The sequence below is a fragment of the Pleuronectes platessa genome, chromosome 1 (assembly GCF_947347685.1).
Source record: "Pleuronectes platessa chromosome 1, fPlePla1.1, whole genome shotgun sequence".
Lineage (NCBI taxonomy): Eukaryota > Metazoa > Chordata > Actinopteri > Pleuronectiformes > Pleuronectidae > Pleuronectes > Pleuronectes platessa.
The window spans coordinates 12,771,390-12,843,478 of NC_070626.1; the positions used below are offsets into that span (position 1 = coordinate 12,771,390).

Below are 72,089 nucleotides of genomic sequence, written 5' to 3' on the forward strand. Positions count from 1 at the left end.
AAATATTATTTTATGTATTAGTCAAATTTATCCGTACTGCCTTTAACAGTGGCTTGGTGGTCAGAATATGGTGTTCAGTGTTTTCCTCTGAGGCTCCGTGATGGGCCTGTCTCCAGCAGCTCACGTCTGCCCCCTTCTGGTCACTGCTCACGGGTGAACCTCAGTGTTGATGCGCTGCAGAGAGAAAACGACACAATGACGACAATGAATTAGTTGAAGGGAGGTTCGGTTTGTCTTTCAATCGGACCCGCGGCACCTTCTTTCCAGCATTAGATATATCTTTTTATTTATACATGCAGTTTGTTTGACCACAGATTTATTTCTGATGCGCGCCGCTGCTTTCAGCACCCTGGACAGCGCTCGTGGTTCCCGGGCTGACAGGCTTGTCTGCTCTGAGACTTGAGCTGCTCCGAGGTCCTTAACGAAACACGGAAGACTTAAATTCAGCCATTATTTCCCAGGCATCCTATGGTCTGCTCAATGAAAAAGTGTCCTGGAATAGAAGTAACACTGCCTTCGCTCTCTTTCAGTGTCAGAGTAGGAAATGTGTATATATTAGTCCTGTCACGAGAGTTCAGTTGTTTTTCATACTGCAAACAGTGTAGTCAAATCCGTCAGGAGGACTGTAAGACAAACCACCCATTGCATTTTTGTTTATTCATTTGTTTGTCTGTGTAATTGTTCATTTATCATTGGGATACAGAGATATACTAGAGGCATGTATTATGTTCTTATTTGGTTCCATACTAATACTATTGTGGCTTTGAAAAGAACACTGGAAGAAATCCTGTTTTGCATTTACAGATTATAGTTCAGATGTTAGTATTGACTTTTAATAACCATAGAATAGAATTTATAGGGTTAGGTGATGTGGAGAAGTACCTCCGTCCATGCAGGGTTGAGGTGTGATGGAGAGAAGTTTCTCAGTCCAGTTTTCTGTCATAATTATTGTTTTTACACAAGTATATTCTGCTCTCACTCACAAACCCTCTCTCGTTCTGTTTCTGTCTGTCTCTGTCGTGAATCCTCCACAGCTTGTAAGCGTAAGGAACAGGACCACGGCCGGAGCGAGCGAGGAAACATGTCCAAGAAGCCCCGGCTGGTGTTTACAGATGTGCAGCGGCGGACGCTTCACGCCATCTTCAAGGAGAACAAGCGTCCATCCAAAGAGCTGCAGCTCACCATCGCCCAGCAGCTGGGCCTGGAGCTGACCACGGTCAGCAACTTCTTTATGAATGCACGCCGACGGAGCCTAGATAAGTGGGTGGACGACGGCTCCGGTCACCCTGGCCCCAACGGCTGCATCAAAGCCTGAAGACGGACTGTTCTGACCAACTCATGGACTGACTTAACTTCGGTGGAAAAGCTTTAAAACTTAAGAAACTTAAAAAAAAGACCTTGAAGCAACGTTTTGCCCTTAAACCTGTACTATATTGATATTTATAGTATCCAAAGATGAAAAAACAAACCAAAGACTTGTTTGACCTGCTTTAAAATGTTTGTTTCAGCAACACATTTATGTGTAACATACTGCAAAAAGACTATAATTTTACCCCCCCCCCACCTTCACACACTCACTATCACTGGTCTCTAGCTTTACTACAACCCTCCTTACCTCCCCACCCCAGTATCAATCTATCATTCGCCATCCTTATCTCTAATCTGATTGGTTGGTTTTAATGACGGGTCCCTAAATGGAGGTTTAATCAGCCTATTGACAGTGTGATCTGCAGCTGTCCACAGCCTTGAAAAACAGCCAGAATGTGGAGCTCTGGTGGGATTGGCCAATCAACGATAAAGAAAATAATCCTGCTGGAGCGACCGGACTGTTGTGCTGCCTCATTCGGATGGATGGCGGTGGACTGTCTGTCTTATCTGTCCGTCGGTCCAGCTGTCTGTCTCTCTATCAAGCATTCCAGACAGACATGGGGAAGCCCAAATGTAGACTGCTAACCCAGAACCACTCCCAAAAAAACGAAACCAAAAACCCCCCAACCTCAACCCACATGGTAGTGCTTTCTTCCAACATGCTGAAGCGTTTGTATAATTTAAAAGTGAGAAACCAAAGCCTTCTACACCCTGACTCCTCTCATCCAACTTAGAAATAAAACCCCTGAAAATGCTTAAAAGTAATTTGACCAAAGACTGTATTTTCTAGCGGATAAAATGTTTACCTCATTCCCTCCCTTATCTCCTTAAAACAGACTGTTAGTTATAGAAGAGGAGAATGTTTCTGTTCATGGTCCATTCACTATTTTGAGTCCTACTGGAAATAACACATAATAACATAACCCTGAAAGTTAGATAAAGACATTTGCCTTATAGATGCCTTTTTGAATCAAACTGAAAGTGAAATGCTGTTTGTGGAGATGGATCCTTACAGATATAACCTTTCCTGTAAGTTTCTACTGCTAAGTCTGCTTTTTTAACGCTCAAAGCCGTAAACAAAGAAATCCGCTCTAGGGTGTTTTCTCCTCACTGCCGGCTCTACGTGTGGTCCGACACTGTGAGGTAGACAGATGGCCTCTGATGCTTCTTTTTTCTTCTGAGGACAAACTGTGTCCCCACTCTGATAACAAGCGTTCAGCGTAGCTCCGTCATCCCTCGCGCACCTCATACGTTTTAGATTTTTATCTCCTCATCGGAGATGTTGGGCGGAGGGGATGATATCAATGATCGAATCAATTCCAGGTGCTTACACAGCAATGTCAGCTCGTCACCTGAATACGAAAAGCACCACATCCCCCCCCCCCTGTTGGCAATCCCCAGCTCTCCCCTCTCCCCTCCCCGTCCTGCCACCGTTCTCCTGGTAAGCTATGCATTTCAGCACTAGGAGGAAAGCACTACACAGGGCTGGCTCAGGGCAAGCGCAGCATTTAGATATATTAAGCTGGCCCATTGCCATCGTCCTACTCATGGCCAGGGTTAGCAGCTCTACATCCATCAGAGACAAGCGCTTAAGGAGAGAAGACAGAGAGCTGCTTCATCGTCTCCGAGAGAAAAACCAAAAAACAGAGAAAAGACGACAAGAGACAACAAAAAAGAACGTGTCTAGACCTGCTGATGTTTTATAGTGTGAACCAAAGATGCTACCTCACTCAAGTTCCATACGTGATTTCTATCACTTTGATGATACCAAAGATAACCAAAGATTTTTTCTCATTGCACGGCCTCTACGAGTGGTGTGTTCAAAAGATGTTGTGTGTCTCCCCCTCCCTCCCCCCATCTCCTGTCTTTTCCCTCTATGCTCCTTTCTTCTTCCCCCCCGCCTCCCACCTGCACTCCACCCATGCACCCCTGCTCTGCGTGCTCTTGCTTCATCTGTGCTCTGATTACAGCTTCATAGATGGTAATGCTGATGTAGCTATAGGCAGATATGCTGATCCGACCATAGATACACACACACGAACGGCCAGGCAGGTGCCTGCGGGGTACAGAGAAATTTGCTACAGGAAAACTTCAACCACTTTGTTGGCAGAAAAGACAGTTGTTATGTAAAAGCTGGCATTGTGGCAGCACCAGTACATATACTAAGGCTGGTTCATCAGTAATTCAGGATGGGAATTTGATGGTACCCCGCTCAAGTGCCATATGTTGGAGCTTTATTTCCAATCGGCCTCAGCCTGTGAGTTTGTATCTATAAGACTGATCCAACAGACAGGTCGGACATCTTCACCAGACAGTAGGCAGACAAGTTGACAAAGCCATGGGCAGAATTGTTGAATCAACTATAGGCAGACATGTTCCTGAAAGTAGAAGCAGTCGTGTTGCAATCTTTCTAAAACTCCCAGGACGAGTGCCTTGCTTGAACCAAAGTGTTAAACCGCTGTTGACCTCTCACCTTTGACTCTGTGAATACCTCAGCCTGTAGAAAGGCCACTACTAAAGAAACAAGGAAAAGGTTTTTCTTTTTCTTTTTTAAATCACACCGTGGTGCTTTCGCCAGCGCAACCATGCAATGAAAACATACCAAAGGAATTTCTGTTGTCCACTTCTACAGATGAAACCAAAGGTCTTTGTTTCTTCTCCTCCCCCTCCCACCTGCTCTTGTCCCTCCATCCCTCCTCTCCCCCAGCCTTCCTCGTCTCTCTGCTGTGTGTAGGAAGGTCCAGCACTCTGGCCGTGCATGTCTTTACCAATGTCTCTGAATACCTCATAGTAATAATTCCTTTGAGTTCTGCATTGAGACGTCTATCTGTGAGTACGGCAGAACTCCAATCGTGTGGTAATTGTTATTGTTACTTCAAAAAGCTGTATGATTATCTATTTTGTAGTTTTGGTTTTGTTTTTTGGCAGAAGTGCTCTGCTTCAAGTCACGGAGGACAAGTTTCAGGGTTGATGTATGAAACTTATGGGATGGAGGGAGAAGCGTATTTTTTATCAAACATTGTTTTATGCCAATACTATGATGGTAGAATATTGCTTTAACAGGGTAAAACCAATTGCTGTGATATTGTGTTCATACTTTTCCCTTTTGTCTACTTCTGTGCTGTGATTTTAATTTAATTGCATTTTTGTATCGTTTTAACCACTGCTTTAATTTATGCATTTGTAGAAACTCTAGATTTGTATATAGTAGGTTTTTTGGAAAAAAACGAAAACAAAGAAACAAAAAAGACAGTTTTATGTTACAGCCTTATCGCCCAAGCTTAGATATGACAAAGGAGTAGTTTGTATTTTTCTTCAGCTAAATCCTAGCCGGCATTTCAATGTGTGTTTTAAACACTGCCAGAAACCCAGACGGTTGATTTGCCAATGTAGACAAAGTCATACAGGAGCTACTTTGTTGAACAGCTGGCAAAAAGCAGTGTGTATGTGTATATGTGTTTTTTCTATTCTTTTGACTTTAAAAAAAAATACTGTTATTTTATTGGTATTACTGCACATCCAAAGATTTTTAAAACAAACCAAAAATTTGAAAAAAAAAAAAATGTATAATGTTGAAAAGCACTGGCATTTGTGAGGTAGACTTGTTGAGTTTTGATTTGCCATTCGCACGGGTATAGAATATAGAAGGCGTAGGGCTGTGTAGACAAGCTTACTCTACCATGTGGGGAATCTCCTGTTCAATGTACAATCTGAAGCATCTGAAACGAGGGCTGCAAGTCCTGCTCACTTTGCTGTCTCATGCACAGAGTGAGGTGGAGTAGAGGGTGGGCAGCCGGTCTGCCAGGGGCCGTGCCGCGGAGCTGGGTCTGTTTTTATTGCCGTGGCACCGCCGCCTCGCTCCATCTAGTATCTGTTCTTTTGGTACGTACTCGTGTAATGACTATGAGCAAAGTCTAATAAAACTGCAAAAGAACCTTACCAAGGAATCAGTGTGTGAGTGTGTACAGGGACGATTAACTGGATCACTCTTCTTCTCTCTGTGGATGAGTGTGTGTGTGTGTGTGTGTGTCCCAGTACTACGGGTATGCAAGTTGTGAGTGTACTTCTTTACAGTGTGTTTGTCTGTTGTTAAATCTGTTTCAACTGCATATATAACGTGTTTTGTGTTAGCATGTGTGGGGCTGACTGGTGCTGATATCACCACAGTAAAACTGGTCGTCAGAGGCCTCACTGCTGGTGCTGTTTCCTGTCTGTCACGTTCAGACACCACTTAGTCTCCGAGGACATCAACTAAATGTCTCTGACACATTACACAGGCATGGTATCCAGTCATTGTGTCACAGAATGAATTTAAAGAATGAGTGATGTGTTGTGGACCTATGTTTCCCCCATTTTTCTATTTGATTTTCCTTTATCTATTTTGTCCATAAGGAGTTCCCATATGATGGGTAGCTTAGCTACAAGTCTCATAACAATACTGCAGCGCCCAAGACAATCATCTGGATCTCTCACGCTGGGGAACTAGTTTCTCACCCACAGAGGGGTGTCCTCCAGCTATTCACTCACAAAGATGCTTGAAGGGTTTTGATAAACAAGCATATTTGTCTTCACAGCCATTTAGGAATAGATTACAGTAGTGGTTCATCTTGCACTCACATTTCTAAATGAAAACTCATTGCTCTCGTCAGCCTTGTGCCCTTGTCCAACTCTTAACTTTCTGTTGACCTCCTTCGCGACTCACAAAGCTTCTTCAGTTTTCAGTATGTGTGTGTGTGTGTGTGCGTGGATGTGTGTGTGTGCATGCGCGAGTGCCAGGGGGGCAATACTGCCGCTGTTTCTCTCAAATGTATAACTCCATGTCACATGACTTATTTTGTCATTGCTGTTTCCCGAGCTTTGCTACTGCTTTCTCAGTGCCGTGCAATATCATCTGTTGTGATTGCTAAGCAAATGAAAAAAGAAAGAAAATTTGAGAAGCAAGTGATGATGTCATCCAGCTTTTTTCAGTGTTCAAATGTTTCAACATTTCTGTAGTCACAAAAAAGTAGAAAAATAAACAGTTGGTATTTCCAGCTTCTGAAGCCCGACTCTTGTTATTATTATGGTGTGTTTGTGTGTGTGTGTGTGTGTGTGTGTGTGTGTGTGTGTGTGTGTGTGTGTGTGTGTGTGTGTGTGAGTGTGTGTGTATGTGTGTGTGTGTGTGTGTGTGTGTGTGTGTCTGTGTGTGTGTGTGTGTGTGTGTGTGTGTGCGTGCGTGTGTGCCCGTGTGCCTGTGTGTTACATGGGTCACAGTGAACTGAATAAGCAGTAAAGTAAAGGCACTGCAGTGTGCCGGACAGTTGAAGGATGACTTGTCCATTTATAAATGTACTGTCCCTGAGTGAGAAGTCAAACAACAGTGACCCAGGGGACGCCCAGTACCTGGTAACGTGTCCTCACCGCTTTAGCCCAGGTGCACTCATGTTTGTACAACATTTGTCTCCTGCCCTGTCCTCTTCTTTTTTAATTCTAATGCATGTATGGACAAAGGATAGATAGATAGATAGATAGATAGATAGATAGATAGATAGATAGATAGATAGATAGATAGATAGATAGATAGATAGATAGATAGATAGATAGATAGATAGATAGATAGATAGATAGATAGATAGATAGATAGATAGATAGATAGATAGATTGATTGATTGATTGATTGATTGATTGATTGATTGATTGATTGATAGATACAGAGCTAGATAGATGATAGATAGATTTTTACTAGATACAATTTAGGTTTGTTGCATTATTTGTGTTCTGCCACTAGATGGTGCTATGACATTGGTCTTTCAAAACACAAGGCTCCCTTTATATTGTCCTCGGCTATTTTTTTTCACGTTGGATATACCAGGTTTAATGCCCGTATATAAACTGGTAATGTTGTTTGGTCAGAGTGTTTGTGACCTTTAAAATATATGAAGTAAATAAAGATAAAGACAAATGAAGATACATTTCGAATTGATTTTAGATTTTTCTCCATCCCAACTGTGTCTACACATTTTCCAGATTATTGCAGCAAATAACTGGGCTACAGAGACAATCTGGAATTTTTAAATGACTTCCATCATGAAGAAGTCACAAATCAGTAAGAAAATTACATCATGCATAATTCAAAGATATATTTTCTGACATATCTCTGCACCCTTTGGGACTGGATAAATTACCTAAAATTCACATAGATGGAAAAAATATTCGGGATCATATGGTTGGATTGACGCCTTCCTGACATCACGTTGAAGTCAGAAAATGATGTAATAGAGTGATGATGACATCAGGAATCCTCTTTAGTGGACATATATTTCCCATGCATCTCCTTTTACTCCTTTGAGCCGCTTAATCTATCTCTGCTGTATTGTAAATAGGATATCCTGAGCTTTCCAGTGAAGTGGTGTGCAATAGACTGAGATGTTGAGTACTCAGTCTTTCCGTCCAATTGGCCGGCAGAGGAGCAAAAACATTTTATTGAAAGTGGAGAGGAAACTCAAATGTAGGGTATGTTTTTTTTTTTTTACTATGATAATTATAAATCCTTTTGTTTATTTAAATGTGAGAGATATATTGAGGTTCTAAAAGTAGTTAAATAATGTATTTTAAGCTAATAATTTGTGAATGTCAATTAAAGCGCAGACTAAGACCATCTAAAAGTATTTAATGACTCCACATTGTTGTAGGAGACAGAACTGAAGCAGGGAGGATTCTGTATTTGAACACTGCAGTATAGTGATATTTTTACATTATTAGCAAGAGTGGCAGAGAACATTTTGCACGTATTTATTAAATTTGTATTGAACATTTATATATGTATAAAATATCTACACAATAGGTTAAAACTGCAGCACCTTATACACTGCTGCTTTCAAAATAAAGCCTTCATTATGTGGTTTGCTAAGCTGGTTTTGTGATGTGCAGGTCCTCAGACAGGCTGATGAGGCTTCATTTATCTAATCAAAGAGTGTTTGAACCACAGCATTAAACAGCTGTTGGATTTGAGATTAACTTTGTAAACTTTGCTCTCTGGTCAAACAAAGGCCCACAATCGCCTGGTGGGTGTTTGTATTCTGATGGACTTTATGACTCTAGATTCTCTGTCACTTGTTTCTGGTATAAGAGGCAAAGGAAAGCAGGATTTACAATTCAATAGTTTTTTGAACATGGACTTTATAAATAATCTTCAATAACTAAATAATGGCAAGAATCTTAATCTACATTTGAGGGGTTTTTTTTGTGGACAATTCAAAACACAACAGTAATAGTGCTAATGATTTTAAATCAAACTCAAGCACACTGTGAAGAATCTATCAGTGTGCAGCGAACAATAGTAACGCACAAAGTGCAGCTGTCAGACAGATTTGTGAAGCAGATTCTCGTGTCCTCATTTTGGCCTTTGCCTTTGTTCCAAGAGGTTTCAGCAGAGAAGAGATTAAAACAAAGAGCGCTCCCTCTGTCCCTTTTATTTGTAGCAAAATGACAATGGACCGCCGCCTGCAGTTATGAGAGCATGTGAGCAGAAACACTATAAGATAAATAGCTGTGCTATGTCATTTCTGCAGCATTTATTTGTAATGTTTAATTACAATGGAAATCTTTAATGATTAGCCAACGGTGTGTGTGAAGGTCCATGGATATTTAGGATTTGTGTTTAACATTTAATGCTTTACCACATCTTACAGTTTGTGTAGCATCGGCTTGGCTTTGATATGAATTTCTTACTCTTTATTCTTTATCATCATCATTATTATGTTGTTGTTCTTATTTATGTTGTTGTCGATCAGGTTTTAGATTTTTGTTTAAACGTTTGGTATTAATCATGATCAGCCCTAGTTTTGAACCGTTTTCCTGCAATGATAAGTTTAAATTAATAAATAATAGAAGCATAGGATTGTTTTTGAAATATAGCCCACAGCTTCTGTTTCCCTTACAATACTCAATGAGCACAGTATGAATGACACGCTGAATTACTGAAGCTGCCTTTTGTTTAATAAGTTGGTATTCTCAAAGTAAAGATAAGCAAACAATTATCCAAATAAAAAATTCAATAAAGCCATAGTCAGTAGTTGCTGCATTGGCCAGAAAGTTAAGTGTGGCTTCATAAATCTCTGGGCCACTCGGGGCTTTGTGCTGTAAAGTAGAGCAGCGCTGACACGCGCACAAGCACGAGCTTTGGCTTCGTACGGGCCAGAACAAAATGTTCACCACGGAAAAGAACGAACGCTCACGTGCGCACGTGAGCTTGCACCGAACCCCACTGACCAATGAGGGTCGCTCGTCTCGTGTGTTTGTCCCGGTTCGCAGCTCGCGACCCGGAGCTCCGCCGCCAGGCACCGGGACGGAGGAGAGGGGGACCCGCTGCGGGAGGACGGAGAGGTTTGGCTCCTGACATCTGTGTTGTCACGTGACCCGGATCCGATCCGAACTTTTTCCTCGGTACCACTTGTGAGTTGGCGGTTGCTATGGCTGCGAGTTCATGCGAGGCTGGCAGAGAGGGAAGTGACGAGCTCGGCTGTTGTTGGGACACGTGACTGGAGCTGCACTGATCTGTTGTGACAAGCAGCGGGGAGGGAGGAGAGCAGGGAGGCAGACTGAGAGCAGCATCGCGGCCAGGAGCACCCGCTGCTGCGTCCCGTCCGCATTTCGTCCCTGACATGTCCCGATCCACTCGGTCCTGTGTGTCGTCAGCGCTCGGTTAGCCTGTCAGCAACTCGCTAACTTTCTGTGGCCAGCGCTCGCGGAGAACGTCGCAGCCCCGGGTCGGAGGCGTTGACTCGGGCTTGTTTGTTTGAGAAAAGTTTTAATGAAGACCACAAAGGAAGTCCGCACAGGTGGCGTCTCGAGGGTTGAGTAGATGGCGGCCGTTGGGGCGCTGTGTGCGGGTTGGACACGGAGAACAGCCGCCTGATATTAAAGCGAGGAGAATGATACAACACGTCAAGTCGTAGAAGAAAATACCGAGACCCTGCGTCGGTGTGTTTGTCTGCGGCTGTGGCTACCTGTCTGCCTGCCTGTCTGCCTGCGCAACTCGACGGGGGTTGGGGGATGTTTGGCGAGGTCGTCGTCACCCGCAGACGCGTCCACCGCTCGGCGACGACACGGTTAGTTGGTTGAGTTGTTGCTACCTAGCTAACCGAATTAGCAGGCAGCCAGAGAGTGTTGTTGGCCGGAGAGGAGACACCGAAATGCATCGCGACGTCCACTGTGGTGAAGGTGCTGCAGTTTGACTCGGAGAGAAGCCAGCTCGCTAATCACATTACAACTAGTCGGATTGGTGACCAGCTCCAGGAACCCGAGCGTCCGTCCCAGTACCTGACCGTGGCTGTGCCTGCGACCAGCTGTCTGTTTGTTAGTCAGTTGGACAATACAGTGCGAGTCGATGGGAGCGTACAGTAGCATGCTAACAAAGCGATGCTTTGTTGTTGGATAGGGGGCCGCTGGCACCAGCACGCAGGCTTCACAGCTGATATTATTGCTTAGCCACTACACGGTCACAGAGGAGGGGGGGGGGGAGTTCAGGGTCCAGGCACCGCTGTGTTGCTGTCAAAGCTGTGTCATAGGAGACTGAGGAGACCCCACAGGACTGATGACACTGGACAACATGAAGACCGAGAGAGGTACGTAGATCACACATTTATTTATTTATTTATTTGATATACATTCATCTGTGGAGGGGAATGAATGGTGAGTGTGTGTGTGTGTGTGTGTGGCACAAAGTGCATTTCCAGCTTTGCTTGACTGATCTGTACCCATGTTCCTGAGAGCCAAATCAGGCCAGGGGAATTATGTAACAGCTGGTCAGCCTGGTCACTGGTTATGTGAATTAACAAAGCCTGACCTGGGTAAATGAGGACGTGCATGCACAACACACATTTTCTGGTCTGGGATGTTACCACCAATGTCAGCTGCTTTCTCTCCTAACCTGCAAGATCCTCCTCCTGCCAAACACTGTGTCGTTTTCCAGTTGCTCTTGTTTTGACAGGGCTGCAGTGAAATGTCCCTGACACCCACCCCGTTGTGGAAATAAGGCTCCTGCCGTATGCTCTGCAACATGTTTACATGTCGCTCTATCTGCAGCTAGGGGTGAAACGGGGACAGAGGGGACACCCTTGTTTGTCTCAATGTGATTATGCTAATTCTACTATTGCATTTATTCGTTAAGGCTATCTCGATACCTTAATCTCTGCCCTGACGTTGAGTTTTGTATAAGCTCCTTTAGCGTATAAACTTAATGATTGGTTGTGCCTGGTTGTTTGTGGTCTGGGGTCAACAGTGACTTGATTCGACAACACAATAGAGCCAAATGTGGAGGTGTTGAAGGGCCACTGTTCTCAGTCATGAGGAGATTAGCCACAGTCAATCAGTGATTTAGTGTGTTTGTATGAAGGTTATGAAACTGCAGTCAGGCCTCTGAGTGGTCAGAGCGAGATCTTTTTAGAACACAATACGCTTGTAATGGGACTCCACAACACAAAGTAAACATATGCCCTATAAGGGTCTAGACTTTTAACCCTCTCCTTGCCTTGCAGTTAAGATCCTTTATATAGAAACACTCACTCCAGACATCTGTGATTTGACTAAAAGGGCACATTGACAGACACTGTACAATGTAACTATAGCCTAATAGTGCTCCGCAGCAACACTGGCGTTATGTGATCTGGTGCTGGATGAGACATTGACTTTCAAATTGCAGGATTTTAATATTTTAGTTATTACAAAATACCTTTTGTATGTTCTCCTGCCTTGTATGAGCCAAAAGCTGAAGCACTGTCGACCGAGGCACATTGCTACTTTATCTGCTCTATGCCCTTTATGGATTGTCACCATGTCAGGTTGGCGAGCTCACTGTCATGTTCTAATTATGAACGCTTGTTCTAGCTAAAGCTGCAACACAGCATTAAGTCCCTGTTTGACTGGCAGATGCCGTGGTGCTATTGTTATTCGAAACATACTGTACTATTCCTGTGATGGTGCTACCAGATTGCTTATATGCCAGATACCTTGCTCTCCTCTCCATTCTCAGAGAATGAGGCTGCAGCACTGAGAGGAGTTTATTACTATATAGCCTCGACCATACCACGGTTGACACATCGGTCAGTTCACTGCCCTGATGCTGGGCTGAGCGTTCCTAGGAGAGCCTAGCTGTGTTGTGTTTGAGAGGGTGAGCTAGACAAGTCCAGACGTGTTCATCCTACACAAGTCTCACAGGCTGCAACCTCCTGATCAGGTGGGTGTTAAAAGTCAAGCCACCGATTTTGGGGTTGATGAGGTCATGGATCAGGCTGTAGCCTGTGATACCTTGATCCTTGTTGGGAACACTGGGAACTCCTGTTGCCGAAATTGATTGATTGGTTTATAAACAGGCGTGCTTATGACGTCAGCATGTTGTCAATGGGCTATTAGTTTAGCTGCTACTCTTTGTGGACTACCAGCAGAATGGAAGTCCTCGTCATTCAAATATCATATCATCAAACGTAAAGACTACAAGCAATCATGTGAGCTGCTTTTTGCTGACTCGACTTCCTGCAATTGGACTGAAAGTCTGAACTATCCCAAAAAAGGTTTTTACACTTCAAAATATTTAACAATGGTTCAGTTTGATGTGGACAGATATCACCTCTTTTTGTTTATAAAAGGTTGGTCCATTGTTACAGACCATGTTCAAAGGCACAATTCACACCTGTTATTCAGTTTAGGACTAAACTGAAAGTCAGTAGGTCTGGGAGGTCCAGACAAGGCAGGTGTGAAAGTGCCATTAGTCACCGCTGTAAAAACACAAAAAGGAAAAATAACTTATTTTTAGAGATGCACCGATCAATCGGCCGCCGATTAAAAAAGCCGGTTTTATATCCAATCGGCCACAATCGGTGACCTGCCGGTCACTGTCGTAATTTCCGGTTTTCGGCCGATCAAACTCACCCGCATGCGCGGTGCGTAGCAGCTCAAGGCGCCCAGAGCAAAACAGCTAAAAACTAGCAAGACTCGGGAAGAAAACATGTCGCTGATTTGGACTTATTTCACTGTGTGCCAGGACGACCCAAAACACGCTGTTTGTAATGCTTGCAAGTCAAAAATAAGCCGTGGGGGATCAACGCCTAAGACATTTGGAACAACAAACTTAATACGCCACTTGGAAAAGAAGCACCCAGGTGTGTTTAGCACATATAAGGACACTGCCGCTAAGAGGAGGGATGCAGCAGAGTCGCAGCAACCACAACAACCCTCCACCATGGCTGCTATGTTCGACATCAACACTGAAAAGTGCAACGCCACCACTAAGAAAATAATGGAGTTCATGGCTCTGGACGACCAGCCGTTCAGCGTAGTACAGGATAAAGGCTTCGTAAACCTGATGAAACACCTGAGTCCACGGTACAAATTACCAAGTAGGCGGTACTTTTCTGACACAGCGCTGCCCGAGTTGTTTGAGAGAGTTTCAAGCCATATACACAAACTGCTGGACGGCACTAAATCCCCGGTCAGTTTCACAACGGACATTTGGACTTCTAACGTGAGCTTAATGTCAATGTTGAGCCTGACTGCTCAGTGGCTGGATGATGAATTTGAGCTACATCAAGTCCTTCTACGCTGTGAGGAATGCCCCGGGTCCCACACCGCCGACAATCTAAGAGCCAAATTTGACAAAATGTTGGCGGAGTGGAAAATCGATAAGAAGAGGGTTCATGTCGTGTTGCGTGACAACGCTAGGAATATGACCAAAGCACTGGATGATGGCAACCTCCCCAGTCTCCCGTGTATGGCACATACACTACAGTTAGCGGTGATTGAGGGACTGCAGTCTCAACGCTCTATCACTGACGCTGTGGCAACAGGCAGGAGAATAGTCACGCATTTCAAACACTCATCGCTAGCCTATTCAAAACTCCACGCTATCCAGGAGGAGTTGGGTCAACCCACGAAGCGCTTGCAACAGGATGTCCCCACGAGGTGGAACAGCACATTTTATATGTTGCAGTCGCTGTTGGAACAGAAACGTGCCCTGGGCTTATACGCAACAGAACACGAGCTCCCGGCCGTACTCACCACAAATCAGTGGGGGTTAATTGAGAATTTGTTGAGCATCCTTGAACCTTTTGAGGAACTCACTAAGACAATTAGCTCCTCGTCAGCCACCGCCGCAGTTGTCATCCCTGAAATCACCGCACTGAAGCGCCTTTTGGGGAGAGCAGCAGACACAGACCGTGGTGTGGGCACTGCCAAAGCCACGCTGTTGGAAGCAGTCCAGAGAAGGTTTAAAGACATCGAGAAGAATCCACTGTACGCTGTGGCCACTGCTATGGATCCCAGGCAAGTTATAACTTACTGCTAATAATGTTAATCAGCCCACTACTATTCTTAAATGAATAAGCATTTGCTACTAAGCTATAGGCTAACGTGTTTGCATGGGTATATCAAAACATAAAATTAATTAAAACAAAAAAAGGTATTTTTTGTTGGCCTTTTAGTGCCTGCTTGTGTATGTTCAGAGTGCACAACATTTATGTATTGCCTGGCTAATGTGGCTATATAATAAAAAATAAAATTCCTTTTGTCTGTTGATACAGATACAAAACCTGCTACTTCTCAGCAGAAGTAAAGGATGAGGTGAAAAGGGTGCTTCTGAACATGCTGGACACAGTGGACACCAGTGCCAGCAAACCCACACCTGATCAGCCTTCTGGGGAACCTGCAGCCAAAAGGGCAAGTCCACTGCTTTCGGTGCATGCTGAGATACTGAAGGAGAGTGCTAGCAATGAGGAAGAGCGACTGCTGGGCAGCCCTTCATCTGTGCAGTTACATCGTTACCTCTCCGAGTTGCCCATCAAGAGATCTGAAGATGAAACTGTAAATGATGTACTGAAATACTGGCATGAAAACAAAACACACTACCCTGCACTTGCCCCGCTTGCCCAAGCCTACCTCTCTGCTCCATGTACAAGCGTCGATAGCGAGCGCTTGTTTAGCTTGGCTAGTAATGTCATAGACGAGAAAAGAAACAGGCTTTCTGGTGAGAAGGCAGAGATGCTTCTGTTTGTGAAGAAGAACCTGCCATTGATGGTTAAGTGATTGCATTGGGAGTGGGATGGAGTACTTTGATCACAACCTAAAGCTACCTGTTTGTATTGATGTTTTTTTTTTATCCCATATTATGATGCACTTTTTTATTTAGAGAGGTCAAAGGCCTGAAATGTGCAATTTACTTTGAGAACCAGTTTATTTTCAGTACATAATAGTGCACTTTATCTTTTGTTTGTATTTATTTTAGTTTTATCCTAGTTATTGACCTGTAAACTGGACTGAATGTCAGTGTTCAAAATAAATCTGCTCAGGAGGCACTGTTGAAACTCTCACTCTATTTCTTATTCTTGAAAAGGGGAGTTATGATAGCATATAGCCTACCACTAGTTGTGGTTTTAATTGCAGTTATATAAGCAAAATGTTGTCTGGGAGAAGGGTACTCAAGCCAACAAATATGGTGTCTATTATATGATTATAGTTATTTCTTAGAAAATCGGTATCGGAAAAAACGGTTTTGGCAGGTCAGACCTCCTTAAAAACCGGAAATCGGTATCGGCCAAGAATTTTGCAATCGGTGCATCTCTACTTATTTTTGTCGGAAAGTCTTCTCAACACCAATTACCAAGAGGTGAAATCTCTTACAGCCTTGTTGTCTTACACTTCGAAGAATGATCCATATTTAAATGCGTGATATATACATATATACATAAACAAATAATAACGCTGTTGTCAGCTGGGATGCCTCTTATCAGCTATTAGAATCGGTATCCAGAGAGAAAAAAGCAGATTTTTCCTTGAGGTTCATGCAGCTTCTCTTTGTCATTTTGTGTGAACAGTGCTTTTGTCATAAAGGTAAAAAAGGATCACTTGTGTTGTGCTCAGGAGCCTAACCAGAGTCATCTGACCCCCTTGTTTTTCTGTGAGTTGAGTTGTGCATGAGTCAGGACTGTGTGTCTTTGTATGGTTGCGTGCGGGTGTGAGGACAGAGTGAGTGTGGCAGAGTATGCAACAGATTGCTGTTGGCCTTAATAAGCGCTGTACCGTTGCACCATGTGTCTCAACTGACAGCTTTTACATGTCCTATAAAGTGTAGCTATAGAAAACATGGGACCTGTTTAAGCCAGTGGCCCAGAAAATGTCTCATTGTATCGCCAGTCTAACCATTTAAACCATAGTGTGATTGAGTTCCGATTTCTTTGTGTCCTTGAAAACATAAATTTGTTACAGTCTCCACACGTAGAATCAAAAAAGTTTTGTTCAAAGCCACACTGGAACTGTTTACACCATAAAAGTAGCTGTGTTTCATTAACTCTGGTCCTCATCACAAACAGATCAGTGAATAAATAAGACTTGAAATTAGATGATCATATGAGTTCATACGATAAAATGACTGAGCAGAGATCAAAGAGTCGTGACTTAGTGTTTCCTCCTTAATGCCCTGAAGCGCAACACTCATTTTCCTCTGCTTACAGGCAAGAGTTTAAACAATACACACAGAGGTGATCTCATAGCTAGTCATGGTGGAGAGACTCAGTCAGCTGGCAAGCCTCAGCACAGTTCTCTAGCTCTCTGTCATGTTGTTTGGTCTGCTAGTATGGCAGCACTTCCTGTCCGGAGCCATTAGTCCTTGGGGGAGGAGTTGAAAACGCACACACAACTTACTCGTCCGCCTGCCTTCTGCCGTGCGCTCAGTCAGATTACAGCTGCCCTGAGACGTTCCAGGCACATGCCAGCGGATCAGAGTGTACACTCTCACTGACGAGAGACCCAGATAACGCAAAGCGACGCACACTGTTGTTCCCGCACAACACCTGTCCAGCCCTGTGTTGTTCTCTGCCTTCTCCTCGGCAGTGATTTACCCCATGCTGCAGCAGAAGGTCGCCACAACAGGTGCTCTCTTGTTATTTACTCCCCTCACACAGTTGGAATCCACCTGTGTTGTTTGTGTTTTTTTTTATTGACATGTTTGGTTACAGAGTCTCTGACTTGTGCTGATTAGAAGTACTGTCTAATGTCTTTACTCACATGTCTGTTATTATTTGTAAGTGAATTGTAAGTGTACAGTTTGTATTCATGCCAATTTACATTTATTTAGAGGCCTAATAATTCGTTTTTCTTACTTATACATTTCAACTTAGATATTGGACATTTTACAGCGAGATTCAGAGCCGCCTTTTGTAATGAATACCAATAGCAGGTAGGCACTCAGCTGTGCGTCACTATCCTGGCCCCTGGTTTAACCAGCCTATATCAATGCTGTAGTTACAGGTTAGACTGTAAGTAGCCCAGCTTTGTCTTGTGTCTGCCTGGGATTGGGCGCCTAGTGCTCCCAGTCCGCTAATACTATTACAAAATTACTGGAACATTTCATTCAGCTCATGAGCTCTTCATCACAGCATGTATATTTGTACATGGATACATGTATGTATGTGTTTGTGTGTGTGTGTGTGTGTGTGTGTGTACGGACATGTGCGTGTGAGTGTAATGCAGGTTTAATGCTTTGGATCACTTGGGTCATTGTGAGCTGTGTCCACACACAAGGACATAAAACAGAGTGTACCTATTTAGTACGACTACTCGTGTTAACAAGCTGTACAGACACACAGAAATACACTGGCCAGACTTAGTGCTGGACTGGCTGAACCAGCCTGGGTCGTATTTCTGCTGCCAGGGTGCCACTGAGCCAGTGATGTCATCGCTTATGTTCGTCACATCCTCCCGCCCCTGTGGCTCCACACAGCCAACCAGCAGCAAGCTCTGCAGGAACAGGAAGAGCCATCTGGACCTGATGGGGTTGTGGTGTGGATTATAGCTACGTCTCCTTTTCCTGTGTGTAACAGTTTGCGTGTCTTTGGTGTATTAAGGTTGTCTTCTGTTGTACTTTTGCGTTTCTTCTTTAAGACGCCCATAAGCTGTCTTTTATGATCTGGCAAAAATAAGGGTCTTGAAAGTTTTTAACTGTGCTACGTTTTTCCTTTTTTAAATAAATCAGCAGCCACCTTTCATAAAAACTTTTATATTAATGCTTAAAAGGATAGTTAACTGAGAAATGAAAAGTAACTCATTAGATACTTGCCACTATGCCAATAGAGGGGTTGTTGAAGTGTTCGAGTCCACCAAAGACTTGTTTCAGTGGTAAACAGCATTCAGCCAAATCCAATGCAATTTAACATAAAACGCCTCGATACTGCTCCTGTGGTGTCATCCAAGTGACCAAGACACTGAGCAGGGTTAGTATATAAACATGTTTTTATATCATCAAAGTGGCTGAATAACTTAAATACAGCAACTGTATCTCCATGACCAATTAATTCCTAGTGACCTTTATAGTGTGCCCATCCTTCCACTTTATTATTAGTCATTGATGTGACATAATTAGATCTGTGCTTAGCTGCAAGTTCGGTGCAAGACCGAGGCCTTACTCAGAAACCACACAATAACCAAAAACACGAGCGCTCACGCCTGGCACGAATGTTTTGAGTATTTCTTTGTCATCCTTCCACCATGACTGTTATTTTTGGAACAGAGAAACCCCAAATGACAGCTTTGTGTTAATCTCAGCAGTGTTTAGAAAGGACTGTGTCAAGGGATGTTTGATTATTGTAATTCTGCATGCTCTGTAAGCGAGGGGAAACCATGTACAGGCAATTTTGTCTCTCTCTGACCTTGTAGTGAATCAACTTTTCCCACTCTCGCTCTCCTGGTCTGCTTTTCCCAATCCCTTTTTTCTCCTCCACTCCTCTCTTTTCTCTCCTCCTCGTCTGAGTCACATCACATAGACTTCAGCTACTGTAACAGCTCAGCACTTAACACCCCCACCACCAGTCTCTGCTGCTCATCCAGACAAAAAAACATATTGACAGAAATAGAGCTTGGTTGACTTAATATCTAAAACACCAGAATGAAATGGTTAATAGTATTGCCTGACATTTATCAGTTTATTGATTACCCAATTGTGTTGAAATGTTCCTATTGGTATTCATCTCCCCCATAATAATTTGAATAAAGGTCAGAAAACATAATGTCGAACATGCGTTGCATTTCAACAATGTCTAATATTAATTTTCACATTGACCTGGAGGGTACTTTAATGATAATAATTAATCATCACTGAAAAAGAACTCTAATAAATAAATCAAGGAATAAACGAGAATAAACTTGATGAGTGTGTTGCTTTTTTGCTTAGGGGTTGTGTTTGTAAAATTAATTGTTTTTGAATGCGGTTTTCAAAGTTGGCTGCTGCACTTCATCCTTTTCCCCCTTTGCCTTAGTGAACTCATGCTCTTTCATGTGATGGCACTTCAGATGTGTGAGGGGTGATGGGGCGGCAAAGAAGTAGAGATTTCCTGGAAAAGAAAATTGCAGTTTTCTCCAGGTGAAACTAATACACTTTAAAGACGCGTACTCATTACATGGATAGATTTGCATACTTGCCGATGCCCGACTTGGCATTTTTGGCAGTATCGGAGGCATTTCCGGTGCTGTAATGGAACACCTAGTGTTTTCACTCATCTATCTTAAAAAATAGGGTATGCCTCAATTTTGGTTTGGATTTTGAGTTCAACATTATTTCCCTTTTAAAATCTTGGAATTTTTTTTTTATAGAGTTTAATGAGATTTCCCAGAATGGTTGTTTTTAAATGATTATAAACAATTTCTGTTAATGCAGACATAATATGAGGATATATTTACAGTGCTATAACAGTAGTTCTCTTTTTAAAATTAGGAAATACAAATCTAGGATTTTTTTCAGATGCCACTGATTTATTCCATTTGTGTCTTGCTAATGTGGACCGTCATGTACAGTGACTCTGACGAGGGTGGAATCCGTGTCAGGTTTAGAGGTCTGCCTCCAGACACCACACATATTTTGTTGCAGAGAGTGTTACGCAACGAGCACTTTAATCTGGTTCATGTACCGGACACCTCGTCTGTTGCGGTGTCCCCCTGCTGAGTGTGCTGTGCTGGTCCAGGACAGAAACGCCATTTAAAATGAAAAAAAATTCTCCATGACTCTGTGGATTCCCTCAGTGAGTTATCACTAATGAAAATGAATTAGGAGAAATCCAGTGTAGATTCTTGGAGGATAATTGATCTGTCTCCAATGTGACCTATTCTGTTAGAGTAATTGAATCATGGCTACAGAGTACACAAAGGCACACACTATCAATATCTGTTAACAGAGACCACCTCAGGGGCTTGTTGTGGAGGCGTTAAGCACATTGGTTATTCACAACAGGATGAGGTAAAGTTAATTTGAGAGTCACCACCACTATCTTCTTTCTTTTTTCCATTTTCTCATCTTGTCTCTTTCAGGGCAACAGCCGGCCTCAATGAGGAGTGAGCGGTTCCACTGTCACCCTCAGTGTTGCTTCATCCTCACACCAAAGCAGCTGACAGTCCGTCTGTTCTGGTTAACTGGGTTACTGTTCCTTTTTTTTAAAGGTTTTTAGAGGGTGGATTATTTGGTTAATATTGAATCTGTGGTCAAGTGAGTCCCGACAAAACTAGGTTTAAAAAATATAACCGTGAAAAGCAGAGAAGCTGGAGATGTTGTTGAACGTTTGTGGCAGTGCAGCTTTAACAAGAATAGCTGGGGGGGGGGTTTCAGCCATGTCAAGACTATGGTCTTCTGCTTCCTTGTCCTGAGTTGTTTATTCCAGTTACCAACCACCTGGATCTGCCTGTGCCACAATTTTCACTTGGCCCTTTAAAATCGCCGCGGCTCAGATTACTGAGTTCAGATTCCCCTTTCTTGACATTGGCATCGGCAGCACAGGAGAGGTCACAGGCCTGTGTGTTAATGTTGGACTGGGTGGCTCCGGTTACAGTAAGAGGCTGGTTTGTCCTACTGCCCTAGTGTCCTGTACCCTCTAGTAGTCCGCTTGCTGAAATTTAAACCGCTATAGGAATGATTTAGTGACAGATACTGCCGGTGCAGGAGACAGGGATTTGTTACGGAGATGACATGGACAGACTTTTACAAAGTACTTTGGAGCACCAAATGATCATGTTTAACATTTTCATTCCCATAAAGAAATCTTGATTTTACTTTTGCCCTCGTTCTAATGAAGCTTGGATGTCTGTTAATAAGCTTGTATCTCAAGTGTAATGTTGAAGCTAGTTAAAGTGGGACAGCATGATTGTTGGCTTTACTGGGGAAACCTAAGGCCCTTTTCCGACCTGGTGTCAGTGATCCGATTACAAATGGACAGCTGACACAAGTACACATGCAACCAAGATGCATTGAAGACACATTTGAGAACTGATCGCTCAGACCACATTCAGAGGTGGTCTGGGATGCACGTTACCCATCAATGAAGTTCTAATGGGACCACTTTCTTTCAACTGTGTGAATGCAAATGGGTCAGTCAGTGTCGAGTCATCATATGTTTGGGTCGCATCACAGCAGATCTTCATGGAATTTGGCATTGCTAATTTTGGCAAATGAGAAACCTGTTTATCTGAAATTATTTGTGTTTCCGACCCTAATAAAGGGAGATACGGGCGATAGAATTAGCAACTTTAGCACTTTAAAAAATACAGAGACCATTTCTATGTGACCTATATTAAGGCCATCCTGGGTCTCAGTGAAGGAGTGCCTACTCAGCTGATGTCCTCTGAACTGCTGCAATTTCACAATGTTTCCAAAGTGTTTTTGCGCTTCTCAGTGTTTCCCATTCATTAATTTAGTATTCGTGGCCACCATCACAATATTAACTTTAATTGCATCACATTGATTTCCTATTTTGTTTTCCTTTTTCTAAATGAGTAAAACTTTAAGTAGAACTGCACACAGCTCATTGATTTGCTCCGCCTCTACTTGCCTCTTCTATCCTCACACTGACACACACACTCAAATGCATTGACAACAGACCAATCTACATCATAAGCATGGTTAAAAACAACATAATTGTTTTTGCATATAGAGTAGGAAAGTTAGATCTGGTCACAAGTGGTCACAGAAGACACACATGGAGACAGTTTCGAATACCTGGTATTAACAGACGAACTTAGCACTGTCCACTTGTGATCGGCTCACTCCTCACAGATGTTAATACCAGGTCTGAACAGGGCCTAATTTCCACCTTGCCAACCTGTATCCACTCTGCAGCCACGTTACGTCATAGGTGCTGTCAGACAATGACTTTATTCTTGCCTGAATAACAGGGGCTAAAAGGGGCCCCCTCTACAATATGTGTAAGTAAGGTCAAACAAGGCAATGTGGATGGGAGGCACGGTAAACTCCAGGTTATTGTGTCCCAAGATCATTTTTCTGGCACTTCGGGAAAGATGATAGGGTGATCAGGAGACACTTGTGAAAAGTCGTTATGAACGAAGTAAATGTCACAAGCACATGATATGCACTTCAGTCCCCTGCATGTGTGCCCTTTCTTCTTACTTTACAGGGCATAATATTTTATCTTCTGCACTAGGCTTGACATTTACTCAGCCCTTTGTATTAATATCTTAAAGCTGCCCAGTGGAACCAGCCTTCTACTTAAAGCCACTGAGCATCTCATCTAAATAATGGGGGTTTAAGTGCTGTTCTCAAGGACTTATGTTGCTATGGCTGGTTGAAGATGAAGGGAGCGTGAAACCTCATGCCTCACCTACAATGTCGCAGCAGGTTTGGGATTTTAATTTACACCTGGCAGAGAGAATGCAAATTTCTGGTTAATTTAAGGTGAGCCAATCACTGAAATCTCATGGCAAAGTGAGAGTATATAATGAAATCCCACAGACTCCTGGCACTCCATCCACGGTTACCTAACCGTGATAGGCTACCGTTGTTCCCGGAGCTTTCATCCTTCACTCTGACCTAATACTGTACGAAAGACTGAACAGCACAAGGGATTTTAGGGGGATTTGTGTACATGAACTCAACAATAGTTCACTGTCGAGAGTGTGGATTTAAACCGGATGAGTTACTAATGCTACATTTTACACTGTAGAACAAGAAGATCAGCAAAGACAGACACTCTCATTTTAATCTTAGATCCACCCAAATGAGAACAGCTTATTTGATTTGCTTTATTAGCATTGGCGCGAGTCACAGGGATCTGGCACAACTTCAATTCCAAGCAAGATGTATGCAATAGAGGGACCGACATGATGACTAGTTGAGGCAAGTTTTAATAAGTAGAAGTTTTAATTAGTAGACATGAAGCATCATGAGCCCTACTGTTCCCACATCAGCTGAGATGAGTTTTATGAACTAAGCTCTTATGCCTCATGATGAAGGTTTTGTTTCCACTGGGTTAGAGCTTGTTTAACATGTGACTTCACAAGTATGCAAGTAGCTTCGCTTCTAAAGAATAGCTCTGTTTAAGGCTCGCAATAATGGGAGTGAAAGAGAGGGCAAAGTGGTTTTTCAGTCTGGGCCGATGCTGTGTGTGTATTTGTGCATGTGTGTGTTTGTTGTCTGGCTGTGGGAGAGTAATGGCAGCTGAGATCACAGAACAGAAGAAGGGTTCTCCTCAGCTGGAACTGTATTAACGCTCCTCAGCCAATCAGGGCCTGTTGCTATGTGTGCTGAGAATCTGCCCCTTTGTGTTGTAGAGTGGGAGGAAGAGGGACATACTCACACATGTCATAGATCCCAAGCCCATTCCTTATAACCCACTTCTCAGTAAAGGTAAAAGTTGAGAGAGACAATCTCAGATAAACAAACTAAACTCACACATGAATGTGAATGCCCATAGTGAACTTAATGGTTCACTTTGCCCAGTCTGTTAACAGGAGTTTAAAACAAATGTGATATGTTTTTACTTAAGCACATATAATTGAACCTGGATCAGCTCTTTCTCATCAGTGATCTTTACCGTTACTTATGGTCATTTGGCACAAGCAGGGCAGTTACTTGACAGACCCTACCTCAACTTCCTGTGTATTTTAATCTTGTAATACTCAAGGCCGACAAAAACAGGAAAGGTGAGCTGGCAGTGACATGTGATTCATGTTATTAAACACTGGAAACACAATTGATCCTGTTATCTCTAACAAAGCTCAGTAGCAGCACTCTGTGTCTCTATTGTGTGACGGAAAATTCAGACACACTCAGAACAACACTCATGCTCTAACAAAAAGGAATCAGAGGCTGTATCTACACAGTGTACATAAACACACACATAGAACAGGAACATTAATTGTCTATAAACCCTTTGATGTCAAACTGTAGTTCATTGTCGCAAAGACTCATATTGGTTCATAACATTACTATACACAGAAAGACACTGCTCAATCACTCTGATGGGAATGTTTAACACTATGTCTATGCTGCCTTAGAAATAGTTGTCATGTAATTAACTATTGTCCACTGGTTCCAGGTCAGTCAGCCAGTGATTAGGGGATCCCCTTTGTAGATTTCAAATAATCTGTGTCGTTGCCATACTTTAGGAAAGGTTAGTTTAGCCTTCTAATTTCGGTGTGTAGAAATAAATGGAATATGAATTTTAACGATTTTACGTTTTGTCTGCTGGAACTTGTCTCATAATTTTGCAATAATTTAAATTATTCTATAAAGTATCATTTCAGACAGTCACTGCAGTTGCTGCAGGCTGACACCATCACCAAGTCATCAAACTCTAGATTATGGGAATTAACACTTTGAAATCAGTGAGCGAGAGAGAACAACAAAACATGAGAGCTACCAAGTTGTATCTATATTTATCTCACTGGGGGCTGCAGTGAGGAGGAGATTCAACATGGAATAGCTGTCAGTGTAATAATCTCCCATTCTGCCTCTGTTTATATATTATAGAAATGCAAAAGTGAATGTACATATGTGTACAGCTCTTGATAAATGACAATCCATTCACCTCACAGAACTGAGAACTCTTGCATGGAGGTATGAATTAAATGATAATAGGGTTGTCACATGCCCCAAACGTGTATTGGAACTATATTTATTCTTTGGCCCATCCACATTTTCATGTCCACACATGATTCAAGGTCATGTCATTACAACATCGTCACAAGCCTTCTTTGTAACTATAATTCCATGCATTTAACAGTCTCACAGACAAAAGGTGTTGGTGCAGACAGAAGCTTTTACCTTGAGTTGTTTCCCATCGACGACATCCTGCGCAGTACGTGATCAGAATGAGGAATTTTCAGCGGGGAACATTGAACCTTCACTGTCTTTGTTCCATTCAGAAAGAGCTTGATATTATTATGTGTTAAGCTGGCACACCTCAGCGAGCTCAGCCGACTGCTGCCACTACTGCACAGAGGCTGCCTGGAGATGCCATTAACCCACAGGCGCTCCCAGCAGGCTGGTTATCTAGAGTCTGCAGGTCTGAGAGAAATTAAATCATATTAACTTGAGACCTGAAAGAGCATTTCAAGTCTCAGGAATCTGAAATATTCTCTAGTGTCCTTGCAGTGTTGATGTTCTTTAAGACATTGGTGCAGTTGCACTGACCTTTGTTCTTGTATTTGTTTTTTATTTGTCTGGAGAAAATTGACTTGGCCCCACTGGAGCAGTCTGGGCTTTAGTGTCGTGCTCAGGAGAACCCCAACAAGGAGCTGAGGATGGTGGAGTTATTCATTTAGTTTCAAAACCAGTCTGGGCTTTAAAACTGGAACAAAGCAGTCACATAAGCTTTATAGCATTCCTTAAACTGTTTTTTAAATTTTTCATAATCTCAGTTCATTTGAATGCCGTATAAGCGTTAATAGATTAGTCATTTCATAAAACAGATCAGTAGAATTCAAATTTCCTTGCCTATTCGATATGTCTGCAAACACGTTGTCTTCATTCTTCTCTGTCTCAATGTCTTCCTGTCCTCTCTGTTAACTCACTTGATTTGTAGCTTGTGTTTTTTAAATAAGAATCTATTTGCACCCAGGTGTCTGTAACCAACAATGCTGTTTGCTCCTGGGTTAAATGACAAATGTTGCAATTTAGACAATGTGAAAGCTGAAAGCATCGGTTTTAACCCAAATCACCATCTGTAACTAGAAATAAAAAGTCATGATTTGTAACTACAATAATAAGTCAACTTAGCTCAAAGTCAGTATTATTCTATACCCTGAAGACTCCCTGATCTTCAGGGTAAAATACATGCATTTGACTCATCCATTCACCACAATCTCTTCCCTATGCTGACTTTGTCACTCTTTATTACTGATGTCCTAAAAACTCTCTGCTCGTAAGTCAATCAATCAAATTTTATTTGTATAGCCCATATTCACAAATCACAATTAGTCTCATAGGGCTTTAACAAGGTGTTAAGGTCCTTTAGCCCTTAACCATAAGAGTAAGGAAAACTACTACTACTACAAAAATAATAACATTTGAACAGGGGAAATAGAACGTAGAAACCTCAAGTGGTGTTTGATAAGCAGCTGATGGTGGTTAATGTATGAAACGCCACTCAACCTATTGAACGTCTTCATTGCAGACATTTGCACCAACCTGTACGCAGGGTTTTAGTGAAAACACACCATGAAAGAGAAAAACAAGACGCTTATTGGTTGATCCATTGACATGTTAATAGCTGAATAGCTGCAATGTGACGGTTTCACCTGAGAGCAAATAGACACTTAAATCCAAAACAATTTTCTCAGATTGTAAAGTATGTGTTGTGCCAAGATAAACCTCATAGCCAAGTTCAGTATTTGTTCAGTATTGTCATTTAACAATTCAAAGTTGACTTTATACGTTCTAAAATACTGTATGAAATATCTTTCAACCACAATCTGCTTCCTTAGTGTAGAAAAGCCTTGAGGTGACAAAGTTTACATTTTTCAGTTTTGATGACAGGCACTGCAACAACTTATCATTTCATTTGTCTCCTTGTGGGCATGTGGTGACATGCAGAAAGCTTTATTTTTTATCAACAACTCAGCTCATGCCAATTTCACCTAATTCACTTTATTCACAACGTTTCAAACATTTGCATGAAATTCAGTTGACATGCAGTCAACTGGAGATGGATATTTCACTTCCTTTCGTTATTCTTTTCTCCCTCTGAAGTCTCATCCCACCCAAGCTGCCAGCTGCCAGTATTATTTCAGATTCTCTGTGTGTGTGTAACACTCTAGATGTTAAGTTATAACCCAGTCTTCGATGAGCTCATCAGTGTGGTGTCCTTACTGAGATGTTGATACATCAAGGTTTTTATTCTTTCGGTTATCTGCCCCTTGTATATATTTTTTCCGTCCAGTACACAACACAGATACATCAGTGATGATGAAAGACTGTCAGGGCCCTCGCTTCATTTGAATGAAACTTTTGTCATAAACAAATGAAACACAGAGAGTGCAGCAAGGGCTGAGCAGAGGAGGATACGAGTGGTCTTAGCCATTTGGGTTTTTACACAGCATTCAAATTAGCTGTGGGTGTACAGTACATGTGTGAGTGAGCAGATTTTTCTGTAGAGGGACAGCCCCACAGTGATTGTGTGACCACTCACTTTGTCTTTCTCTCTCCTTCTGTCTAACACTACTGCATATAAAATGAAAATATTGATCCCAGCTAAAACACAAACAACATACTCACCAACCACACAAACCACCCTGCTCTCTGACAGGTCTTAGGTAATGATGAATCACACTAGTATGTGTGTGTGTGTCTAACACCATGTTGGCTGTCAAGGCGCCTGACCCCTCACCGTTGTCCTGGAGGCCCTTTTCCATCCCACATGACTTTATACTGATCTGTTGGCCCGAGGACATGGACACAGCTGAGAGGTGCATGTGCGTTCACATGCAGGCCAAACCAGCCGATCTGTAGGCGGGACTCCAGCTGCACTCAGTGGCAAGCGGTCACAGGTTGTCTAATAATAAGATGCCTGAATCTAAATCCAACCTGTTACATAATTCACATCACGCTTTATCAGTAGATAGAGGAGAGGTCAAACACACACGGAAAAAGAGAAAGATCACTGGTCTGTTATGTGTCATGTATTTTAGTTTGGGACCGAAAACCTGATTGGGCTTTCCTGATCGAAATATTTCCTGTTTGCATTTCTCAATATGTGTGAGTAGTTGCTATGGTACAACTCTAAATGCATGCAAGGGGACCAGGGGAGAAGGAGTAAACAAACTTGGAGAGAGTGAGGACAGAAATGCACATTAATTAACAAGTACAAATTTGAATTGATGAGAGACAGATTTCTCATTTTAAGAGGTGGAGGAGCAGGAAAGATGATGTGGGATGATGAGGAGGAGAAAGTATTGAATCCTGCTTGTAATGACTGGTCTCAATGGAGATATTAATTGATTGTACAAATGGCAGGATTACAGATAGATGTAATGTGTATCCAATGACTTAATCATCCTGATCAGACTAAACATTGACTCGTGTATTTTTCTCCCTGGATTTTACAATTGTATCTTAAGTTTAAGCTCCTTTCTGTCATATCTTTGCAAAGGTTTCATCCTGTGGTGGTTGGGCGTGTGTGTGTGTTTCACAGGAATTCTTTATTCAGGCATGACTCTAAAGAATGACAGCTCTGTGCGTACACAGAGTGGGCCCCTTTAAAGCCTCCAGCTTTAGTCCTTTGTCCTGCACTGCACATGCGTGTATGTTTTGTGTATGATGAGCTGTTTTGTGTGTGTTTTCTATGTTCAAATTTGATTTGTGTGTTTATGTGATGATGAGTTTGTTTATCACTGTCTGTGTTTGTTGGTATACAGGTGTGTTTTTGTCACGTGTGTTTCAAGGGGTATTTGTGAGTGTTGTGTTTGGTTTTCTTGGAAAGCAGCAATCTGACACCCACTGTGCACACATGACTGCCTCGTGTGTGTGTGTGTGTGTGTGTGTGTGTGTGTGTGTGTGTGTGTGTGTGTGTGTGTGTGTGTGTGTGTGTGTGTGTGTGTGTGTGTGTGTGTGTGTGTGTGTGTGTGTGTGTGTGTGTGTGTGTGTGTGTGTGTGTGTGTGTGTGACACAGGAATGTTGTATTCAGGCATGACACTCTAGTCTAAAGAATGACAGCTCTCATCTATGCGCGTACACAGTGTGGGCCCCTTCACCAAAGCCTCCATCAGTAGACCTTTGTCCTGCACTGCACGTGTGTGCATTTGTTTACAAGGAGTTGTGTGTATTATTTGTAGTTTCAAATTTGGTTCAAGTGTTTAGGTGAGGGTGAGTTTGTTTATCACTCTGTCTGTGTTTGTTGGTATTCATGTGTGCTTTTGTCATGTGTGTTTTAAATGGTGTTTATGAGCGTATGGGTTTGACTTTCCTAGAAAGCAGCAATCCAACACCCACTGTGCACACATAATCTGGGGCTGTGTGTGTGTTAAAGGGGGGGTTATGGGGAGCCCACCATTTCTCAGCAGCTGTTTTCCTCTGCTCCATTAATCACTCTTATCTCCGCACTTTATCTATCCACGCTTTCTTCTCCTTTTTCTCATCTCCTCCTTCACAGAGCAAATCTTTAGCGCAGATCCCCTCACAGTACTCTCCTTCCCCAGCACAGACGTGGGTATATACGTTAACCCAAGCCCATGACTGTTCATCCACTACATTCAAGCCAACCATGATGTAAAGTCACAGTCGATAAACCCTCGGACCTTGAATCTTGATCCTTTGTCGTATATTACTCCCTCCTGTCGCTTTCTATCTTTCACTGCCTTGCAGTTGGTCTCTTTCTCCCTTTATGTTGGAACCTTTCCAATCGGAGCCCATAAAGAAAAAGGAGATTGTCCCTGAATATAGCCTCCCTTTCCATCTCTTTCAGCCTGCACTTATTCAGCCTACAGCTGTCTAACAGTCCCCCCCCTTCCAGCTCTCCCTCCTCCGTCATGTTTTGTGTTGGAGTGCGCCTCTCTCCACGTGCAGCAGCATCTCAAAGGCATGTGGGAGGAGTTCCCTGTGAGGAATGTGCGTGACTGGCTGGCTTGCTGCAATATGTACACAGACACACACATACACAGCAACAGCTTGCAGCTCACACTTCTGCAGAGCCAGCTGAGAGGGACTCTGTTCTCGCCAGCCCCATAATGACGGAGGGGGGAGGACAGGGTGTGTGTCAGCTCCTGCACCTCAGTCCTAATGCGGACCCGACCTCCTGAAAAATTATCGAAACATAAAAAAAACATGACCCAATATTTGTTTGATTCCAATTAAATGAAGGCAGGAGGCAGGCTCGAGATTGTCAAGCAAGCTGCTTTTTCTTGGATGTCCATTTGTTTGCTTGTGGTCCGTGAAGAAAGACAAGCTGCGATTCTCTGTGCTGCTGCGTATCAGCTGCCTCCTGCGGGATTCTGGGAGCGTTCTCTGGAGGAGTACAGGAACTAGAGAGCCAAGACAAGCTCTTCAACCGTCTGCTAAAAATACCCCACTTCAATCCTTTAGCGTCAATTCTAACACAAACCGAGCAGGGTTTGTTAACGTGGCAGGAGCCAAAGCCACACCTACACTTTTACTGGTGACCTAAAACACAGCAGTGTTACCCCTTATAAACAATAAACAACATTATTCAGCTCTTGAGAATGAGCGATCCAGCCTGAACGGTTCCTTCTCTGTAGTTTTTCAACTGTTCATTTAACAGCTTCTATTTGCTCCCTCCTTGCCTTCTTCAACACTGAAAGGTTGATTCAGCCCTACTCCGTCCTGCCTTTCCTGTCCAACCCCACCCTTAAGCAAACTTCGACTGGAGCAGCTTATTATTTTTGACCCGTGTTGTCTTCGTGTTCATTTCTATCTGTAAATGTTTTGTAGGTGAGTGTGAATTAATGATGTGTGTAAATTCAGCTGACATTGAAGATGTAAATATATTCCTTTGAAGCAACCTCTTGTGTCATCTGCTGCCGTCCTCACCACCCCTTCTCTAAACAAGCTTTTCTAGTCTGAGCTGAACAGCCACATCCACTTGAACAAAAAAGTAAACACTTTTGTGTGAAGATCATTGCAATGCAGTTTTCTGTGTAAAGCACTTTTGTTGCCCGAGCATTAGTCACGCACAAGATAATAAAATAAGTAGTTTCACTGCTACTTTTTTCCCACTTGGTTCCTTGTTTTCTGTTGAGGCGTGAATTAAAACCACACGCTGACCTTCTGTGCCTCTGCCTCTTCTAGATACAACGGAGGAGTTTTTTGAGTATGATGCGGAGGAGTTCCTGGTGTTCCTGACGTTGCTCATCACCGAGGGAAGGACACCAGAGTATTCTGTGAAGGGCAGGACCGAGGGGCTGCACTGTCCGCCAGCCCAGTCGGCCATGCCGCCCCTTCACAAGCACGAATGTAGTGACAAACTGCCTCAGGTAGCACACATGTACACACATCTGTGTACAGTCTCTTTTCTTTGTTGTTAGTGTAAACACAGGCCAGTCTCTTCTCATTTTACTAGAGGTTGTTGCTGCTTCATTCGAGTCATGAGAGTGAAGTAAGGCCAAACAGAATGCCGATTTTTTTGTATTGTTAATAATGAGATAAGATGAGAGAAGCGTTCTCTTATACACACACATAGCACACATTCTATTATTGTCGGAGTAGCTGGCCTAAGCAGCACAAGTGTACAGTCACAAGCATTTAGCAATTATCAGCTTTACACAGATTTGCCTCTGCCTAACCCTCTGACTCATTGTTTAGTGCTTTGACCGACAGGGGGACAAATTATAGGGCTATTTCATTGTTTTAATTAATTGTAGTGATTCAATTATTACCAGTTTCAAGCTAAACTACAGTCAAATTCCCTAGTATTACCATTTCAAATTGTATTCTTTTTTTATCATCAAGTCTTCAGTTACTGCACTTAGACAAATACTGTCCAGCATCAAGAAAAAGTAACAAAAATCCTCCATATGCAGAATTTCTTTTGTTGCATTAATGAGAATATGATAGGTGGCTGACACTTTCAGTTTTACCTCATAATAACACATGTTGTTTTGCTGCTCTGTGCGTCATGTGTCATCAGACTTCATGCACATTACACACAAAGGCCTAAAGATTTTTATTATTGCATTTAGATGTGACTAAATAAACTCAGAGACCTTCAGCTCTAAGTGGAGTCTCATCTGCTTTGGCCCTAAATGTTTAAGGCCAATGTGTTGACCTTCATGAAAGAACACTAACCCTCCACCTTTGTCTGTGGCTGCGTGCGTGACCAGTGTCGGCAGGCGAGGCGAACCCGTTCAGAGGTGATCCTGCTTTGGAAGAACAGCATCCCCATAATGATCGAGGTCATGCTTCTGCCAGACTGTTGCTATGGCGACGAGTGCCCCCCGAGTGACCCCATCAGTGACCCAGTCATCAAACAAGATGCTCTGCTGCTGGAGAGATGGACCCTGCAGCCGATTCCAAGACAGTAAGACAAATAGACAAATAATACCCTTTTATTTTTTAAAGCGCATCACTTTTACTCACATGTACTCCATCAACCGGTACTGGCCCATGTTTTAGTATGAAATTGGGGCTGCATTTTAGTCTAGACGTGTAAGAACGAAAACCTTTGGAACTAATGACGTTGACACAAACATTCACCCCTTGATCGGGTCTTATCAGTCACAGTGTATCGCTTCCCTGATTTATTGCCCTTCTATCACGTGACTGTTTTTCCAGAAGCAAATAAATCATCAGCCTCAACTAACAAATTACAAGCATTGCTGACCTTGTTGTATTTGCTATCACTTCTTCAATTTAGTTAAACTCTGCATTTTATAATGCTACTTTGGCTGTGTGCCCAGTGTATATGAAGCATCATGTGAAATGTTTTCTAGCTTGTTAGTATGGACAACCATTATTTTTGATTTGGAGGAAAAGGACTTTTGTCTTTTATTATGTAGCCTAAAGTACATACACTTTTGCCATTTGTACAGGTGAAGAAAACAAGCTTTTTTTTGAATTCTTGCATGGTTTCCTCATACCATACTATTACCACATCTGGGTCAATGCTGAGTGAAAAACTGTTAAAATGAATGAAAGTATGTTCAAGTCAGCACATGCACCAGCTTGTGCAGGTTTCACCAGCACGTCTAGCCCCACATGGACTTGAGGTGTGCGTCAACAGCGAAACAGCTGTATTCAAAGAAAACAAATAGCCCAGAGCATATAAGTATATACTCTATGGTGGAGTTGTAAAATCCATTCAAGACATCTTTTTGTGTTAAATACATTCAAATTTCAGCGTTTTTCTATTATTATTGACACCTCAAATGTGTAAAATTACATTGTATACATTTTAATCTTGCACGAGATCCAGAGAAATGCAAAAGTGAATACTTTCAAAGCCAAATATAACTGATGAAAATAAAAGATAATTGGTTTGGCACTCATAGGGTTGATTAGTCTGACAGATTGGCCCACTTTCCAACTCGCATATGTTGCAACAGGGAACACTGCGTCTGACAAAAACACACACTCGTATATCGCTGAACTGTGTTCTCATTAACCTGACATACTGGCACATTTCCAACTCTTTTAACTCTGTTTTCACAGAAGTGGCGATCGCTTCATTGAGGAGAAGACCCTGCTGTTGGCTGTTCGCTCCTATGTCTTCTTCTCCCAGCTCAGCGCCTGGCTCAGTGCCTCCCATGGCATTGTCCCCAGGAACATCCTGTACAGGTCAGATATAACACTCACACACATGACACTGGTGGGCTGAAGGTTTTCCACTCAGGCTGTTGGAGCAGATTATTAAAGCGACAGGAAACTGTAGCTATGTGTTTTCTAGTTTAAAGATAGGTGTAAATCTGTGTGCAGTCTGATGTTTTAAAAAAGGAATTACAGGAAGTGAAACTGAATCTCTGGAGGCTCTGATAATACTGAGATATTTAAAGATGTCAGAGTTAACAATGGCCTGTTTATTCAACTCCTCTCTGTTTAAACAGGATCAGTGCTGCTGATGAGGAGCTGGTGTGGCAGTTCTCCCAGCCACCTTCAGAGCACATTTTCCCCGTCCCCAATGTGTCCCAGAGCGTTGCAATGCAGGTCCATGTGCAGTCGCTCCCCCGACAACCGACCTACCCCACCCTAGCCTGCAGCATCCACACCGGTCTGCCTCCCCTTTACAGCAAAACCCCCAGCCTCAGCCCGAACCTCAACAGCCTTGGTGGCACGCCCACCTTAAAGAAGAGCCAGGACCACAGCAGAGAAAACCTCCTTCACAACCCTAACATGTTCAGCAAAAGCTCTGGTCTTCTTCTCAATGGATTACCCATTCCTAATCTTCCCATCAACAACATCCCCATTAACAGCCTTCCTCACACTGCTGTGTCGCCTCCTTGCAGCCAGAAGAGCAAGGAGCCTGGTGAAAACAATGTTTATCAGAACGGAGAGCTTCCGCAGGCCAGTGTCCCCCAACGTCAGGGCTCGCCACTGTTCCAAAGATCCTCCCATTCTGCCACGCCGCCCCGCTCCCACTCCCCATCTCTACTTCCCACAAGTAAAGCAGGAAAGTGGCTGTACTCGGCTCTCAAGAGCTCGTCGAACTCCACACAGGTAGAGGACTATGGGTCTGGTACCAACAGCAGTGAGTTTTCAAAGGGGACCCTCCCTGACCCCCTGAGAGCTTTTAAGAGTTTTTCCATGGCGGAGCCACCTCGCTGCCCCTCCCCAAGGCCTGCTGCAACTGAAACAAATCCCCTGATTGGCTCCCTGCTGCAGGAGAGACAGGAAGTTATTGCCCGCATTGCACAGAGGCTCAACTTCTGCGACCCTACAGCTCCGCCGCTCCCTCCTGGCCTTTTTCCTTCTGACAACCCTCCCAAAGCCATGAGGGGTAGTAACCATGACGACATAACTGCCAGTAAGACCAAAGAGCCTGAGGTACCGCTATATGAATCTGTGGGACGCGTGTGGCCCAGCCCCTTCAACACACCTGTGACTGACACTTCTTTGAGTAAACGAGAGAGTACCTCCCCCAAACCTGCGGCCTGCAGGAAGCTCAAAATGTCTGAGACAAGAGACAGAGAGGAGGAGAGGATTGGAGAGAGAGAGCGAGACAAGAAGAAGGACAGAGATGGACAGAGGGAGAGAGAGAGCTCCCTCATCGCCCAGGCAGTACAAGACATCACCAGACTCATCCAGGAAAGACTGTCTGTCCCCTCTCTGTCCCCCAGGCACAGCAGGAGCAACAGCCCTCTGCACCATACGCACACGACTACAATCACACACACAGTCCGCACATACACGCAAGTCACACACATCCCACAAGCCTCACACACTGCCAGCAACGGCCAAACCAACGGCCACATACCCAGCCAGGAACCTCACAGGGGCAGCACGCACACCTCTGCCACACATGCACCCGTTTGCACAGACAAGCCCCAAGTTGATCTGGGGGCCGGATGCCATTCTCCCCGGGCCCAAATTGGTGCTCACTTTACACTTGAAGAATCCTCATCAAAAGGCCAGTCCCACACCCAGGCTGGTCAGCGTTTACAAACCCCACAGGACAAGCTCAGAGTCAGGACACCAAGCAGCCATGAAACCCCCCCTGCCTCCCCCGTCCTCGAGAAATGCCCAAGGAATGCCCAGTTTTTCAGTTGGACTTGTAATGATTCAAGCGAAGCCACGAACTGTAACATAAACCACAACCACAGCAAGCCTCAGTCCCAGGTGCAGGTGCAGATGCAGAACTGTGTAAAAGCTCAGGCATCTGCCCTCCAGGATGAGAACCAGGCACCCACAGAGTGCTCCAGCACCTCCAGACCTGACATGACTCTGCCTACGACTGTTCTGGTAAGGGAGTCCTATCTTAGTGGGTATTGATGGCCATATACTCTTATCACCCATTCAGTTATCTTAAATTTGTTCCAGTTATCATGGCCTGTCCCAAGCTTGGTTTAACCGCATCGCATTTGAGTTATATTTAAAATTGTACTGGTATATAATTTCAGCAATTATTATGCAAATGAAACATTCAAATAAAACAAAAAGATTGAAACTGTAAAATTAAGTAAAAAAGGCTCTTTACGGTTAATAGCTTTTATTTTCTGGTAAATACACGTTTCAGTCTTGTCGAGAGTGAGATGAAATGATCAAGAGTGCTCTCATGTTTGTACACTATGTTTCACTATGTAGCTAGTGCCAGCAACTGGTCAGTCTCTTTATCTGATGACAAATTAGCCTCTGGGATCATTAGCCAGTATTTTGGGGCTTCTGGTGGAGATCGATATCCGAGCCAAGACTCAAGTCTTTCTTTCATTATACATGGTTTCTTTTATCACACAAGTCAAATGTTTCTCCTCACAAAACACAAACAGGGATATTTTTGTGGGGGTCTTAGGTCTAGACAACACTTTGACTAGTATCTATTAACAGGTAACAGCATATAAACACAGATCAATTTGAAAAGTCAATACCTTTGATTTTACCTTTCGGTAAATGTGCTGCCTCTTTTTCTCTCCACACAGACTCTGTATTACCAAAGCCTGCTCAAACATGATTGATCAAACTAGAAACAGAAACTAAAAGCTTCCCATCCCAGAATCTTGTAGCTCCCCCAAAGATTCTGCATACTCGCATGCAGAATCTGTTTGTAGAGATGAGCAGCTAGTTAGCTTAGCATAGGGGAAACGGAAAATAACAAAATCGACCTATTGGAACCTCTAGAGGCTGCTACCTGTCACAAAATCTCTTGCTTTTTTTTTTATTATTCAGGCAAATTAATCACATTTTTGACGGCTTGAACATACTCTAAAACTTCGCAGGCGCATTAGGCCTGAGGAAAATATACGTATTCTGGAGTGATTCGAAATGGGCATGGCAAAATGGCTCAACAGCGCCCACTAAAATGTAGCAATTCCATCTGGTTTAACCGATATTCTGAAATTCGGTACACCCTATATCATGACAGCTCAGAAAATGTCCTGCCACCAATTGATTAGGGCATCAGGAAGTCGGCCATTTTTGGATTTCTCTGAATATGTAAAGCTGAAAGAATAACCCTTATAAGTCACAGTAAGTCAGTAAGTCACAAAGACTTAGTATTTAACTCCACCCAGGATTTATACAAAAGACTACTTCAAGGGATTCTTTAAGCAAAGTGTTGTCGGTTTGTTTAAATGTCACAGTGTCAGTGGTCATAGATTCCTTTGATTTATAGACTGTTGCAAAGGTGAAAGATGTATACAATCTGACCTGATGCCCACAGTGCTGCTCGCAGTCCGAGTTTACACTTTTGTTCTTGTATGGAATAAACGAATAAGATATAATTTGTTAACTAAGGAGTTTTAGACATAGATAACATAACTCTATTGTATAACTTTCAGCCAGAATGTGAGTTTGAGTATTTCCGAGATGGTTAAATTATTCCTTAGATTTCATAAAGTAATGTTCAGGTACCAAATGGCATTCTTAATCAAAATCTCCGACTGGAAGTAACCTCCTCATTTATTTACACTGTTTAAAGAGCTTAACTGGGAGCAGGTGGGAGTGAAGTGGTAATTTAAGAATGGCATATGATCTACCATAATATGATTTAATATATAGAGATGAATACAGTGTACTTGTGCGCTTGGAAATAATCTATCTCTATCTCTGCAGCGTCCTCACAGCCCCTCCCCTCTGCGTCCCTGCAACAGCTGGAAGAAACAGAATCGCCACTCATTAGACGCCACAGCAACCAAGGCCTTCCACCCCTGCACTGGGCTGCCGCTACTCTCAAGCCCTGTAAGACACACACACACACACTCACACAGACGGACAGCAAATCTTTCTTCGCACACAACACTTTCACGCACAGTTTTACAGGCACATTAACTCACACACATACTAAAAATAATAATACATTTTATTTGGAGGCGCCTTTCAAATCACTCAAGGTCACCTTCCAATAAAATAATACAGGATAAAAGATAAAAGCATGAAAGATAGAAAATACATTAAAACAGAACATCAACATAAAAACAAAAACAACTGGCTATGAGTAGTAGTAGTTGTGTTTGTCATAACACCACACTCACTACCCTATACTGGTTTCCATTACTCTCTCTCTTTCTCTTTACTAGTTTAGAAGTGGGCCTGTGAATGTTTGTCATAAAAGGCCTGAAATGTCTGGCAGCGACTTTTATCACAGCTGGGCCACAAAGACGTGAGATGAGGTTAATGTACACACATGAACACACAAACACCCACTCAGGCGTGTGAGGCACGCGAGTCATCTTTGCCTCATCAGACACACAAAGTTGTTGCACTAACTTTGTAAGTTTAAAATACTCAGTGAATGTGTCAGTTTCCTGTCCGGTGATCGATCTTACTTCCACATATAAACAATAATGTGTTTTCCCACACACTCATGTGATTTCTGGTCTCACACAGTCTCACTAAAACACATAGACAACAAGATAGACATGGAGTCAAACATGAATGGTTTGAATTAAATAGAGATTTAAAAATGTAATGTTTGAAGTCAAATCGCACAGCTTCTGTTTTAAAGCTTCTCTCCTGTAATTTAAAAAATTAGTCACATTCACAAAAAAAGTGTAAACCTGGGATCATGTCACTGCAACTCTTGGTTATTGGGTATGTTTCTGTCTGCTGCAGGTTCCCCAGAGGAAAACTCAAACAGGCTACTTTGACCTGGACACCTCTCTGGCTGGGTGCAAGGGTTTGCCGTGGGCCTCTGGGAAAAGGTAAACACTGTCACTGCAGCTCAGTTTGTCCACAAAGATAAAGTCAGGGACATTTCACAGGCTCAACGAAGTTTCAGTCACTGTTAATGGACAGATCTATTTGACCTCCCACATCACATGATGATCAGAGGACCATCTGGATCAAGTTAATCATACTGTTTACTTGTTTTTCTCACTTTTACTTAGTGTATCTGGAAGCAAGGAAAACTCTTATTTTTGTGTTTAAAGATAAGTTATTGTGAATTTGTCCTTATTTAATTTACAGTATCATAAAAGATCTACAGTAGAGATGAGCAACTATATTATATTTTAGTAGTAGAATTGTGTGTGTGTGTGTTTAAAGATCAGACAATAGGAGAGCTGTTCTCAGTGGTAAGTTTAGGTCACTCCTGTTCTGCTGATGATTCCTGTCATGCTGCCACCTGCTGAACCTCTGCTGTACTGTGACTGAAACTAGAATCTCGCACTCAGCTCAAAATGGCAGACAGAACTGAACTGGCTTTATATACACTGAGCTTCAGGGGGCTGCCTACACACAGCAGATGTGGGTGGCAGCTCCGTGCTACTTTGGATAAAGCAGCTGTTCAGAGAGTTTGTTGTTCTGGGTTGAACTGTTCATTTCAACCATGAGAAGAAATTCATTTTTTTTTCTTTTAAAAGATTTGCTTGATTATAAAATACTGTAATACAGTAAGACATACATTACAATTGAATGCCTTGTCCTCCACTGAAATAAGACATCAGAATAACATACCTTTGGAGATGGTCAATCTCAAATAAATGTCATTATAAGATCATAATATTTTTTCAATTTAAGCTTCTTAAGAGTCTCTTGCACACTTTGAAAACAAGTTGATAGTGTGTTTTTTGTCCCTTCAGGGTGTGTCTGAAGAGAGAGGGGTACACGGATGAGTCACAGGACCTGTTCAGTGCCAGTGCTCCACCTGTCAGTCTCAGTCTGCTGGGAAACTTTGAGGTATTATTCATAAACACACTCAGACTTGTGTCTTTTCTCATAATAGTTCACTTTCAGTCAAATTCAACAGGATGGTCACAAAGGAAATTAATTTAACTGCTGCGCTTCTCTAGTCGGGCAGCGCCACACCAATTTGCATTTAGAAATGAATGTGGAACCTCTAAGCTCATTTTTCGATTTCCATTGGGCGTTATGAAATGTCAAACCACAGCACTTCTGGACACGTTTGGATAAATCTGCAACCAATTACAGCAATGGAAGCAGAGTGACAGAAAAATGTAAACAGACCACAGTGTGAAGAGAAGAGCTGCGATGATGCAGCATTCATATGTCTGAGCTTTTGTTGTGTGTCGCTATTTTTATTTTTAGAATTTGTTAAATACAGTGTTTCAATGCAGATGTAAGAATGGATTCACCAGACCTGTCCACATCAGCAACAAGCAGGACTCTTCTGTCAGTCGTCATATCAAACCCTTGCTTGCACTTGTTTCCAGGTTAATGCTTGTCAAGCATTGTTTTTCATTTTTATCCAGTAACTTTGCTCACTTCATGAACAATTGAGTTCCTGCTAGGGCGTAATATCAACATGCACGATATACGTATTTCAAAAGACAGCTTGAGCTGCGATAAATGGTGTTTCGTGTGCCACTCATTCACGCTCTGCATGTCAATATATTTGGCCATTCAGATGGAGATGATAATAAATTAAAGATATTCAGATCATTGTCTGAAGAATAGACTAGAGAGAGAACAGAGAATTGCGAGGCGGCTCCTTCAAATCTTGTGCAACCTCGTCTCATCTAAATTCTTCTGTGGAAACTTCGAGTGATCACGTTTGTCCTGGGTTAAATTCATCCTGCCATTTTTTCACATGGTTTATTTTTACCTCACATATAGCCCCTCTGATTATTTCAGGAAAATGTCTGGACTTCAGTATAAGATGAGATAAGATTAGATGTCCTTTATTCATCCCGCATTAATCATGCACACACTGTCATGCTACATGCAATTGGGAAATTCAATCTCTGCTTTTAACCCATCCGTGGGGGGACCCAGCACAAGGTACACATCACACACAAGGGCAGTGACCACATGGAGCAGTTGGCAGCTATATATTGGGGAGCGCCCAGGGAGTACTGCGTGTTTGAAAGCAGCTTTAATGTGTGAAATTTAACTGTGCTTCTCCAGGAGTGTGTGCTGAACTACCGCCTGGAGCCTTTAGGGACAGTGGAGGGTTTCACAGCAGAGGTCGGAGCCAGCGGGTCCTTCTGCCCCAGTCACCTGACCTTACCTGTGGATGTGTCATTCTACAGTGTCTCTGATGACAACGCTCCTTCACCATACATGGTGAGATAACTTGTTCCAGTCAATCAATGCTTTAGTCTTATTTCCCCCCATGCATGACTCAGCCTGTGTGCACAACTTTTGTTAGTGTGTTTTTGACATGATGTGATTGTGTTTTTGTACAGGGTGTGATAAACCTGGAGTCCCTGGGAAAACGGGGCTACCGTGTACCTCCTTCAGGAACCATTCAAGTGGTGAGGAAACAAATGTAGAGATAGAATTGAGTACTTGTGTCAATATGGTTGAGAACAAAGAACAGATTACACTTGGGAAAGGGAGACCCCTAGTGGCTGTAGAGGAAGATTTCTTATAAGGTATTCTGATATGATATGTATTTTCACTAATGGATTTTTTCTAAACTATAAGGATGATACAAACAGCATGAACAATTTTCACTGCATGTGATGTTGTTATGTCTGTGTAGTTATTTAAATCTGAGTGTTACAAACTTATTAAAATGTTGTGCTCTCTGCTTACGCCCCTCAGACCTTATTCAACCCTAACAAGACAGTTGTGAAGATGTTTGTTGTGATGTACGACCTACGAGCGATGCCAGCTGGACACCAGACCTTCTTACGCCAGAGAACCTTCTCTGTCCCCGTCCGCCGTGACCCACACAATCATGCCAGCAGGAAGCCCCACAGCCTGGGCCAGGGACGCACCTTGCGCTACCTCGTTCATCTGAGGTGAGATAGCCACCATTTTTCCCCCTTCCAGCAGCACTGACGCTTCTCCTCCCTTATTCATCCTTCCCTTTTTTTTATCTGCGACTTCCATCTCAAACAGGTTCCAGAGCTCTAAGTCTGGGAAGATCTACCTCCATAGGGACATCCGTCTGCTATTTTCCAGGAAGTCCATGGAGGTCGACAGTGGTGCTGCCTACGAGCTTCAATCCTTCACAGATTTGCCCATGGACCCACCTTTCTCTCACCGCTGCTGAGGCATGTCTCTCTCCCTCCTCCACCGAAGCTTCAACACACCTTGATGCCAGCGTTACCCTTACTCGGCCCGTGGCTTCTACTTGGAAAAAAAAAAGAGGACCGCAAGCCAATAAGACTTTCCTATCTTTTGCCCAAAATCGTAAATTCGATCCCCTCTGTCACCTAAAACTGTCAATGTGAGCTCTGAACCTGGGAAACTGGCCAGAAAGGAAACCTTGCACCATGTTGGATCAGAGGGGTTTGGTCAAAGGTTTTAGTTGTATGGTTTGTTCTCCTGGTTAAGAAGGCCTCTGATTTGACATCTAATTATTTTTCTTTCTGTCATGTGCATCCCCTCCACCGTCTGTCAGCAGAGTGGAGACCGGTGATTCGCTTCAGAAGCAGTTATACTTTAATTTCCCCAAGAATTCAGTCTTCTTTCCTCCTGTTTACTCGAATCAAAATGTGACTTTTACTTGACACAATGAATAAGTGTTGAACATTTATTTTCTTCATGAATGCAATACAAGGCCTTTTCAAAAGTAAGAGTTCAAATCCTTGCAGATTAGCTGGATTGAACTAATGGTGAACTCGGCTTTGACCCTGTGGTTCTGAGCTGGGAGCCAGCGGAGTGCGTATGGAGGAGCGTGCACCCCGTTGAAAAACCGTGCTGCAGCGCCATCCCCTCGTCCAAAAGAAACACGGATACCATGGACCACTAAAGAAGTCGACCATGCAATCAAGCTCCATTCAAATGAAAGCTTCACAGCAGAACATCAGAAGTGCACTGTGTATTTCTTTTCTCATTATAACTGGAAATGAAACAGAAAATAGTAATATTCTAATACTTTTGTACTGTTACAGAACCACCTTATCGGAAGTGTTGAAATAGTAAAAAGTAACCATAGTTTAGTGTTTACACATTCACTTTCAGTTTACATATCCTCAGTTTTATTTAATATTTAAATTAATATTTCAGTTACTACTTGTGACGTCTGTCATGCTAAGATGTAGTGCAAACTGTATATCATAGTATGTATTTTTGACATTAATATTCAAATCTGAAAAAAAATATATATATCTTCTAAAGCAAACTTGAACTCTGCCTCGTCTCTTTGTGTTTTAATATTTTCCTAACACTTCTTGTTCTGCCACGTAATCTCCACATAGTGGCATCCAAATGCCACATCTGATAATCTGCACTGAATTAAACTGCTGAGAAAAGTACACATGAGGTTTCATGGCAATGTCATGTGCACGACTCCTCACATGGGAGGAATAACAGAAGGAAGGGACAGCTGGTATTCTGCTGATTTGAGCACTGACCACCAGGCCCTGACTATAAACTGGTCCTGCTCTGTAAATACATTCATTACAGACATCTGAAGTACATTGTTAAATATATTGAATACCAATGTTTAAATACAAGTCAGATACATCATAAAGGATTACATGTATATAATTATAAAGGATGTAGTAAAGAAGTTTGTACATTTCAAAGGGAAATGGTCAATGTATTCCCTGGGAAAACATTGAAAATGTTGGAAAATGCCTGATTTAACTAGCCTGGATGCCAGACGAACTTAGCCCCGCCCACAACATTTTTGGTCGGGCAGTTCGGTCTGGAGTCGCTCCGTTGGGAAAAAATTATGCCCGACCGGGCCAATCCGATTGTCAGGGCGGGCTTTATACGATGATTGACAGATGATCAACGGTAACGTAATCAACCACGTCATCAAAGTGCCCTTGGGTTGAATTCGTTTTCAACAAACATGCCTGCCGCTGGAGAGCTGAGATGTGTAGATGCCATTGAGTCTGTTTTAGAAGACATCGACAGCGCATTCATTTTGAACGAGGAACACAGAACGTGGAGGCGACGCCAAAGCACCGCGCTAATCCCTATCGCCCCGGCGCTTGGCTGTTCACAACGGACACTGAAGCGACGCTGAACCGCCGGGCAGCGCTAATAATATCACCCGTTGATCCAGTAGATCGCTGCACGGCTTTGTGCCAGTCACACCGTAGGCTGAAGCACCGCGCTGTGCCAAGGCTGCCTCGCGGTGCTTCAGCCTCCGGTGTGACCGGCACAAAGTTTTAACATGGGAGTGGATGGGAGCCAGCTGTTATTTAAGGCTTGGCGCTGCGCTGAAGCGTCCGGTGTGAACCCAGCGTTAGTAAATAACTCACAATGCGTTGCTTAGCATACGTCACATACTACGTTGCTCTTATTGGTTGTAGGTCTATCCAATTGAGCGAAGAAGAATTTTACTTCCTGGTCAGTTGAAACACGCCCCATAATCACAGCCCAATGGAGCGGTCTCAGACTCACATTCTGACTAGAATTGTGAGTCTGACAACGTCAGGCTAGCGATCTGAGACTGATGGACCTTGACCTTGGAGTTCACCTCTAATCTCTTTGGAAGTTGTTCTGGACTCTTTGGTTACCATTCGTATTATCCGTCTCTTCATTTAGTCATCAATTTTCCTGATGCATCCACGTCCAGGGAGGTTGGCTACACTCCCGTGGGTCTTAAACTGAGGTTACATTCCCCCTGATGGTCTGGATATGCATTAAAATGTATTAAAAAAAAATTACTTTGGTCTAAATGTATTGGTTTTATTTGCTTTATTTTTTGACTATTATTTCCCCTTGTTAATCTTGTTTTGATTACATTTATTTACCCATTTCTATATTTCTAAACTGATATTCAATCACGTCTTATTTCATGTTATCCATATTGTTTTTCAATGGCATTTGACGATATGGATTGTCTGGAGTTAATCATTTATATTTAAAGCCCAGCAGTCGACCGTCCCGACCCAATCAACGCCAAGGGGGGAGCCAGAGGCAACCCCTAGAAGTGCAGTGACCTGGGACCGCTATCAGGCAACACCGAACACCTGTCCACCGGATGTTGGAAATCCTTTCAGGCCAGAAAGAGCCCCTCCTTCACGGAGCCACGCAGCTCCATACCATGGCGACGAAAAGACCCCGGCCTGGAGGGATGAAGGATATTCCCAGTCTGCAACTCTGGCAGAGGCACACTATGACTCACGGTCGCGTCCTGGATGGTCCTCCCATCCCGGTGCAAGATATGGTTGCCGCGATGACAAATACCTTGACCTATCTGACTCAGAAGACTCTGATGACTCAGCAACCCCTCGAAGAGAGGGAATCCGCACCCGACAGCTAGAGTCCCTGGGTAAAGACATTGATCGCTTCAACCCAGACAGCCATGGGTGCAACATAGACGATTACCTTCGAGAAGTCGAACGTTGCCTCCTGGATTTACAAAACCCATCATCCAGAGAGAAGCTGAAGCTGATCTGGAAAACGACAGACAGGACCGCCCATGCGTTCATGGAAACACTCCCCCCACAAACCAGAGATAGCTACCATGCACTCTGTGAGGCCCTGAGAGAAGAGTACTCACTCTTCACCGACCAGGCCTCTGCCACCCTGGGTGCCTTTGCGGTCATGCAGAGGAAGAACGAACCTCCAAGGGAGTTTTACAGACGTCTGAGAACGACGTACTTCCAAGGGCGTAGCGCACCCGGCTTAGAAGAAGACACTGCCTTCAAATCGCTCTTCCTGCATAACCTCCACGAGAGTGTGCGGTATGACGTCACCATGCACTGCAGAGCAAATGATCTCAACATGCAGGAGATGAGGAGGTATTCTCAGCTAGCCTGGGAGACGCGGACACGCCCATGCAAAAGACCAGACGAAGACACCGGGGTCATGACAATTCAAGTCCGACCAAATGTGGACCTGGCGCTGAAAGATGACGACTTCTCCCTCACCACGATGAACCCCAGCACAGAAAACCAGGGACATCGACCCTTCCAACATGGTACCCCACAAAGCCAGTGGGATGAGGATTCAAACCAGCCCCACCCTCAGTCTAGACCCCATTACCTGACTCCCTCTCAACAGCGAAGTAGGAACTGGAACCAACGGAAACTCTATCGGTACCAGGAGTATAGATAGGGGGACCGAAACCCAAAACATGGGATGCATTCTGGGACAGAGGATTTAATACGGAGATGTGTGGCTGGAGCAATGAAGCATTTTGCCACCTGTTCCTCCAGGCTTTCCTAAGAGACCAGACACTGAACCCCATTGAAGAAACCAAACCAGAAACTCCCTCTCCCCTCTACATCTGAAAAGGGGGGAGAAATCCCTACTTCAAACAGAAAGACCACTCAAACCACTCATATCATCAATAGTGTCATGTCTTAGACCCTCTGTCAGTAAATTGTATAACGTATGTTCAGGTAGTGAACCTTCTTAGAACTCGTTGAGTGAATCTTGAAGTCCTCTACCACTACGGTTGTGCAACCCTCCCGGGTAAACTTGGCAATTCAGTCTAGGCAGTGCAATTTCCTATATCGGTAGATCTGCAGAACTTAGGAGTAGGATTCATCTTTAATTTACCGATTAGCGAACAACAAAACGTGATTTGCCGTTCTAAATGTTGTGGTTTGACAAGACGACACATGTTTACCTCAAAAACACCAGCACATATCAAAAATGTCCTTTTGTTCCTCTTTCCCTTTTCTTTCATTTCACTCTTCACACAAATTCATTGGTATGTTGACAACTACTGCCGATAAGCATAGTGAAAATTGAAATTGTGCGTCATGTTTTAGATGTTATTGTGTGTTTTATTTTAGTCTCTCTGCCCAGATTCATGCCTCTGTCTGCCCAGACAAAATCATGCCTCTCTGTGTCCAAATTATGCCTCAAAGACATTTATGCCTCTCTGCCTCATAATGAACTAACTTTCACTGCTTCAACTCCACTCAAGGATTACCTCTCATGGATTATCACTGGACTCTCGACCATAGTTTGCCCTGGAGACCGGGGTCACAGCCCACTCTCCAGACCAAAAGGGGGAATGTTGGGCAAGAGTCCCTGCTGAACTGACCATGTGGTGGGATCCACACAATGAGTCGTAAAAGTAAGGCCTGTGAGCCAAGATGAAACCAGCTCTAAAGTTTCCATCTAAGATCAAGCATGGAGATTGTATCTCTTCTGGTGGTAACTTAATCCCTGGGGTTCCCCCAGAAACCCCTGCTCTGCTCCTGGCCGTTCCCACTCTGATCTGACCTCTGACACTCAATTGGCTAAAAGCCAGCATCATCCCATGACCACACCTCAAGGAGGCTGGGCCTCCACAGGTTAATAAGAGGGGCTGCTCATCAATAATCGCTGCCCATTCCCAATTCCCTGAAGATAGAGCTGACCTTTCCAGTTAGTTGATCCGGAGGTATTTTTAGGGAGCAATTACAAACGTTTGTTTTATTTTCATTTTGCCTTATTTCTTTAATCAGTCGACGTCTTACTTTGATAGGACTTTTTGTTATTTTAACTTGAAAGAGATCGCCACAGGAAGTCCACTCGCAGGCCGAGATCACAGACTTTCTTTTTCACGATCCCCACAACAGCGCCACAGCTGATCATCCCTGCAGAAGAGACGAGGCCGAATTCCGTTCCAAGAGCAAGAGAAGTTCGCTCTATTCGGCCCAGCGCTAACCTCCGTTGGGAACACGAGACCCAGCGGAGCCCGCTTAAGAGGCCAGGACTTCACTCATCTGTTTTCCAGGAACTCGCCGTTCGTGCACGCATCCTGAGGTTTAACAACGAGATTCACTGGACTTCCGGAAAATCCGCGCGCCACGCGCAAGCAACACCACAAAGGTCACAGTAAGAGGCTTTATTGTCTGGGCAGAGACTAGTTTAAATACTTAGCGTGTCATGTTATTTGAGTGTGTTTGTTTGTAGATCGCTGATCTGTTTTTAGCCGTGTAACGCGCGGCGAACTGGAGACGTCACATCCGGTTCCTTTGTCTACTATGTTCTGAGAAGCGCGCGTAACAAGCCGGCACTTCCTTCTTACGTGTTACCGTCAGAGATATTGTGCGGAGATTTACATCTGTTAAAAGATACATCTCACGTAACTGGACTGCCCGCTTCGCCGGAAGTTTGTCTCTGACGATGTTTTGAGAGCTTTCCTGATCTCTCTCTATCTCTCCCCCTCTCTCTCTTTTCTCCTAAACCTGTTTTTACACACGTCCCGACCTACACTTACATATTTCATGTGGCATAGAAAATTCTAGATTTAAAGAGCCTTAATACATCTCGATGCCATTCGGCGCCAGAACCAGGAGATAAGAAATCTCTTTGTCTAAAGTTCCTTTGTGTAACAGGCGACCGACCGCCATCTTGTCTTCGACCTCATGTCGTCACCGGGGTCATAAACCTCCATCTTGAAAGTACGTGAACGTAACATCTTGATCCTGGCCAGACTACGTCACCACGTGATCTCGTCATTACGCCATAGCCACTCCCCTTTCTCTTTAGACACACACACCCACACACACACATAGAGACACAGACAGGCAGACACACACGACCACACACACACACCAGTAGATACTCAGTATTACATGTGTGACCATTGTGATAAGTGCTGCTGCTGCTGTTGCCATCTTTGAAATATTGGAGTTTGTTAAATGAAGAATCATTGAAATAACATTAACTTTATTTCCCCTTTTTAATAAATACTTTTGTAATTAAAGTATTTGTATTTCTGTGATTATTTGTACATGTGTATGTGAATACAGCTGGATTACTATAGCCTGTGCTCGAACTTAAAACCCTTCATTGTTTATTATATAATCATTAATATTAAATATTGAGATTATTAATTTAACTTATATCACTTGAGACTGATATTTAAAGATTGACTTGTTGGTCCCTGTAACCAGGGTGGTGCCCCGCTACGATAAGCAATGATTACAGATTGTATTATTCTTAATTGATAATTTTATTGTTTTCATTGATTATTTAACCATTATTAATGGATAACCGTATCATTTCTAATTAATTATTTTACTATTCTTAATTAAGAGCTTTATAATTTTTAATTATTTTTAATAAATAATTTCTATTTTAATAATCATTTCTCATGATTATTAATAATTAGCCAACGTCAAATCTACTACTACTATTGCACAACAGATCCTTTCCTGGCTTTCTTAGTCTTCGATGACAGTAGATTAGAATTTTTAATTTTTTTAATTTTGGCTATTACAACAACATAACAATATTAGTTATAATTTTCATTATGTTCTCCATAAATATTCCATAATTTTAAGATCAAAATTAGTCAGGTTTGAAATTATGATCATTCAATCAGTTTAATTTCCTTATTGTTTATTTATAAGATAAAGCTACTGTCACCCTACCCATCCAAGGATCAAATCAGTATTCCCTTGGCCCCACCTCTGGTCCCAACTCTCACTTTAGGTTGAGTTTATCCTTCATTCTTGAGAATTGAGAGAAAAATCTTACCAAAAGGTCCTAAATCAATCTTGAGTTATTACTATTAAGTTTTATTGATGTAGTGTATTATGTTAACATAGAATTTATGGACTAAATAATGTTTCCAGGCTCTTTCTACTCCTTTGCCTGCCGCTCTCCAAGTTCTCTCTTTCTTTCTGTCTATTAGGTGTGAGAGCACGGTGCAGCTCCAGCGGCTCCCGAACACTGACAGCTACTGTCTCATCCTCCCTCCCAACCTGAAGTCGGCCCTCTCTGCAGTGACATACATGACCGAGCAGCTGAAGAGGCAGGACAAGGATGCCACGGTGAGAAATTTGCACGACATGGCATGACACGTCCGAGGCTGTTAGGCATGTTGTTCTCTACGCCTGTCTCTCTGCAGGCCCTGAGCACAGTGGTTCAAACAGGTCGCAGTGATGGTCACGTGTCATTGCTTACATACTGTACAGTGCAATGCTGACTCTGCTTACAGTAAGAGTGTGTGTGTGTGTGTGTGTGTGTGTGTGTGTGTCTGTGTGTGTGTGTGTAGGCTCTCCTGCAGATGACAGGTGACTGGCAGTTCATTGCTCTGGTGGTGGACCGTCTCTTCCTGTGGTTGTTTGTCATCATCACCACCCTGGAAACTCTGGCCATGTTCTTAGACGCCAGCTTCAACTGCACTCCCGATGACCCCTTCCCATAGAAGACACTCTCTCTCTCTCTCAAACTCTCACACACACACTTTGTCTCTCAGCGGGCCATGGCGCAACAGACCTTTGTGTGTGCCCACTGAGGCTAATATAAACTCTCACACACATGCTGTATATCTACAGTCTTCATTGTGAGACCCTGGAACCTGTTTCTTGTGCCTGAAATGACCAGTTATGTGAATTTGATGAGACATAATCAGCTACTTTATTTGACTATGAATTTTCTGAACAATTTGCTGGTTCTTAAACGTGAATATTTAAGTTTTTTATGTCCTTGAAATGTGAGTACATTGGTGATCTGGAGTGTTTTTTTTCCGGACAAAACTACAGATTTGTAGTTGACATGAAAATAAAGAAAATGCTCCGTTTAATCACTATTTGCAGTCTTATTGTTGACGAGGGAAAAAATATCAAAACAAAGCAATATTTCAGGCAAAAATATGGTTTTACAAAATGTCTGAATAGAAATATGATGAGATGCTATTTAAAGTAAGTTGGGAGCAGAGCTGTAACTCACCCTGTCCGTGCTACAGGCTCTAGTTTTCTCTCTGCTGTGCAGTCCCACCACTTATTGCACAATTTACCCATCACCAACACAATCACAGCAGCCCAGATTCTGTGTCAGTGTGTAACATACTGTCACACACACGCACACATCTTGTGCACACGTGTTCAGGAGGAAAAACACATTTGTTTGGGCCGCATGTGGGAAAACATTTGCTTTGCTCTAACTGCATTATACAATCACTATAAGCTACATAGCACACACATAAGGGGTGTGAAGTGTCTAAGGGCAGAGCGTAGGAGGGAAACAAATAGAGAGTGAAGGGATATGAGTGTTCACTACTGTATGAGGCCTCATTTATGTGAATGTAAAATTTTGTTATCATCAGTACAGTGTTTCACTTTGTCTCTCTCTGTCAGTGTTGTCTCCCGGTTTGGGGTGCTCGAAGTCCGTGTATGACTCTGTTACTGTGTGTGAGTAATAAATCAAAAAATAACTGGAACTGCAGTCAGAGTTTATTATCTAAATAAATAAGAATTATTTATTCAATCAGATATTTTACAAAAAAAACTACATGACGCAGACACACACACAAACACGCGCACACACACACACACTTTAAAAATGAAGGACCAGTGAAAACAGAGATAGAAAGAAAGATGCATTTATTCGTCCCAAACACATGAACAGTCATGCAAAGGCACACTCATGCAGGTAGGGAAATTTAATCTCTGCTTTTGACCCATCTGGTGCAGGACACACAGAGCAGTGAGCAGCCATGTACAGCGCTCGGGGAGCAGATGTTGGGGGAGTAAGGTGCCTTGCTCAGGGGCACTAGACAGGGTAGGGAGACTCTTGGATTTTTGGACAGATCAATCCAGGTTCGTCTTTTGTTGTCTCTCCGTGGAGTCGAACCAGAGACGAACCAGAGACCTTCTCTGCCCATAGTCCAAGTTTCTGCCACTAGACCACTAAATTAAAATCTGTGCAGCAGTTCCAGTCTCCACACACAACACTACATTCTTCTTGGTCAATAACCACTGAATGTTTCTTTAAAAATGTGACGAAGTCTTTCCCGCTCAGAGCCTTGATTGGGTGTATGGCTATTGATGAAACCGAATTTCAGATCTTTCACATTAACTGTTTTACCGAAGGTTTCATCTAAATGTTAATCTCCTCCAGAGGAAACAGTTTGAGAAAAACACTTGACACACTTTCAGAGTCAGAGTCACGTCATCACCATGACAACCAGCAGGTCCCTGTTCAGCAGGACCGATCAGAGCCACCGGGCACCGGGCCACTAAGACCCGCAGGCCGACCAGAGGGCCACCGGGCACCGGGCCACCAAGACCCGCAGCCCGACCACAGGGCCACCGGGCACCGGGCCACTAAGACCCGCAGCCCGACCAGAGGGCCACAGGGCCGCTAACAACCACAGAACCGGGCTGCAACCACCAGTTGACCCATCTTTAGACACGCCATCCCCGGCGGACTTTACAACAGAGCCACCGGCAGCCATGACACCGGCCAACGAGCCTCTGGTCCCCGCCGACTCGACCACCGAGTCTCTGACACCAGCAGACCCGACCACCTGGCCCCCGGCAGCACCGACAGCATGCGCGGAGTCGCCTGCCTCGCCGAGCCCCGGAGGAACAGCCTCCTTCCCCCCGGCCCGCTGTGGCTGCTGTGGGGACAGGAGATCCGCTGGTCACCCACATCTCCACACCTGGAAGAGCTGATCCCGGATCACCAGGCCGCTCTCAGAAACACGACCAACGCTTCGTTCCTCCGTGAGTTGTAGGAGATGTTCCCGTGTTCCACCTGCTCTCGAACCGCCAACACCTGATGCACCGGCTGTCCTGCTGCGGTACCAGCCTCCCTCCGTGTCTCACAGACAGGGACAGCGGCTCACGGTCCGCCAAACAACCACAGACACACTAACAACACAACAACTAACAACTACACAATCATACAAAAACACAGTTAGAAATACAGTATAGAAGTTGGCGGGAAAACACAAATTCTCACACGCTCAACACTACCAAACTCCCAGCATGCAGTGCGAGAGAGAGAGAAGGGGGGGGGGGGGGGAGCAACAGTTACCTGGCTTCACAGAATACAATTGAACCTTGTATCTACATCCTCCCTTTATTATAATAATTTATAATTTGGAAGAAATAGGTTTAGTTGATTTTGGAGGAAATCAGTTTAGTTGTTCGTGTAATTCTGTTATTACAAATAAACCAATATACGCAGGATAAAACACAACTTTTATAAATCATAACAACAATAGTTGCCACGGTTACCAGGCTTGAAAGACTTCAAAGGTTTCAGTTGAGGCTTCTTTCTGCATCATCCCTCATTGCCTATGGTTTTTGACTTGGAGGAAAGCGGTTGAGTTGTCTGTGTAATCCTGTTATTACAAAAAGACCAACCTACTCAGGATAAAACATAGCTTTTATAACATTCACAATCGTGTTCATTGTTTCAAGGCTTGACAGAATTCCCGGGATTTCACCTTTTGCTCTCTAACCTACTACACACTTTGTGCATTTTTCTTCATTTTTACAGATTAATTGAGGCAACATGGCTGCCACGCTAACTGCCCAGGACAACCAGGTGGTTCCAGGAAGCCTGCTAACCTCCGGCCCCTCTTACTACGAGATGCAGTCTTTTCTCGGACAGGGCACATTCGGAAAAGTGGTTAAGTGCAAGAGACTGGACGACAACAAGACTGTGGCCATCAAAATGATTGAACTGCGGGCCTGTAATGTTAAAGTTGTAAATCAAGAGGTATGAAACAAATCTTTGCGCTGATCCCAGTGTGAATTATACCATCTAAAATCCATATGTTCACATACTTCCTTGTTTAAGTTTTCATCAAGCTGATATACAATGTTCCTGTGGCCTGCCATGTATCTCCAGGTGGCTGCTCTGAAGAAATTGAGATCGTTGGAATCGTTCTACCTTGTCCAGTGGTACCAGTCATTCTTTGACCGAGGACACATTTGCCTGGAGTTTGAACACCTGGACAAAAGTCTCCTTGATTTCATGAGGCAACGATGTTTCAGACCTCTCTCCTTGATAGAGGTTAGACCAATTGTCCAGCAGGTATGTGTGTCCTCCTGTTTTCCTTTGTGCACTAACAAACAGTATGGAAATATATGCGGGTGGAACATTGTTGACATTTTTATGAAATTAACTTTTCAGATTGCCCATGCGCTCAACCACCTGAAGGCTGCAGGGATTGTCCACGCAGACCTTAAGTTGGACAACGTCATGTTGGTCGATCAGCTACGGGAGCCCTTCAGGGTCAAAGTGATCGACTTCGGACTGGCGTTTGACGTGTCAGCTGCCAAGTTGGGTTCCCACATTCAGACCCTTCCATACCGGTGAGCATCTGGAACCATGACAGATCTTAATGGCTTTATTATTATTAACTAAAAGAAAACATTTTAACTGAGAATAAAAACATCAAGTCTTTATCCATTCACACAAATGTAGCAGTAAGAGTTATTAAGGTGTCCTTCAAAACAACGCACATATTTTGCATGGTTTATGTGATCGTGGTTGTTGCTCCTCTGTCAGATCCCCAGAGATCATGCTGGGGCATCCCTTCACAGAGGCCATAGACATGTGGTCGCTGGGCTGCATTGCTGCTGCCATGTACCTCGGGGCCCTGCTCTACCCTGGATTGGGTGAATATGAAATGGTACATATACATATGTGCATAATATTAAGATAAATAAGTAGTACTTCACCTGGACTGTGGTGGAATTTTAAGCTGTGTTGTATTTTCAGATCAGATACATCCTGGAGACTCAGGGTCAGCTACCCGACACCATGCTCAACCATGGATGTAAAACTCCACAATTCTTCAAGAGAAACGTCGACTCCACCACCTCCGTCTGGAAACTCAAGGTGCCGACCTGAAACCGCTTGTTATATTCAAATATCTCTATCTCCATCTCGTGTCTGCCTTGCTGTAACATATTTGGTTCCCGCTACACGCTTGTGCGAGTCTGATGCACTCTGCTAACCCCACCACTTTCTGAACAGACACCAGAGGAGTACCACAAAGAGACGGGGAAGCAGCCAATGGAGAACAGGTTTTGGAAGTTAACCTCCCTGGACGGCCTCTTGCATGTATGTCTTCTTTAAGATCATTCAACATGAGCTTGTTCCTTTAAGATAAGAAGAAAAACACTCGGAATGTCCTAGAGAGGTTTTTATTCAGTACTGGAGCTAACCGAGGACATGTTTGTGTTTAGACCCGACCCATCAGGAATGCCAACTCTGCAGATAAAGTTGCAGAGATGGCCGACGCCCACATGTTTGTGGACATGCTGAAGGCGATGCTTCAGCTTGATCCCGACAGAAGGATCACACCCCGTCAGGTGCTGGAGCACAAATTCATCAGCATGCGCCACATCGCCAACATGGACCATAAAAGCCTCTAGTAAGTCAACAATGTGATCTGGTTAAATGTTTTTAAATGTACAATTTATCTTTTGCTATATATATTCCACTCGTACCTTTGTTACTGCGGATACAGTTCATGTACAGGTGCTTACAATACGTCTAATACATGAAAGGATGATCTAATGAAAGGATTCATTTTCTTGCAGTGTCAGCTTCTGTTTTAAAATGATGCAAATGTGTCAGAAGCGAATCCCGACTTCTGGCAGTGGCACAGCTGTGTGTGGGCCACTGAAGCTGCCCCGGTACACAGCTACCAACCCCGTCCAGCAGAATCCTCCATCTCTTGCTGAGGGGAGAAAGACCGGCCAGCCCCACCGCACCGACCTACATCACTGCACCACCACCACCAAGACCAGAGGAACTGAGGGGTCAAGAAAGAGGAAGATTGAGCATGAAGATTTGCCGCCTCACAGGAAAAACTCTGTTCCCTCATCAAACAGCCGACATGATCGTTGGCACACTGGACATCCTCAGTCGGATCATAGGACCAGGCCTGCTGATTACCGCCCCAACCACAAAACGGGTCCTTCAGGAAGCAGCCGGTCCCGAGGGTCAGACTCTGTCGGGGCAGAAAAGAAAAGGAGGTGATCTTGATGATGTGCCTCGTCACAAGAAAAACTCTCTCTCTCACACTCGCCATCATCAGTCGGCTCAGACGACCAGGCCTTATGAGCATCACAACCACCACAACCCAGACTGAGAGACAGGCTCTGACAGACTAAAGGGAAAGGCAGGCAGTGATGCTGATCCTGATCCTGCTGCCATCTGGCCGACGGTACCGCAGCATCCGGGCCCGCACCACCAGGCTCAGAGACAGTTTCATCCCCCAGGCCATAAGACTTTTAAACTCCTCTCCGTGACATATTTGGATATTTGCACTATTGTTGTTTTATTTTGTCCTCAGCTGTTTATATACATATTTAGATATATATACTTTACTTTCTATTTTAAATTTTGATATTCTATTTTATTCTATTTTATACTATTTCTATTTTATTTTATTGTATATGTTGTAATTACTTGAGCATTGTTAGAAGAGAGCCTGAGACTCAAGCAATTCACTGCCAGCGACTGCTTAATGTTATGTTGTACATTTGACAATAAAAATCTTGAATCTTGAATCTTGCATAGATGCATGCCTTATTAGTACCACTTTGATCCACTGGATGGTAGACTTTTGCAGCATTTGTGCAGCGCTCTTCTCTTCCATGAAGCAAAAACAACAATTCACAAAAGAGGATTTTTGACGATGTGCAGGAAGAAACTCAGGACATTTTATTTTCAAGCACCATACAACTGTTTTTGAAATATAAATCTAAACGTAAAGTTTGATTAAAAGTTTAAAAGTCTGTATTCAACCTAGACGAGTTAAACAAATACATTATTTCTGTTATTTTAGTACATCATGTTTAAAACAAAATCTCATCTCATCTCATCGTCATCCGCTTATCCGGGGTCGGGTCGCGGGGGGAGCAGCTCAAGCAGGGGGCCCCAGACTTCCCTTTAAAACAAAATATTAGACATAATACTTTGATAGAGCATTCAATGAAAATTAACACATTTATACTTTACAGCATGGATAAGATGATATAATATGCTTATCAGTTGACTCATGCTGTACAGCAGCATGGATAATATACATATATACACTACCGTTCAAAAGTTGGGGGTCACCCACACAATTTCGTCTTTTCCATGAAAACTCACACTTTTTTTTATAAAATGAGTTGCAAAGTGAATAGAAAATATAGTCAAGACATTGACAAGGTTAGAAATAATGATTTTTATTTGAAATATTAATTTTGTTCTTCAAATTGTGCTTTCGTCAACGAATGCTCCATTTGCAGCAATTACAGCATTGCAGACCTTTGGCATTCTAGCTGTTCATTTGTTGAGGTAATCTGTAGAAATTTCACCCCACGCTTCCTGAAGCCCCTCCCACAAGTTGGATTGGCTTGATGGGCACTTCTTGCGTACCATACGGTCAAGCTGCTCCCACTACAGCTCAATGGGGTTGAGATCTGGTGACTGCGCTGCCCACTCCATTACAGACAGAATACAGCTGCCTGCTTCTTCCCTAAATAGTTCTTGCATAATTTGGAGGTGTGCTTTGGGTCATTGTCCTGTTGTAGGAGGAAATTGGCTCCAACCAAGCGCTGTCCACAGGGTATGGCATGGCGTTGCAAAATGGAGTGATAGCCTTCCTAATTAAAATCCCTTTTACCTTGTGCAAATCTCCCACTTTACCAGCACCAAAGCAGCCCCAGACCATCACATTACCTCCACCCTGCTTGACAGGTGGCGTCAGGCACTCTTCCAGCTTCTTTTCACCTGTTCTGCATAGGGTTGCAAAATTCCGGGAATATTCAAAGTTGGAAACTTTCCATGGGAATTAACGGGAATTAACGGGAATATACTTTGGGCACTTGACTATATGCTTCTGCATCTTTGTGTCATTCTTAACATAGGTCTTTGCACATTATTTGCAAATGTACACAGCCTTTCCTTCTACATTGGCTGGGTTGAAATGTCTCCACACATGATATAGTGCACGTGGCATTGTTCTGTAGAATAAGATGAGAAAAAGCTTGTAAAAAACACTAAAGCAATGCCAGAGATATAAATAGTTGGCCAATTGGAATCGTCTTTAAAAATATTTTACAATTGATGGATAAATGAATAGAAATAGGCTAAATGAACAAATGAACAATCATCAATCAGCATGCTAATATATTTCCCCCAGTAATATCATCGAAAATTACCTGACTAGTCCTGCACACTACAGCAGGCCTCAATAGCCTTGCTGTAGAGTGAAGGATGCTGGCAATTATCTGTGCATGTGATGGAGAAATGCACAGTGCGTTTAATTTATGTATTTTTTTTTTCAAAATTCCCCAAAATTCCCTAGCTTAATATTCCCATGGAAAGTTTCCGGAAATTGTCCGTCCCTTTGCAACCCTAGTTCTGCGTCTCACAAATGTTCTTCTGTGTGATCCAAACACCTCAAACTTTGATTCGTTTGTCCATAACATTTTGTTCCAATCTTCCTCTGTCCAATGTCTGTTATTTTGCCTATATCAATCTTTTCTTTATTGGCCAGTCTCAGATATCGCTTTTTCTTTGCCACTCTGCCTATAAGGCCAGCATCCCGGGGTCGCCTCTTCACTGTAGACGTTGACACTGGTGTTTTGCGGGTACCATTTAAAAGAAGCTGCCAGTTGAGGACCTGTGAGGTGTCAATTTCTCAAACTAGAGACTCTAATATACTTCTCGTCTTGCTGCGTTGTGCATCTGGGCCTCCCACTTCTCTTTCTACTCTGGTTAGAGCCCACTCGTGCTGTTCTCTGAAGGGAGTAGTACACACCGTTGTAGAAAATGTTCAGTGTCTTCGCAATTTCTCGCATAGAATAGCCTTCATTTCTAAGAACAAGTATAGACTGGCGAGTTTCACATGAAAGTTCTCATTTTCTGGCCATTTTGAGAGTATAATGTAACCCACAAATGTGATGCTCCAGATACTCAACTAGCTCAAAGGAAGGCCAGTTTCATAGCTTCTCTCAGCAGCTAAACAATTTTCAGCTGTGCTAACATTATTGCTCAAGGGTTTTCAAAGGTTTTCTAATCATCAATTAGTCTTCTAAGGCGATTAGAAAACACAATGTACCATTAGAACACTGGAAAGATAGTTGCTGGAAATGAGCCTCTACACACCCATGTAGATATTTCATTAAAAACCAGACGTTTCCACCTAGAATAGTCATTAACCACATCAACAATGTATAGAGTGTATTTCTGATTAATTTAATGTTATTTTCATTGAAAAAAACAGTGCTTTTCTTTGAAAAACAAGGAAAATTCTAAGTGACCCCAAACTTTTGATCGGTAGTGTATATACACTGTAAGGGAAATGTAACATGTGACCATAATATAATCATGTTTATGTATACTTTGATTGATCATCATTGAATCTCTAACAAATGTAACCTGATGTTGCTGTTTTCTGTTGGACTGCATGAGTGTTGGCCTGATTACTCCAGACACAGTAATCTAATTAGTCCGGACACAGTGTGAGAGTAATTTACTATTCAAGCAAATGGTTGATGTAAGGAACTACTTTGATGCGAGCAAACGTATCCCTGAGAAGTCAGGATGTTGCTCGACCAACTGATATTCTAATGACTTTCTCACCCACAAATTCACCTAACAAAGACCTTACAGCACGGGGGATTTGTGGTGGTTGTAGACACTACACTCCAGGGGTCTGAGAGCAGGGGACAGGATATCGGTCAACTATTTCCTTTATATCAAAGAGGCTGATCGATAAGTTTGTTCCTCTCTAGGAGGAGCTTGAAGATGTTTGAAGTGCTGCTTTTCCTGTGTCATCAACTGTTTTAACAACCCCCTCCCGAATGGGTGGGGTTAGCCAAATGTATAAATACAAACCACTGTCTTCTGTCTGGGTGCATATGACAAACTCAACTCTGTTGTATGTACCATGCTCGAGCATTAAAGTGTGACAATACTGTAAGAGAATTGTGTCTCGTTTCCTCCTTGCTAAAGTGGGATTATTATTAATTGCCACGACAACACACATGGACAAAATTGTTGGTACCCTTCCAAAGAAAAACCCACAATGGTCACTGAAATAACTTGAAACTGACAAAGTAATAATAAATAAAAATTTACTGAAAATAGCTAATGAAAATCAGACATTGCTTTTGAATTGTGGTTCAACAGAATTATTTAGAAAAACAAACTAATGAAAATGGCCTGGACAAAAATGATGGTACCCTTAACTTTATATTTTGAGGCAGTCAATGCAATCAAGCGATTTCTGTAACTCTCAATGAGACTTCTGCACCTGTCAACAGGTATTTTGGCCCACTCCTCGTGAGCAAACTGCTCCAGCTGTCTCAGGTTTGAAGGTTGTCTTCTCCAGACTGCATGTTTCAGCTCCTTTCACAGATGTTCAATAGGATTTGGATCAGGGCTCATAGATGGCCACATCAGAATAATCCAATGTTTTGCTCTTAGTCATTCTTGGGTGTTTTTAGCTGGGTGTTTTGGGTCATTATCCTGTTGGAGGACTCGTGACCTGCGACTGAGACCAAGCTTTGTGACACTGGGCAGTACATTTTGCTCCAGAATGCCTTGATAGTCTTGATATTTCATTGTACCCTGCACATATTCAAGACACCCTGTGCCAGATGCAGCATAGCAGCCCCAGAACATAACCGAGCCTCCTCCATGTTTCACAGTAGGTACAGTGTTTTTTTCTTTGCATGCTTAATTTTTGTGTCTGTAAACATGTAGCTGATTTGACTTGCCAAAAAGCTGCAGTGTTGTCTCATCTGTCCCAAGGACATTCTCCCCGAACCTTTGTGGCTTGTCCATATGCATTTTGGCAAATTCCAGTCTCGTTTTTTTATATTTGCTTTCAACAGTGGTGTCCTCCACGGTCGTCTTTCATGAAGTCCACTGTGGCTCAAATAGCGAAGGATGGTGCGATCTGATAGCCTGGATGCCAGACGAACTTAGCCCCGCCCACAACATTTTAGGTCGGGCGGTTCGGTCTGGAGTCGCTCCGTTGGGAAAAAATTATGCCCGACCGGGCCAATCAGATTGTCAGGGCGGACTTTATACAATGATTGACAGATGATCAACGGTGACGTAATCAACCACGTCATCAAAGTGCCCTTGGGTTGAATTCGTTTTCAACAAACATGCCTGCCACTGGAGAGCTGAGATGTGTAGATGCCATTGAGTCTGTTTTAGAAGACATCGACAACGCATTCATTTTGAAAGAGGAACACAGAATGTGGAGGCGACGCCAAAGCACCGCGCTAATCCCTATCGCCCCGGCGCTTGGCTGTTCACAACGGACACTGAAGCGACGCTGAACCGCCGGGCAGCGCTAATAATATCACCCGTTGATCCAGTAGATCGCTGCACGGCTTTGTGCCAGTCACACCGGAGGCTGAAGCACCGCGCTGTGCCAAGGCTGCCTCGCGGTGCTTCAGCCTCCGGTGTGACCGGCACAAAGTTTTAACATGGGAGTGGATGGGAGCCAGCTGTTATTTAAGGCTTGGCGCTGCGCTAAAGCGTCCGGTGTGAACCCGGCGTTAGTAAATAACTCACAATGCGTTGCTTAGCATACGTCACATACTACGTTGCTCTTATTGGTTGTAGGTCTATCCAATTGAGCGAAGAAGAATTTTACTTCCTGGTCAGTTGAAACACGCCCCATAATCACAGCCCAATGGAGCGGTCTCAGACTCACATTCTGACTAGAATTGTGAGTCTGACAACGTCAGGCTATGATTTAACCATTTTAAAGGGAAAATATATCGTCAATGCATCTCCCGGTCGGTATCCACATCAAAATTTTATTAACTGTTCCCTGACTAATACAACATCCTTCCACCAATAAAACAGTTTTTTTGTAATCTTGTTCACAAACAAATGGACAGGGGCATAAACATAACCAATCAGTCATTGAAAATATGTTCTTTTATATGTTCATCACAGAAAATGAGCCAAGGCCAATGAGTTTGAGGTTGAACAAATTATTAATCGCATACTTTTTCTTTTAGCAAACATTGAAAACGGGTCCCACAGACCCGAACACCACACAAGGGTTAAAGCATGTTAAATCATCCAGTATCTAAAATCCAAAAATATAAAAGTAACTTTTAAGTAAGGCTGTCAAGGATATGTAGTAATGTAGAAAATATTTTCTCTGAAGTGTGTATCATAAGCAGCATAGAATGACACAAACACACACCAGGCACGTGCAGACATTTTGGGGGGCAGGTGCTCAAACCCCCAAAAAAGGGTACCCATCGCAAAAATGATTTATGAAATTAAAAATAATAATAATAATAAATAAATAACACAGTAGGATATTTTCAACTTATATATTTATTTTTGTTAACAAACTAACTTAAATAATCAAATTGAATAAATAAATGAATAACAGGCAAAAACAGACAACACAAGGCCAACTGAAAGAGTTGAAGCATAAGCAGCATTACACTAATAATATACCACAATTTACCTCACCAGTCTGTCATGTAGCTCAACTTAAGACCTACCTTTCATTTCAATAATTACGATTTTAAATGAAACAAAACTAGTGAACTTGTCTAATTTTAGAACAGTAAATCTGCCTTTACATTATCGGCCTGTCTGTCTGTCTGTCTACCTGTATCTCTCTCCCTCTCTCTCTCTTCATTAGACATGACAAACGTCAGTAAACAGCTGGACAAGGCTTTGAAATTACGGATTGTTTATTTTTTAGGAAACGTCGGACCAGTTGCAACGTAATGTTTTCAGCAGCGCATTTATCACCAAACAACATCGGAGGAATGCACAAACATCGTCATTACCTGTTTGTCTGATGCTACGGGTCAGAGAAGAAGTGGCTGCAGCCGTTTGGCCTCAGCGCCGCATGAGGAGGAGGAGGAGGGGCACGGCAGGGTTTTGTGAGCATGTCGGGGTGAAATTCTCACAAGAACTCAAATAAATGCCCAGTCAGATATCAAAACACATTTGGGGGGAATTGATGACAGAGAGTTATTTTTATTGTTAAATATTGATGAATGAAGAAAAAATTGGGCTCCAGCAGAAGGGGCACTTTTCTCATCCAGGGCAAAAGGGCAGGTGCTTGAGCACCACTAGGGGTCTATCTTTGCACGTGCAAGGACACACACGACAATTTGTCTATCTTCTTACAGTGCTTCGTTCCTTGTGGCAATCAGCAGGCGGTGTGGCGTAGTCGGTAGAGTGCTTGTGCTTCAACCAGAAAGACTCGGGTTCAGTTCCCATTCTTTCCCATCTTCAAGAAATTTACTTGTTACTTGCAAAATATCTTACACTACTAATTTAATTAAATATAAAAACAGAAAAAAAAAGAAAAAAAAAACTGCGCACGCAATGGGCTTCTGCACAGGATATGCGCAGTGGGGTTCTGCGCAGGATATGCGTGCAGTATTTTTCGTAGTATTTTCAATTAATTTAATTTAATTGTTTTTATATTTAATTTAATTTAATTTAATTTAATTTAATTTATGTATTGTTTTACATTGCTTGTACACGTTTGGAAAAACAGGAGAAAAGTCGTGATCCCGCGTTGATAGGTGCAGAATTGTTCCTCCTCAAACTGAGCTGGGCTCCAACAGCTGATCAGCACGTTACGCAACGCAAATCCCATCCCTGCACTGAGTGTGCGCGTGCACGGTGACAGTGAGCGCACTTGGTGACTCCGCAGGTGACGTATGTGTTTTGCTGGAGCAGCAGCTTGGCGGCGGTGACGCGTCTGGGTAGGGAAAGCTCGAGCCGGGGCTCAGTGTGTATGTGTGTGTTTGTGTGGATCTCTCGTCCGCCTGGTGAGCACTTCTCTGGCTTGAGAGCGGGATAACTGTCAACATGTCCGGGGATAACGAAGACACGCAGACGGCCGAGGACACATCGGTGGATGAGAAGGTAGCAGTGCAGCGTTGGAGGACATCGAGCCGCAGCGGCACTGACTTTATTAAAGCGAATGCTACGTTAGCCATGTTAGCCTTGTTACCCCGCGCTCTCCATTATTAACGCACCAGCCAAAGCTAGCCACCGCGCCCTGGCTATTAATCCACCCGCGTAACGACACTGCGTTAGCGGCTAGCTGCTCAGACGTTCCTCGGGCTGATAACGGAGCGAATGTTGCAGGTGGTTGGTGCAAATGTCAGAGCTGTCACGAGCTAATGTTAGCAGCTCTCCAGCCGCCAGGCTAACTGTCATGACATTCACACACTGGCAATTCATCGGCTACGGTTAGCTCAGCTGCTCACGTTAGCCTAGCTCAAATCCACAAATGTGTGCACTGTGTTCGGAAACAGCAGTATTATTGTCAGCTCCCAGTGGTTACCACCGTTTCTCTGCTAGTTAACAATCAAAGTTGTCCGTAATGTTGTCAGTATAAGGTTTAAGCAGTAAGTGTAAGGGTTAGCATGTTAGCATTAATGCCAAACGACCACTGAACACATGAAGCCCACACAACCTATGTAATGCTCATTTCAACCTGACAGGTGAATGGTAAACACACGTTGTTAAATCAGTTGAGTTAAGTATTATATTGCACAGATCTAATTCAGATGATGTTGTAGTAAACGTGTGTGGAGGTCTGATATGGAGTCTGCCAGGTTATTTCTATACTGCAGTGCCATCACCTGCCACATATTTCAGTGGGAGTCTGGAGGCACCTGCTGAATGTGCTCACTTGTTGTGCAGTAACTGTGCTTTTGGAGTATGAAGTCATCTCACAGCCTCATGCTCGTCTTCAGGAGGTCCAGGAGAAAGTGATCAGCCCGGAGAAGGTAGAGGAGGCTAAACTGAAGTCCAGATACCCGAACTTAGGAAATAAACCTGGAGGATCGGATCTGCTTCGCAAGCGCCTCCAAAAAGGGGTGAGTTATCTCTTTTCTGCTAAACAATCAGACTTCACCAGAGGACACTGACATTCTTGTCTTGTGTCATCACACTGAGTCTTCAGGGCATATCAGAATCCATGCTGCTTCATGAAATAGCTCCAGGTTCACTTAATAGATAATTTCAAATGTAATTTGCTTAACGTAAGTAGAATAAATCTTTAATAATAACAAAAAACATACCTCACAGTATGATATAGTTAAAAATAACCACACCGCCAGCTGCAATTTGCAAATGATCATAAAGTTGAATCGTCAGCGCTACTGCTTTACCAAAGCCTGGACTTTTTAACCTTCACAATGACGATATATATTGCAGGTATAGTTTTAGATGATTAATTTGTCCTAAGTGTACCTCATTTTAATTGGCAATGAGGGTTAGAGGTATTAGATGTTTTATTATGCTATATACAGTGTTTATGGACGGTCGTTAAAATCACTGTTCATGTCAAATGAAAATATCAATAAAACACTGCTGCTGCCTCTCAAATGAGGGTTCTGTCTGATTTCATGACTTAGTGAAATCTTTGCTTCCTCGCCAGCAGAAACACATAACTGAAGTTATAATTAATTTATCTTGCCTAAAGGGCTTACCTACTGTCACTGCCCTGTGGTGCTGCTTGTCGTAAACAAATAGAAGTTGTTTAAATTCAGTGATTTCAACTAAAATCCATGGTCTGTATCTTCCAGGTTAATAAACACACTGAGTGTTTCCTCCGCTTCCAAAGCATTTACAACAGTTCACTTGCGAGCAGACTTGTTCGATGCGTTTGTTGGCACAAAATTGTGTATGTCGTTACATGTCTCCTTTTGTGTGAATGATTCAAACAGGACCAAAACAAAAGTCCAATGCTCCAAAGTGCAGCCAGTCAATCGGGAAACTCCACAGTGTATGTTCAAAATAAGATGAAAATTTTTGCCATTTGCTGTCTTGCAGTGAATGTAACCATCTAGTTAATTATAAGCAAGACTAGCTTGAAAAATGGGCTTAAGATACTAGCAAACCTGTATATGTTACATACTGTATACTCAGTTCATTTCTCAAGATCATTCAAGATGATTATTGTCAGTTTGAACAACATGAATGAGTGAAAATGTTTGCGGGGAAACTATCCATCTAGATAAAGTTTAGATGGACAGTAGAATTGAGACAAATAAAAACATTAATAGAATAAAAATGAAAATAGTTTTTACAAAGAAATTACAATGATGTAATAAGAAAAATTTGCACAAAAAATAATCGAGTGAACATGCAATGTAAATAGTTTTTCTTTGCTGACATTTATCAAATTGAAAACTCACTATTAACTGTTTGCATTAATCAGTGGTGCTGTTCATTTCTCACAGTTCTGTTTAAAATGTGAGTTTTATGTCTCTCTACAGCAAAAGTACTTTGACTCAGGAGACTACAACATGGCTAAAGCCAAGATAAAGAACAAACAGTTGCCAACAGCTGCACCAGAGAAGACCGAGATCACAGGGGACCACATCCCCACCCCCCAGGACCTGCCCCAAAGGAAACCCTCACTGGTCGCCAGTAAACTGGCAGGCTGATGCACCCGCAGCCCTGACATCTCCTGCAGTACCTCCCAGCCCTAACCCTTTCCACTCAAGTCTCAGAGCTGTAACATTACCTCTCCCGCCCCCCTCTCTCCCACAGTTCCACCTGTCCCCAGCGTCTGCCTGGACCCATCTCGATAAAGTCCCACTCCTACCACTCAGTGATTCGGCTGGCTGATCCTTTTAAATTTTTTCATTACTTCCATGTATTATCATACACTGAAAGACAGGACATCCAAGTGTGAGTGTGATGAACGTACTGTGACTCTTCTGTACGAGGGATGGATGATCGATACCACAGCGTTTACTGCCCCAAGAGAGGGGCAAGAAGCAAAAGCTGCATCTTGAGTGGTTAGAGGGCTTTTGGTATATACATCAGGATTCCACACAGGAGTGTGTACGTATGTATGGGTGCATGTGTGTGTGTCTGCTTTTGTTCGGCACAGGGGCAGACGTCAGCCTTTTAGAAAGTTTAACATCATATTTGTATCATTCACTGTATGTCCTTATTCTAAATTATGCTGTCAATAGGCTTGAGTGATTGATTGAGTATAGTAATCCAGAGGCCAAGCTCAGTTTTGTTAACACTATGATTGTGAAAGGGGGAGGGGGGGACCATTAGGTGAAGGCCACAGTGTCATCAAGAAAGAACTGCATATATGATGTAGGGCTCCTTAAGGCGTATCTCACTGAGCTCAATTCATGAAGGTGCTGACATGTGCAGACATATAAACATGCTGAAAAAATCTCTGGTGCTACATCAAATCTCAGTGGCAGATCTATGGTTCATTCAAAACATATTGAAACCAAAAGAAGGGGATGCCATTGTGGGCTTCACTCTGAAATGTATTGTTGAAACTTTGCACTCTATCTGTGATGTGCCAAGCATTTCAGCCTCAGGACGACCCCGTCCTCTCCTTGGGTCAAAATGTCTAGTTCCAAGTTGTCATGAGTGACTCATAACCGTGCTGGTAGTGGGGTATACAGGACCTGAAAGCTCCTGTCAGTAGGGACCAGTCTTTCTGCTGTGTGAGCAACAAATCTATTGTTAAAAAATTACTGGGAGCCTCTCTTGGCATTGGGAACAAGGAGTTTAATGAATTATGGTCATTCATTTCGAGGGGGGGGGGGGGGATCTTCTATACTCATACATTAAAGTCATTTTATCTTTAAATTGGCCCCCTGTAGTGCTTTTCAAGGGTCCTTGCTGACTGGATGAAGTTTACCTGTCATGTGGTAAATCTAAGCTAGCACTACATCCGTCTGAGCTGTGCATGTATGTGACTGCCCTGCTGTCACTTTATGCCATTTTGTTTTGTAAATAAAATAGTTTTGCACAAATGTTTAATTTTTGTGTCCTGTGTGTGATATATTGATGTGTTTTAGGACCTTTTGTATGTTTAAGATGAAAAGTTCAATTGAAAGATTACAGACGTAATGTTTCTTTTACAATGCTTTGAAAACTGAGACGGGGAAAAACTTTCCCAGGCAAAGACAACATTGCAATCACGTTAATTATATATTCCATTATGTGATTGTTAGACCAGTTTTGTGGCCATTATTGATAAAGATTATCCGAAGCGCCAAATATATAACTCCAGTCAAAATGATAATTGAGACTGGAGTTCTTTGAGATTTTGTATATTTGTAATGGCTGATTGAAATATGACATAAGCCAAATTCTGTCATATTTGACAGCAGAAAGTCAAAAATGACGTGAATCAACCTCTCTTTTGATGGGCTCCAAACATATTTAAAGAGACTTTATATGCATTCCATGTATATATCTAAACCTCCATAAGGGTTCGATGAAAGATCAGTATACCCATTCAGTTTGCCACAATAAATAACTTAGTTTTGTAAGTCATGAAGTGACATCTGAAAAGTTAGTTAAAAAAAATTGTATTCATAGAAATGTACTTGTTTCAACAGAAATATAGATACATTTCTTGGATTATGCATGTCCACAAAGACATGTGGCAGCTTTAAATCTGCCACCGGGGTCTCACCACAACAGCAAGAGACAAACCAGTTGCTTTCTTTTATTTTTCCAACACACGAGAAAACAAATTCAACATTAAACTTAAACTTGCCAGCACTGTCTGCCGGGCATATTGGCTTTTCAGCTCTGTCTTGTCCATGTGTCTCTTTGTTTCTCCCTCGCGTCTCTCCCGTGTGTCTCCCGTGAGATCCCTTGGTGTCTCTCCTCTGGCAGCTCGGCTGCTGCCTTTTGAACCAGAGGATCTATCAGCTATCAGCCCTCAGCTGGTTAATCATCTGGTACAGGTGGAGATGCTCTCTGAGGTTTACAAAGTGCTTTGACAGACAGAGCAGACACAGGATAGACACAGGATCATCACAGAGGGTCAGACAACTACAAAATAATAACTTAGAGGATGATGATAAAATAACAATACATATACATATATTGTAAGATATACCGCCCCATGCAGAGGAGAAGACACCTACATAACACAATGCATATATTAAAAAAAGAAATAAATTTGTATGATGTAATATGAAATGTAAAATATATCTTATATTTTGTCTATTGAGAAATAGAGCCATTATAAAAATGATATACAAATTAAATTTTACAAGAATAAACAATAATGAAAAGGTGTGTGTTCATGTTTTAATTTCATGTAAAAATTCTTCTTAGTTCAATATATATGGTTGTATGCACACACACACACACACACACATATTTTTTTGTTTGGCGTATGAATAAAAAGACAAATCTTTTCTTAGGATGTTGTTGTTGGTGTATTACGCAGGCTTGTCCGCCGGGTGGCGCAGTTACCAGGGAGCAGCAGCAGCAGCAGCAGCAGGGTCGCTGTGTTTGGCTGAATCACTTCATCCATCATACCCACAATGCAAAGTGAGACGGCAGCAGCCTGGAGCAGCGTTTCAGGACAAGTTATCATGGCGATGAGAGACGCATCTTCTCGCTGAGCCCCACAGCAGCAGCGGCAGCAGCAGCAGCAACGGCGGCCACAAAGGCATCTAAGGAGTCCTGCCCCTGCTTTATGAGCACACGCACCGGGGCCCGGGCCGTGCGGGGAGCTGCGGGAGAGTCAGTCCATATCGGAGGAGCAGGAGAAAGGACATAGCCGGTGGCCGCAATGGCAGCGTCGGAGCTGTACACCAAGGTAAAGACAAGTGTACACAGCCTGTTAGCATGCGGGCTATACACGGCTAGCAGCCGCTGCGGTGAGAGCGACCTGTTCAAATGTGCTGCTTATTTTCACAGTAAGAAGGCGGAGAGGAGGACGTCAAATCTGTCTCTGTGTGTGTGTGTGTGTGTGTGTGTGTGTGTGTGTGCGTGAGTGAGCGCGCGTGCGTGAACCTTTTTATGCGTATGTGTGTATGTTGGCAGTAAATGAATGAAAACGCTCCTGAAACCTCATTTAAAAGCCTTTGTGCATGAATCTGTCGAAATGAGACGTGAGCTCAGCGCTGAGCTGGTTCCGCTGAGAAAACGATAACAGATGCGACCCCCCCCCCCCCCCCCCCCCCCCCCCGTTATTTATCTGTTCATTTATTATTATTGTCCATTATCTCCATAACTAGATGATCTCTTCTCCGGGGCCTTCGTAATGTACACAGCCCCCGTCTCCCGGGTCCTCTGCCCTCCCCGCACTGCCAGCAAGGGCGCTGGGATGATGATGATACAAAGGCGGTGCCAGCCATCATGGACGCTCCAGATTTACGCTTTTAGAAGCATCATATTTGGCTTTAGGTGAATTCTGTGCATCTTTACAGCCTCTCGTTACTTCCTCACGTTGTTGCTGTGGCTGGTCTGTGTTTGTCATTCGGGATGTGGGCAGGTTGGGTACCTCTCTGAGATGCTGCGCTCGTCGCAGCATCCGGACAGTTGTAGCATCCTCCCTTCCCTTTAGCATCCGGGGCCCTGCAGCCTCAGTGTGGCTCACTGAGGAGAGCATGACACTGCTGCTAATGATGAGCTCGGATGCTGCACTGAACACGCACAAGGTCACCAGTGTTGATGCTCCAGCTACTGTAGTATTTTTATGACTGGAAATGGGAAACAGAGGATGTGTTTGTCTCTCTCAGCGTGTATGTGTGTGTGTGTGTGTGTGTGGAGGGAGGGAGATGAGTCACCAATCTTCCTCTGTGACAGCTGGTGTCTTCAGCTTGAATAACGGCTGTGCTGGAGTACAAAACGTGACAGTATGTGTTATTATGATATTTGCGACTGAATTTTCTTTTTAAATATGCACCCAAACTGCAGAACCACAGTGTATTTCAGTTATCCAGCCCCCTGAACCCCTGTGGTCTTCCTGTGACTTCTCGTCAAACATGTTGTCTTTAAACCAGATGACACAGGTTTGAACCCTGTGTCAGCGAATTGCCTCTGTGGTGCAGTTCTGCAGTCGAGCCTCACCCCTTTAAGGAGAGAGAAAAATAAAAACACAGATTGGTGTTCAAATTTGGTACAAACATTCACAATGAACTGATTAGATTTTGGAGGTCAAAGGTCAATGTTGCGGTGTCCTCACAAAACATGTTCTTGGCCTCTTGAACATGAAGTCTGCAATTCCTTAAATTCTGATCAGTCCTTCAAAGATGAACTGATTATATTTCACGTGTCAAAGGTCAAACACCTCATTACTGTGCAATATGTCCGGAACACCTGAATAAAAGACTTGTCTGACTTACAGTGTGATATTTGATAAGTCTGTGTGTAAAATAATCACGAGTTGCACCCCTATAGTTTTAAGAGAAATCAGGATTTTCTGCCTCAATTTGAAGACAAGAATTCAAAACAATATTTAGATGCCAAATATCCTCTGCTTGTTGCCAGCTTTTAATTTGTCTGTCCAAATACCATGAGAATCCTGTTGGGTGTTAAATGGTTTGAACAGAGGAGACTTTGGATACATGGGTCAGTGTGGCTGGGAGACCTAAAGTTACTTCCTGCTTTGAATAGTCGAGTCTGTTTCAGAAGTCTGCCTCTGATGTCAGAACCCTCTCTGTGATTTACTTTTCCAACGCATGGTTTTAAAAACACTCTGCCCTTTGTGTGTGGGAGTCAGCCTTATAGAAGCTTATTGAGTAGGTCCGAGATGTTGGGTTAACACGCACACGCACACGCACACATGCACACACACACATGCACACACACTCAAATACAGACCATTAGTTTCAGCCCTGGTTTGGCTCCTCTTTGACCTGAAAACCAGTATAAAGAGAGTTGAGTCAGAGGTGAAGACTTTTCAGTAGCCTTTAGTCTGTCTCTTCCATCCACTTTGAGTTAAAAAAGTAAGAAATAATCAGTGTCAACACTATAGTCAGAGGTGTTGAATGCACAAGAGACCGTCTAGGAAGGAAGAGGAGATGGAAGTCTATTCCCCTGGAGATGGAAGTGAGTCGAAGCTGGAAAGGTTCTTCCACACATAAGCTCAAGTTTGCTTTTAAAGGTTTGTTTTGCTGTAACACAATCAGAGAGCATCTCCAGTAATTTTAGTAGTACTATATTTAACATTTATTCCTGAACCTAGGCTGAAAAGAAAAGGTTTTTTCTGCAGATGTCCTAAATATTTCACGAACTTACTATGTAGGATCCTACAGAAAGCATTTTCCTGTGATTGCTCTTCAGACAGCTTTGATCTGTCTGTTATAGTAGACTGTCAGTCATTCGCAGGAGTTGGTAGAATCTGTAGTTTATACTTTTTCACAGTTGGCTCATCTTCATATTTTATATGTACACATGAGAGTGATATCGAAGTATTACTTATGTCACAAAACATTTCTTTCATGATTTTGTGTCCATGATAATTGAAACACAGCACTTAAAATATATTTGTACTGCAAGACAAACACATTCAGCACAACCAAATCTCCAAGCGAAAATTGAAATCAACAAC

The 72,089-nt window shown here is 43.1% G+C and overlaps 3 protein-coding genes across 4 annotated transcripts in view; all 3 read left to right on the forward strand.

Moving 5' to 3' along the window:
- The window catches only part of onecut1 (one cut homeobox 1), a 5,696-nt gene extending 4,321 nt beyond the window's left edge, over positions 1-1,375 (forward strand). For both annotated transcript variants that reach the window (XM_053422375.1, XM_053422461.1), the window contains one exon: positions 1,035-1,375. In XM_053422375.1, coding sequence (XP_053278350.1) covers positions 1,035-1,315 — 281 coding nt within the window. In that variant the 3' untranslated portion in view covers positions 1,316-1,375. The remainder of the gene's footprint in view (positions 1-1,034) is intronic.
- Positions 1,376-9,687: 8,312 nt separating this feature from the next.
- On the forward strand, positions 9,688-43,238 carry atosa (atos homolog A). Its single transcript, XM_053421916.1, has 12 exons — positions 9,688-10,973; positions 31,409-31,593; positions 32,440-32,636; positions 33,767-33,892; positions 34,159-36,010; positions 37,817-37,942; positions 38,816-38,904; positions 39,784-39,880; positions 41,069-41,227; positions 41,350-41,418; positions 41,711-41,910; positions 42,011-43,238. The coding sequence occupies exons 1-12, from the start codon at positions 10,943-10,945 to the stop codon at positions 42,162-42,164; spliced, it is 3,285 nt and encodes a 1,094-aa protein (XP_053277891.1). The 5' UTR covers positions 9,688-10,942; the 3' UTR covers positions 42,165-43,238.
- A 20,202-nt stretch (positions 43,239-63,440) lies between these two features.
- arpp19a (cAMP-regulated phosphoprotein 19a) lies at positions 63,441-67,546 on the forward strand. The gene is made up of 3 exons (XM_053423850.1): positions 63,441-63,655; positions 64,495-64,617; positions 66,022-67,546. The coding sequence occupies exons 1-3, from the start codon at positions 63,599-63,601 to the stop codon at positions 66,190-66,192; spliced, it is 351 nt and encodes a 116-aa protein (XP_053279825.1). The 5' UTR covers positions 63,441-63,598; the 3' UTR covers positions 66,193-67,546.
- Positions 67,547-72,089: the final 4,543 nt, after the last annotated feature.

Excerpts from the sequence above, each read along its gene's own strand:
- arpp19a (XM_053423850.1), top strand. The coding sequence starts at position 63,599 with ATGTCCGGGGATAACGAAGACACGCAGACGGCCGAGGACACATCGGTG. Across the intron at positions 63,656-64,494 it reads ACACATCGGTGGATGAGAAG|GAGGTCCAGGAGAAAGTGAT; the intron begins GTAGCAGTGCAG and ends GCTCGTCTTCAG. Across the intron at positions 64,618-66,021 it reads GCAAGCGCCTCCAAAAAGGG|CAAAAGTACTTTGACTCAGG; the intron begins GTGAGTTATCTC and ends GTCTCTCTACAG.
- atosa (XM_053421916.1), top strand. The coding sequence starts at position 10,943 with ATGACACTGGACAACATGAAGACCGAGAGAG. Across the intron at positions 10,974-31,408 it reads CAACATGAAGACCGAGAGAG|ATACAACGGAGGAGTTTTTT; the intron begins GTACGTAGATCA and ends TGCCTCTTCTAG. Across the intron at positions 38,905-39,783 it reads CCGTGGGCCTCTGGGAAAAG|GGTGTGTCTGAAGAGAGAGG; the intron begins GTAAACACTGTC and ends TTGTCCCTTCAG.